The sequence below is a fragment of the Sceloporus undulatus genome, chromosome 3 (genome assembly GCF_019175285.1).
Source record: "Sceloporus undulatus isolate JIND9_A2432 ecotype Alabama chromosome 3, SceUnd_v1.1, whole genome shotgun sequence".
Lineage (NCBI taxonomy): Eukaryota > Metazoa > Chordata > Lepidosauria > Squamata > Phrynosomatidae > Sceloporus > Sceloporus undulatus.
This window is the reverse complement of record NC_056524.1, coordinates 51,097,834-51,169,922: the sequence shown is the minus strand read 5'-3', so window position 1 is coordinate 51,169,922 and position 72,089 is coordinate 51,097,834. Positions and strand designations below refer to the sequence as shown.

The window sequence follows — 72,089 nt, the reverse complement described above, 5'->3', positions numbered from 1 at the left end:
TGTTTCTGGTCTTAGTTCAGATGGTAGGACAGGCTATCTGCAGACTAGCACCTCCCCCTTTGGCCATGCCATCACTGACAGATTTTCAAAGTCAAGGAAATTTAATGTCCATTTGCAATTCAAAGATATCACACTGGCTTCATTACAAAAGCTATTCATTCTCTCATCCTTTTTATAACTCTACTGTGTATTGCCTCCAGTGTCCTTTTATTTCTTCTTGTTCCTGTATTATGTTCTTTTTTTTCTCCATAGAGCATCCCTGGTTTGAACTTGACTTTAATTTCTTGGATTTTTTTTATAGTGGTCTCTCGTTCTTCCCTTTTTATTGTTGTTTTCTATTTCTCTGTATTGGTCATTGTGGCATTTCTCCTTAACCCTACATGTCAGACATTGCACAGTTGTGTCCACACTTCTGGTTTTGTTCCTATCTCCCTTTGCTTTTACTGTTCTTCTTTCTTTTAACACATGAAGTGTTTCAACTGTTATCCATTGTTTCTTATCTTTTTTTTGCCCATTGTTAGTGTTTTCTTACATTCGTCTTTAATTATGTCTTTGACTTCTGTTATACTCAGTAGTTCAAATCTGTTTCTTACCTTGTCATTGAATTCATCTGAAAATTTATTCAAGTCATGTTCAAATAGTGATAGTTAAAACAATGTTCTATGATTATTCCACAGGCACACTATGCAAGTAAATTTCAAAAGCAATATGTATTTTATTTTTTTAAAAAAAATCAATATGAAGAGGAAAAGATTTTATTTACTAACACTTGAATCATGATAATATGATTCACTGACTAGAAATCACAGAATCATAGATTTCTAGGGTTGGAAGAGACCCAAGGGCTGTCCAGTCCAACCACCTAATATGCAGGAATAACATGGACATGGACTCTGACTCAGAGACTGAAGTTGTGGACATTCTAGAACCTGCCGCAGAAATGGATCAGAGTGTCTGACAGAGAGTCCTGTTCATTCAGATAGAGAAACCATTAACCCCTACTCTATCTTCACTGAGCAGAGACAACAGAGAGGGTTTGAGGTCTCAGGTGATTTATAGGAAGCAACAATTAATTGAACAGCAGCTGGAGCTAGGCCTTCCAAAAGTCGTTGGAGATTATCTGACCTACCTTGCTCTCCATTGTGTTCCTGACCTCTGTGTTTGACCCGGACTGTTTTTATTGAATCTAGACACCACGTACCTGACCTAGATTGTGTTTATTGACTTGAGTTGGACATTGGTGAAATCTGTTTGGGACTTAAGGCTTCTATTTACTAAAGTAAAGTAAGTGCTACTGTAAACTACTCTGTGTCTGTGATTACTCAGTAGCCGCTAGCTATCAGCTGTGTAGAACTCAATCTTTGGCTGGTTTTCCAGATGGGAGATACACAATCAAAACCCTCATGATGGATGACCATTCAGTTTCTGTTTAAAAACCTCTAAGAAGGAAATTCCATTTCCTTTTTACTGCCCAAGTGTACTATCCTATCTTTCTCCTTTTTGAAATACATTTTGTTAGTTATGGCCCAGCTTTCTAAATTATTAAGATAATTTTGAATCCTGATCCCATCCTCTGGCATATTAGCAACACCTCCTAATAATAATAATAATAATAATAATAATAAAAATTTATTTGTATCCGCCCCTCTGAGAACATCCTAACATAGGCCGGTTACACACCGGCACTTTAGTGCGTGACGAGCATGCACTAGGGTTACAAAAGGGCGGTGCTTCCACATGCCCAACCAGTGCTGCTTGTCATGCACTAAATGGCGGCGGCCCTCCATACGGCCGCCGCCGTGAGGAATGAGGCCGCGCCGCCTCTAGATGGGGCGGCGTGGACGTGACTCCTCAATCCGCGCAGGGCGCCTAGGGGCCCTTTCGCGGAACAGGAAGGAGCCTTTCGAGCTCCTTCCTGGTCCCGAGCCCGCTTGCTTCGCTGGGTGAACCTTCAGACGGCTGCGCCCAGCGAAGCAAGGGAGAAAGGGCCAAGCGCCCCTTTCTCCCCCTCCCCTCGCCGCGGGGTGTCCTTGGGGCTGAAGCCCCAAGGACACCCTTTTCAGGCTGCGGGGAGCGGCATTTTGCTGCTTCCCCGCAGCCTGAAAAGCGGCGATCGGGGCTCAGCGGCTGCCGTCGGCAGCTCAGCCCGATCCGCGGGAAGGGCGGTGCACCCGCCTCAAAGAGGCGGTCTGTAAACCGACATGTATCATCTGCAAATTTGATAAGCCATACCCTCTATTCCATTTCCTTCTCATGATAAAGTGTTCATAGCTTGAGCCCAGGACAGAACCTGTGACAATTCAGCCAGTTTACAATACATCACGGTGCATTGTCTAGCCAACATTACTAGCTTTTTTGCCAAATATTGATTGATTATAAATTATGTCTTTCCAATAATAATAATAAAGGAATTATTATATTATGATTATTATTATTATTATTATTTATACCCCACTCTTCAGCCAAAAGGCTATCAGAGCGGCTTACAAATTGTTGATTAGACATTTCCCTACTCTCAGGCTTACAATCTAAAGAGACAAGACACAAAAGGAGAAGGGAATGGCAGTGGGGAAAGGGAAAAGTTCAACAGATCTTCTCTCCCTCTGATTTCTGGACCACGGCAGATGGACTGGAGGGAGGGCCCTTCCTCTTACTTTGATTAGGCCTGATGGAGCTGGCTTGCCTTAGGCCTGTTACAGACTGCCAAAATAAAGCTGCTTCAGGTCTCTTTGGAGGTATGCTGTTTAAATGATGCATGCATCCTAAGAATCTGGAAGCTGCACCAAAGCTGCACTCCAGTGCTTAGGAATGGAGTGTGGCTTTGGCGAGACCTCCGGATTCTTAGGACCCATGCATCATTTAAATAGCATACCTCCAAAGAGACCCGAAGCAGTTTTATTTTGGCAGTCTGTAACAGGCCTTTCTCTCCCTTTGGATGGTGGATAGAGGGAGAGCCTTCTTCTTTTTAGCCAAGGCTCGATGGAGCTGGTTTGCCAGTCTCTCCCTCTGGATGGTGGATGGAGGGAGGGCCTTCTTTTTAGGCAAGGCTCGATGGAGCTGGTTTGCCAGTCTCTCCCTCTGGATGGTGGATGGAGGGAGGGCCTTCATATGATAAATGTTTTGTGTAAATTCACAATTAGTTGTACATCATAGCAGGATGAGGAGGATTAACAATGGACAAGGCAATGACAACCCGTGATTCCCATGATTCAATATAGCATTCTCTTCTATTCATTATAGTTAATTTTTCTTCCAAGTTCATATTGCTGAAATGGTTTTTGAAAAGCTAAAACACTTTCTTTAGTATTTGAAAAATATCAACTTAAAATTAGTTTGCTTATCCACATTTCACACAGAGAGCTACAAAATGTTGACATTGGGATTTTGGGTTCATAAATCTTCAGTTTTATTCATTCTCAATAACAGCTAGTATCTCCAGAGTAGATATTTCATATACTTTTTGAAAAATGTGGCATGACAAATGCCAGCATGTTCTGAGACCCCAAGTTTCCCTTTTGTCATTTTATATTCTCCTTAGTGTAGAAATGATAGGGTTTAAGTTTTTAAAAAATAGAGCCTTAAATATTCTCTGCCATTGAGCTCCAAGCACTCATAAAACTTTCAGTACCTAATTAGACAAGTGGCATTATGTGACTTATCTAGGGTTCCCTGGCCCCTAGAGCTCATGGGATAAGTCACTCAGCTTTCCTAATACTCCCCACATTAATCCACTGTCACCACTACTAATTTGCTGATAGCAGTAGGGCTCACCTCTTTATATATCTGGAAGTGTTTAAAGCCACATATAGGGTAACAGATATATCAATTTTTTAAAAAGTTTGTGTGTGTGTGTGTGTGTGTGTGTGGACTATAATGTACAGAGCTAGGAGTAATCAGCTAAATGGTAAAAAATAATAGATCTAATGCCACAATCTAACATCTGTATCTTCTAAGCAACTCTATCAGCTCCCACTTCCAAGGAAACATTTTGTGCCAGCCTGTGGGCGGAGTCAGGGTGCAGTGGCCACATGCTGGATGCCCTAACTCCACCCCTAAAGTGCCATTTTGGCACACGCCGGTCTACATGGCATGCACCATCATGGTGCAACTCTCGTGCTGCATCTACACAATCCAGCACTGAAGGAGCACCATAAAGCCACAATGACATGGCTATGGTGCCCCTTGGAGACTTCAAAAAGGAGCTACTTTTTGTGGCTCCTGTTTGCGCTCTCCAGAGGCCAGATCAGGAGCACCGCCCCTCACGCGTATTCCTGGCGCAACGACGGCGCCGCTTAGGCCCGTCTGTAAGGCGCCAAAGTTGGGCTACCATTCCTGTAAAACACCAAAATCAAGATCCAGCCCATGCAAATGAAAACCATCCAGGGACAGTGGGTTTCCCAGCAGAAAATGGATCACTAATTAAATAGCCACCCCAAGGCCTTGACATTCAACAACAAACCAACACAGATATCAAAGAAGGGTCACAGCCACAGATTCTGGTGAAACATCAGGAATAAACTCTTCCAGAACATGGCCACATAGCCTGAAAACCCCACAAAAAATATGGACTCTGGCCATGCAAGCCTTTGACTTCACATGTGACCAATTCTCTTTATTTATTCTTAAATGTGTGCATAATAAGACACAATGAAATAAAATAAAATAAGTAAAGATTATTATAACAATTACATTATACATGAACTCCTTCCTCATTCACAGCTCCCTATATCTCTTCCAATATTAAACCATTCTTGTTCTCCAAATCAACCTTCTAAAAAGGTGGCATAGAAATAAATAAATAAATAAATAAAACAATTTGACCACCCTGACAGCCCTAATTCTCTTTTTCATCCTGCCCCTATCTGATTCATTAACAGACCAGCCCCAAGTTTATATTGTTTTCACAATTTCCCCTTGAGATATGTTTGAGTACTCTAACCAGGCTTACCTAGCTTCTCACTTCACAGAGGAGTTCTCATGGATTACCATAAGTTAATATAGTGTACATTAATCATTACACCATTTAGAAGAAATCTCATATAGTATTTTTTTAATGTTTTGTGGTCCTTGGTTTCATTTTGAGCCAAATATAATATACATACATTTTTCATGATTGTTAGATTTCTATATAACTAGAGGTTGTCCCCCCAGTAATGGTTGCTTATAGTCTAGTACCTTGTGGCAAAACAAAATAAACTCTAACAACACATTTGAATAAACTGTTGTTGCCTTTTCCCAAGAAAGAACATGTTCTTGGAAACTGATCTACAGTTTTCTGTCTGGAAAACCTACTGAATCCATTTCAATAATGTTGATTCAGAAATTGTAGTGATTGAAAGCTAATGTAAATTATAGGTCTAGTGTATATAGCCTGCTATAATTACAGCAGTTTTGCCAAAAGTGGACTCAGTTCCAGCAAGCTGGCTTGAATAAGGAGGAGAGAAAAGAACCAACTATTTGTAGTATGTTCCCTGTCAGTCTCACAGTCTAATGTGCAGCTTGCCACACAGAGAGCAGGAAGTATTTATCCTGTCTAAGGAGTTATACATCTTTTCTCCACAGTAATTACAAATGTCTTCAAAACAGGAGAGCAAGACCAGGGCCAAGAGATAGCAGAGTTAGCAGAGTCTGATAGACTTCATACAGCACAATGATCTTGCTGTGCTGATGTGGTTCTCTTTCAAAGCAGCTCACAAGGTATAGCTGAATAAATACATTATCACTGGGAGTGCTGCAGTAGAATCATTTGAATGCACATCAAGAATAGACTGCTAGGAGACAGCCCATTTGTCTAGCTACTCTTTGAGGTAGCTAATAGTTTCTTGTCCTCTAGTTTTCAGTCTTAACTAGTTTTCAATCAGATGTTTTAATTTACATCATTTTTATGTGTCTGCTTTAAACATCCATCATCCACCCACCCACTCAACAATATGGGGAGAGGGTCAGGGTAGACTGACAATATTTTAGGCCCTGGAATTAATGGTCTTATGCAGTGTGTATTTGTTATCTCAGCTGTGCAAAATTCAACTATATGTTTCCTCTACCACCACCCTGTGCCATTCCTTTACTGACAATTATTTGTGCTTTTCTAGTGTGCACAAGCAAAAATAAACTAATGCAAAAGATATACTGAGTATGTAAAATTTTATAAGCCCTGCTGTTGTAATGAGTACAAGTAATAAAACTGAGTTTGTGAATTGTCTTAATGCTAAACGAGGATTGGGAATTGTGAGGAATTCCCTATGTTGTTGAACTGCAACTCCCAGTGTTTTTCACCATTGGCTGTGCTGGTTAGTGCTGCTGGGGTATAATGCTCAACAATAAGAGGAAGGTTGTGCCATTCCCACCCTATGCTAAACACATTTACTTGAGAATGAGCTCCATTTTGTTACAGAAAAAACCGATATGTTGTAAACTTTAAAAACAATAGTAACACTTAAGAGAACTAGCCATTTTCTGATTATAAAAAAATTAACAAAATAAGAGAAACGCTGCAGAGGTGCAGTATGAGCCATGTAGGTTTTCAACACATCAGTGCACAAGCAAGTATCAATACCAGGATATTTTGATCTGTGGCTTTCTGAGTAGTCATTTGTCCCACCCTGGACTGTAGGGTCCTGGACTGAGGTCCAGTGCTGACACAACTCTAGCCTCATTACAGAACAAGAAATTTTGGGCAAAAACAGGCTGTGGCATTTGCTTGAGTCCCATGAAAATGCTGAAAAGATGGTGGGAGTACAGTGAGGCTCAGTGGGAGGAGAAAGAAGAGGCCCCAACATTTCAAATTTCCAAAAATTAATTTTAATTAAAATAAGAAAAAAATTGTGTGTTTTAAAGAAATTATTTAAAAACATCACATTTTTACTAAATTTTCGTGTTAAGCAAATGTCAGTATGTAGATATAAATACATTTGGGCTGTGTGTACGGTATTGTAATTTAAAAGTATAATTTTCAGTGTGCTAGTTTTTTATGTCACAACTATTACCATGGCATTCATTGATCAATGTGAATTATGAATCATGAGTAACATTAGTACTAAAAAACATGACTATGGATTCTGTATGGTGTAGTACGGGGGGCTGGGGGGAGTGACTTCATGAGTCATCTCACTGGGTGACACTAACCCTAGTGACACCACTGGGGACTGATGTCTTCTAGGTTTTAAAACTTGCATTTATCACTTTAGAAACTTCATCTACAACATTATGGTCCTCAGCTGGATGGAGTATCCTTTCATTGTTGATCTTCAACTATCAGACACCCCAGCTAGTGTGCCTAATGATGGAGAATTCTTGGAGATAAAATTCCAACAACATTTGAACCCTTCCTGGTTAAGAGCCTATCTAAAAACCAGAAACTGACTGTGTGTAAAACTTTGCATACATACACACTGACCTTTCCTCTTCTGTAATCAGATACCTCTGAGCCCTGAGCACCACTTTGCCCTGATCCTAGAGATAGTTCCAATAAAACCAATTAAAGTTTTAATGTTTACTTAAGTTTTAATGTTTGTTGTTGTTGTAGAACTTCAAGTCATTTCTGACTTATGGTGACCCTAAAGCAAACCTATTACAGGGCTTTCTCAGGCTTAGAGTGTGTGATTTACTCAAGGTCAGCCAGTGGGTTTCCACAGCTGAGCAGTGGGGATTCAAACCCTGGATTTGAGTCATAGTCCAAGGCTCAACCCCACTCACAATTGATTCAATTGGCCTCCTTTAATTGGGACTACAAATAGAATTCAAGCTTAAGTACCCAAGAAACCCTGATGATCCACCACAGATCAATGAATGATATATAACCCTAAGAGCCAAAAAAAGAAACCCAAATAGAGACAGCTGACCTCTGACCACTAATACTTGTAAGAAACAATAGGAAGTTGTCATCATTATCATTTCCTATTTTTGATCCGCCATAAAACTGCAGTCTCTATACTCACACTAGTCAGATGTTTCACTAGACGGGACAAATGACTGACCCAGCATAGCAATCCGTTTAAATTTATTTACAGTACAGAAATCTGTTGCTAAGAGACACCATTAATAAATTGTCAGGAACAGTTTGGACTGCCCCTGCACAGAGGATAATAATCCCTTTACAGATTTCTACCCCCTAACTTCCAGTGATACCTAGTTATCAATGTTCCCTCCTGGTGCAGATCTTTCTGTCTCTCTCTCTCATTCAAAGCAAAGCATCTTTTTGCAATGGCTTTCCCTGTCATCTACAAAAGGAGCACTCATTCCCTTCAAGTTGAAAATTATTCCCCATCTCCATCATTTAAAATGCTAAGACTAGAACAGTGAGGTGTGAGTATAGAGTCTCTTTCTCCACACATGCAAGAACTATACACACAAACCACTCTCACAACATACAAGAAATATATCCCTGCCCCCAAATCTAATTTCCTCTAACCTGGAATTTCTCCCTGGGAAATGCTATCATTTTATTTAGACAGATATGATTTACTGACAGCATGTCTGCAAGAAAGTAAAAAGCTGAGAACAAATATTTTGAGACTAGAATGCTCACAGAAATGGCAATGAAATATAGTTTCCAATGTCAGCGTAACACAGTGATGGCATACCAGAAACTGAATGAGATCAAAGGGGCATTAGTATGAACAAAGATATGAGGTGCTCAGGCCATGTCTTCACAAGATTTCTGTTAAAGGCCAGATATGCATATTTAACCTGTGGAATCTGTATCACACAGTGATGCTCCACATGGAACAATTTACCTGTATTAATCCAAAACAGCAAAGAGTCTTGTGGGTCCTTAAAGACTAACCCATTTATTATGTTATAAACATAGGTGGACTATAGTTAGATTTGTTTTTTATTTACTTTTGTTTCTTTTTTCTCTAGGGGGTAGCAAGGAATATGTCCAATTTTAGACCCAATCAGAGCCTGATATTTCTGCTGAGACACATTTGTGCTAAACTAGAACTATGATTCACCCATAAAAACCCTTGAAAAAGTTACTTTTGGGCTACAGATTCTAGAACTATGAGGCATTATAGCAGTGGTCATTCCTGCTGGGGAATTCTGGGAGCTATTATCCAAAAAGTTACTTTTGCAGACTCTGTATTCATTTAACTATTTACATAAAACTATGTATATCTTTTGCTATAAGGACTGCACTACCTATATTGATCTTACAGTTCTCCTAGTATCCTGAACAGGTACTAAGAAGTAAGGTGTGACATGTGGTTTGTCAGAACTGGAGATATTACAAGAAAAAAACCCTTCAAAATACTCACCCTCTGTGAACTGTAACTATCAGAGGGCCAAGAAACCTATGGACAACTGAACTACATTTTAATTATGATTAAGACTATGTAGGTTTGTTTTTTAGAGCATGGTGGTTAAGAACCTGGCAAAAACTGGTGAGAATTAAATGTATGTGGCTTTTTTCCTCTAATAATAATAATAATAATAATAGATTTATTTATATTTCCTGCCCTCCCTACAGATACCCTATGTATATGCACTGTGTTATTCTAAACTGGTGATGCAGAACTCAGTATCTGCATATGCTCCACCCCAAGTGTTGCTGTTTACACCCAGAAGCATGCTAGATATTCACATGTTGACTGCAAGGGTCTGAACTGTCATAACTCACTCCCTAGAGTCCGAAGAATCATACACAGGGGAATCATTGCCAGGAGCTTCAAGGTTCAGATAATGGTATCTCCTCCTAATTCTAGAAACTGGAGATTAAACATTTGAAGGCCCCACTCCTCACAAGAACCTGGCAGACATCAAGGACACAACACTTACTTTGAAGATCTCAGAAGAGATAAGAGGTTTCATACTGCTCAGTGTTTGTTAAATAGGAAACAAAGGGGGGAGTGTGTGTGTCTCTGCCGCCCCTTTCCGCACTGGATTGGGGCCAGGGCAGCCTCACTGGCAGCTCCTGTGGCCCCAATCCGGAGCTTTTACAGGCCAGGGAGAAGCAGCAAAATGCCACTTCCCCATGTCCCGGAAAAGGGGTACAGGCCAGGGAGAAGCGGCATCTGTATCAGGCCAATGACTCATTAAGCACCTATAAATTTCCCAATAGCCTGCTTGCAACCATTATGTCATGGAGACTGGAGTTTGTATGCTCTTGGCCTTTGAACTAGCTATGATTGATGACAGTGTCTTACTTCTCATTGGCTCCATTTATCTGGAGTACAGACTTGGTGTAACAACTCCTGGACTTGCTGGGTTACCTGTGACTGATTTGAACTGCATTGATTACTTTAGACCTCTGTGCCTTACAACCACTTGGCTCACAGGTCATTTGCTGACTGCTGCACATTGGGTTTAATGGAGTTATAACGTTCATATAATCAGGAATGCAGGTTTAGTGGGTACCCAGTGATGGGAGCTCAGTAACTATGTTCAGTCAAATGAAGGTCTTTGATAGACTGCCCCAAAGGGGCGGCGGGATGCCTCCCCTTTTCTAGCTGGATCGAGGCTGCAGTTAACCTCATACCGCAACCCCAATCCAGCCTTTAAAGGGCACAAAAAGGAGCTGCAAAAAGCTCTATAGCCATGGCAGCATGGCTATATGGCACTCCTTCAGCGCTGCATCATATGAACACAATTCCAGAGGAGCATCATGATGCTGTGCACAATTTGGAATGGCACACAGCATCCTGGCACTCTGGGGCAGGAAAGGTGGAGGGAAATAGAAGGACAGGAAGGCCGCATGCTAGAAGGATGGACGGACTCTATTAAAGAGGCCATGGATATGAATTTACAGGAACTAAGCAGAGCAGTGGAGGACAGGGAATCTTGGACTTGCTCCACCCACAGGGTTGCCATGGGTTGGGATTGACTTCAGGGAGGTTAATAACAACAACAAAGCTAGTAATGTCATGGTATCAAAATAGAAGGATAGAAGGCTACATATGTTGAAATTTCTCTTCTGTATTGCTATCAAATGTACTGAAGCCCTTTCCTCTGCTGTGTCTGGTCACTTTAAAATAAACACTGGTGGGTACATTCTTCCCCCAGGGAGCACTTTTTCATCTTAAAAGCAGTGTTTTTTGAGGTAGTAGGTCGGAATATGAATTAGCTAGCACCACTCTTAACTCATTTGGTGCTTACTGTTTTCAGAAAGTTTGATCAGCTTTGAAAGAGGCTCCCCAATGCTCCAGGCCATGTTATTTACTGAGGAGCCTTATTTAATTTGGTATGAAGCTTTTAACACCAGTTTTTTCTTATAAATCTATCACAAAGCTGAAAGCAAATTAGCCGGGGCTCACGTAAATCCTGAGTAGCACCATATGAATGCCATGAAACTCACTTAATTCACTTAGGATAGACTCAGAGCATAGGAAAAGCAGAGCTGAGGAAAATGGGAATAGGGCATCACCCCTCTCCAAACTTTTAATGAAATAAAAAGTGCTTCCACAATAGATCTTTGCCTTTATCTGGTCTTCGCAAGATATTCTCTGTCTGAATGGCTGCACAAGCAGGATCACTGTGTGTATCTATCATCTATACTCTACTGTATGTACAGCGCTGTGTAAATTTACAGCGCTTTATAAATAAAGGTTAATAATAATAATAATAATAATAATAATAATAATAATAATATCTCTATCTGCCTGTCTGTCATCTCATTATGATGGTTGTGGTTTGCATGTGAGATTTGTCCTGCTACTGTCACAAATAGTGTTCTATGACAGTCAGAAGTAGATGAAAGAAATACATAGTACTAACTGGACGAGTGTGCTCCATGCATCTGGTAAAACATTTGGGCCAAAACACCAAAGGTAATGTGTTTTTTAATCTGTCACTGTAATCATTATCATTATCACCATCCTTCTCCCCCCCCCCCCAAAAAAAAAACTGGGACTCAAGAGTGGCTTACAAGTGAAAAAAATAGTACAGTTAAAAGCATAGTACAATTACTCCTATTACATATTATCACAGATGGTTTAGTTTTTGTTTGTTTTTTGTAGGTAGGGGAGACTTGATGCTTTATATACACATACCTTTAGGCAAAACAGATGACCAAATGGGGTGGCTTGGAGCTGCCCCTTTTAGGCTGGATTGGGGCCATAGCAAACAGATGTGTGGCCCCAGTCCAGCCAGCTTCCACTCCAAATAGGAGCAGAAAAAAAATCTGTTCCTATTTGGGGTGGGGAAAAAACACCCCTTTGCCTCTAGAGCCAGTTTTTCACCAGCTTTGGGGCGAGTGGCATTTGAACATCATGCCCTCAAGCTGGATAGAACCAGGCTGGCATGTAATCGCTGGTGCGGCTTCTGTCCAGCTTGGGGGCATGGTGTGTCTAAACACCACAGCCCCAAGCTGGTGTAGAGCTGGACTTTTCAGGCCATCTTTTTTGACCCTTAGTTATCTTTACTAAGATCTAATTTCTAGCCAATATTTTTAAAGCATTTTTTTCCTTTTTTCCTTTTTTTGTGTGTGAAAGAAGTGTTTTCCAGTATATGCTTTCTATACTTTCTCCAGCTTTTCTCTGAACATGCTTTTGCATAATTAATATAAAACTGAATATGCATGTATGGCTACAGCTACACATACATTTTTTTTACTAGCAAGTCTGCATTAGCATGCCTTAGAAGTAAATATTCATGTATATCACAGTAGTGTAGATACATCTGTAGATGAGAAAGATGCTGTTTCAAAGAGTTCATAATAGTATTGTCCACCATAAAAGAAAAAAGATAATAGAGGTAACAGCTGAAATAATTTCTTACCTGAGGCAAGGTACAACTTAGATTAAAATACATAAAGATCATTTAAATACATTAAGTTAAGCACACAAACACAGGTCAAGTTAAAACCGTCCAACATAAAATTTAAAATATACTAATTTAAAATAAGTTGCTTAAAATGAACTGGGTAAGCCTACCAAAAGGGATAGGTCTTTAAATTATTTTAAATTCAGAAAGCATGCTTAGTCATTGAATCTCACCCAGCAGGCCATTCCATTGTCTAGGGATGGCCAATGAAGATGTGCTCTGGGTGACAGTTTCCAGGCTATTTCTGGTTGGTTGGAGTAAATGTCCCTGGATGTCATGGGTATATGGCAGATTATATGGAAGGAGGTTATTTTGTAAATAAGCTAACCTGAACCTAAAAATACTGACCAACACTTGGATACTACTTTAAAAAACACTAACCAACAGTCGGATACTAACTGGCAGTGGACTGGTTTTAATATTGGTATAATATGCTCATTCATAGATATACCAGCAATCACTCTGGGTGCCATGAATTGAACTAACTGAAGTTTCCAATCTTGGTACAAAGGTGGCCCAATGTTGAGCATATTGCCAAATTTCAGCCTTGAAGTTACAAGCCCATACATTACCATCTTTAGATCTTCCTATTATAGGATGGGGTGCAACTCACCTATCAGTCAAATTAATAATCCCACCCAATGCATATAACATAAAGCTATAATCATTTGTTAAACATAATTAAAATGGAAACTGCCATGGGCTCATACAACTGTAGAGTTGAAAGATACCTCAAGAATCATGTCCTTCAACCTCCTTCCAGTGAAGAAATCATATGTGACAGATGACCATCCAAATGTTCTAAAAATCACCAAATATGCAGAGTCTCCCATCTTCCAAAGCAATCCTTTCCATGGTTAAACAGCAGAAGATAATGAGTGTGAAGTGTGAAGATATACCATTGAATACTAAATTTAGGGTTATCTGTGCCACTGTATTTCCGATTTGTATGAATTGTACTGATCTGAAATGTAAGAAATACATTTGGGTGTAGCCATGTTGTCCATGTAGCAAAATACAACAAAATCTAAAATCCACAAAAGAATGACACCTTTATTAGCCAACCAAAATGCAGAAAATATATTATACAGGCTTTGGAACTTCACTGGCTTCTTGATCAGGCAAAGATGTTAAAAAATCATAGAGAAGGAAAGCGACAATGTTAGAGCCACAAATCTATATTTTGTGTCAGATGTTACCTCCATTGTTGGTTAAGATGGTCTGGTGGGATCTCAGTGAAGGCAGAGGCCACTCTCCTTCTTGTCCATGTGAGGACTAGGGGCAAAGGACAATACAAGACTGTAATAAGTGTCAGAGTATGCAGGATGGCATTACACTGTTGTGACTGAATAATGATGTGATAAATGACAGGTGAACCTGTGTTTGTGAGCCTGCATGGTAATTGGCCAATTAGGCCAGGTGGCTGCAATGTAGTCAATCAGCAGATTTGTTATGTTATTTTTGCTTCTGTTAAGTAAAGCTATTTTTGTTACTAAAGCTCCATGACTCAGCTACAATCCATTTTTTTCCATCCCTAACAATAAGCTTTCAACTCTATTAGCAATTTTACTTTTATTTTTCTAATGGAGTTGAAACTGAACTAATTTCCTACTCCTTCCCCTTCATTTACTTATGCCCCTTGCAGTCATCTTCATTGGTAAGATGTCTCACACCATTTCCATTTAATTTAATTGGCTGAGTCCAGAAAGGTATAGACTCCATTTTTGTCTGTTACAGTTGCCCTTCTGCCCTATGTGGTACAGGTTCTCTGAAGTCAGAGCCCATTCCCCAAGCTTTCAAACATGTGACCAACTTTCCAAAGGGAGAACACTTTCTAGACATTTTATGCCTATAGTTGCCAGATCTTGATTCTGCTGTTGGTTGAAAGAAGCCACTGCCACTGTCACCAGATAAATGGATGAATATGGAAACAGGGAATTTGAAAGCACAACAGATGTCAGTGCAGCTGGGTCCTGCTGAAATGGGTGGTACTGGCAAGTTCTTATTTAGCCTAATTCCTGTTGAGAAGATACTTATACATCTTTGTATGTAATAATAAAACTAATTCAAAACACTGGAAGAAAAGAATAACAACATATAAGTAGAATATTGGAAAGTTATAAAAATCCTATCACTTGTCTCATTTAGGATAAAGTTGAGAAATTCATTCCAAGATGAGATCAACTCAAAAGCTATTTTGCTTTAAACTATACATCTGTGATAAATTATTCATAAAAATATGTGAAGAATTGCTGTGTGTTTTGAAACTTAGGAACACTGTATTATGAAGAAAATTAACACAATAAACACATACCCATTTTATCTATTTTTCATGTTAAATGCAAAATAGATATTTCATTACACCAATATCTTGGCTCAGAAGCAGTCATGTTCTCAAAGAACAAAGCAGTTCTGTATAATCATTACATTGCAACAGAAACTCCAGTTTGGAGAGTGTGCGTAGATTGTTGCTAGCACATTCAAAACACAGAAATGAAGTGTTGAACCGGTTGTATATGATAAAATGATGAAATAGGACATAAAGATATGGAAATCTGAAACCCATTACTTTAATTTAGTTTGCAGGTTCCATGGACACTATACACTTTTTACATGTATATATTCATTGCAAAATGGAATTACATATATCACTTTCTCAGTGTGAATCTATATTTATCTTCTTCCTTAATTTCAAATTGTTGCAGAAGGTTGCCTATAACTTTTGTTTGCTTTCCACTTCCACTCATAGTAAATTGGAAGTGATTGTAATAGACAACAAAGAAAGAGATGCAATTAGAAAGGAAGTTCTATTCCATTTTAACTGAGCACCTGTTAAGACCCTTTCCAATGTTTCTTATGGGTCAATCACTATCCATCATCCACCGGAGACAGAATTTTAAGAGGATAAACAACTGAAAGTAAATTTTGTGTGGCTGCTTGTTGAAGGTAACCAGAGATTATAGCATCCATCAAATAGCTCCTACATCAGTAGAGAATGGTGTTATCTTAAACTAGTGAAACCCGTAATAGCTCTGTTGATATTAGTATTCTTGGCAGCTTCATGGTCCAAGGCCAACAGCAGGTGATCACTTAAGCATCCATCACACATAGTGATTCTTATAGTATATAATCCCCACCTCACTGCACCACAAAGAAGAATCTTTCATTTGATGCTGCAGAAACTGGTAAATTTAACACAATGTCTGTTATTGACACTGCAGATGATAAACTTCTAATGTTTTCTTTGGATCCTGCCTTAAAGGACAATGATGTAAAATAGAAATTACTTGCCTTTTCTCTCTCCAAATTTCTATGAACATACTTGGGTGTAACCCAACTGAACTCAACAGGACTGACTACTGTGTGAACATAGAGAGGGTTGTACTACATTGTGGCAGGGGTTGTTAGTTACAAAATGTGTAAAATTAAATGTTTTAGGATCAACACAACCTAATATACTAGGAGAATTAGAAGAACCATCAGTTGCAAAGAAATGGTGCTATAAATTGAGGAAACTGGTATTTTAGATGGGTATAAAACTATGTAATTTATAAAGCATGGTTACAGCCTCCCAAATCAATTTTTCCACTGGGATTTTATTCAGGTAAGCACTAACTTTGCTATTCAATCATGTCAGCATATACATTTAGACAGCACATTTATGCAAGGAGCTAAATAACTAATAGCTGATCCACATCCTGCTTAAATCAAAGTACTTGGCATTTAGCCGATCCATGTGCTGTGAGTGACTTCAATGGAACTGAATCAGCTTAAATGTGAATACTTACCTGGACTGGATGGATCTGGCTGAAGATAGGTAGGAAAAGATTGCTCACAAGCATACAGACTCTTAATGTTTCACATAGCTGTTTATCACTGTCATATCTCAGTGGCTCCTGTATCTAACTGATTAGACATAGCAAATTATACCAGTGACCCTTGTTGAGATTCTTGCTATATTAAAATCCTCAGACTGCTTTACATGAAACTTATATATGCCTTTCTGATAGCAATATTTTTCTTCATTGATGTAAGACCTTTCAGAGCCTAATGTACTGAGCACAAAGGTATAGATATGGTTCTGTAATTATGGTCCTGGACAGACCAGCCTGAAAGGTCCATCTGGGGGCAGAGTCAGGCGTTGCATCCAGATGATGCATACCCTGACACTAGCATTATTGTTTTTTCCAATGAGTTATGCCTTCTCATTATGTGGCCAAAGTATGAGAGCTTAAGTTTAATCATCTTGGCTTCTAGAGAGATTACTGGCTTTACCTAACAAAATACTCCCTTATAGTGTATTGTCTCTCTCTGGCTTTGCTTCGCGAATGAAGATTCAGGAAGGACTCATCCCGTGCTTTGTACAAGCGCGTTGGAGACTAAAAAGGCCAATTCGGGATAAACAGGTCCGGTTGCAGAAAGCACAGCAGAAAGTCTCCTTGGGTGATGTTTCCAGGTTGCGGTTCTTTCTGCGTTGTCGTTTCTCTTCGAGGCTCGTTCGGCTTGAGCTTTCGAAGATGGCTGCAGCGTCATGGATAGTGCGTCTCCATGCCTCCCGATGCGAGGCCAGGGAGGACCATTGTTGGTGATCTATCTGGCCAAGCCTGAGATGTTGATTCAGGGAGTCCTTGTATCTCTTCTTTGGGGCGCCCCTCTTACACTGACCCGTGGCGAGTTCATCGTAGAGTGAATAGTGTATTGTACTGTAATGTTAAATGTACCACTTCCCTGTACTTTATTGAAGCATAGTCCATTTCTCCATTATGTATTAAGCTCCAGCTAGCTAACTCTACCATTGTTGTTGCTGTTTTCTATGTTCCTCACTAGTACTACTTTTTAAATGAATTCTCCAGCAGCAAAACTGTATCAAAATGTCCCATTTGATATGTATAAATAAACACCCACAGACAAAAAATTGCACATTTTGTCACTGGAGGATTCCTAATATAAACGTACCACCTCTTGTCCACATGTACCTTCCTGCTGTGGAAGATTTTAACAAGAAATTCTTGTTCCTATTTTAGTCTGTTATTTTCAGGAAAGATGGTTTAAAGAGCCATCTGATCATTTAATTCTCTTCAGAGAAATCCTGATCGCCAAAAGAGTACTTCAGTTTAAAGAGTGTATGTTTGTTTAGTTATCAACTTTGTACTAGAAGTGGGACAAACATTATGATGCTTCATTGATGACCAACCATGAAATAACAAGACCAGATACAATTAAATGGGTCAAATAAGGGCCATTATGTTGACCTAAATCTTATTTAATTAAATTTGGATGTGGAGATAAGCAAAGCAGGGCAGAACAATCTGATTCAGGTCCTGCTGAGTCCCAGTCATCAATCTTTGACCAGCTTTCCATTGGGCAAAACACCAGACCCCACGGAAAATTCAAAAATCATCCTTAGCTCCTGTCACTTGCCTGTCATTTACTGGAAAGCAAACCCAGGGGGTTCCCTCCCCATGTCACAAGACTATAAAACAGAGTAAACTGTCAAGTCAGTCCCAAGGGCAGACTCCTTCTCCATCCTCCCATGTCCCGTGACACATAGAGGTAGTTCCAGAGTTGACAATTCATCAAAAGGGGTGCCAAGGTGTACACTGATCTAATACATTCTACCCCCATAACCTGCCAAGGGAAAACCTATTTTAGGCATGACCCACAGCCAGTTCTCCAAGTCCCCATTAAATACAGTGTAGGGTAGGCAAAGAAGAAAAGCAGGCAGGCAGGCAGGCCTGCTAGCCAGATGAGACAAGAAAAGTCTTGCCCAGCCCCAAAGAAACCAGTTTATCTCACACTGCATTGAGGTCGGGTGGGTGGGTGCAAGAGAGCAAAGAGGACACACAAATGGTGAAGGGTATCAAATAGCCTCTGCTCCCATTCCTTTCATGTGACCAGTGCTTGGCACCAAAGGCCAAGTGCAAGGGATTCTGGGCTCTATTCATGGAGACCATGAAATGCCCACGCTCCCCACAGTGTTCTCGCTGCACAGTCAGGGAAGTGCATTCTGCAGAGTGGCAGACAGAAGCAAATTGCCTTATATGCTGTCCAGCCTGCCTTAAGAATCAGTCACCCGATTGTTTGAATGAGAGCCATTCATCTCCCAGTCAGGGAACAAGGAAGATGACATTTCCACCATCTCCCTCCAGCATGTGAGGCAAGGACTTTTAAGGTAGCTCCAAAACCCTAAACACAAACACCTAAAAGAATTGCAAATGATACCTTCCTAAGTATCATTTGCACTTCTTTTGGGTGTTTGTGTTTAGGGTTTTGTAGAGCTACCTCTTACTTTTACTTATTCAGCACTAATCTCACTTTTGGATAAATTCAGGTTGTCTACCCTAGATTACAACAATACTATTTATAAACTCTTTCATTTAATAACCTAAAATCCTTAGCTCCAGTCACCTGATGACTTTTCATTTAATAACCTAAAATCCTTAGCTCCTGTCACCTAAATATTCTCTCCTTATTTTCATTCAGCCAGACTTTTAAATAACTGACATATAATCTGGGCCACTTTCATAACCTAGAGTTAAGGATCCATAACTGATCTGTTTTCAGTAGCTGGATCGGGGCCATGGCAACCGCATGCCATGGCCCCAACCTGGCCTTTCCAGGGTGCAAAAAAGAACCACAAATAGCAGCTCCTTTTTGTGCCCTGGAAAGGGCAGCATAGCTGTGGTGCCGCAGCTATATTGCACTCCTTCAGCACTGCGTCATATGGACGTATCCACTGCAGAGTGTGGCATCGGGCACCCCAGGGACAGAGTCAGGGCATGCATCATGTGGATGCAATGCCCTGACTCCGTCCCCAGGTTGGCCTTTCAGGCTGGTCTGTACAGGGCCAAAGTCTTACCATTAATCTAATCTCTTGTCTCACTCACTGGTGGGAAGTGGTGGAAATGTCATCTTCCTTGGTCCCTGACTGTAAGCCGAATAGGTGACTGATTCTTAAGGTGGACTGGTTTGGGACAGGAAAAGTTACTTCATTAAGCAGATGTAACTAAGTAGTCAATCTAGAATCCCAGCATGTGTTTTTAATGTTGCAGTTAGTATAAGTTTGATTTCTTGTATTTTATATAAGTTCTTGATTTTGTGTTTATGGTCTAAATTAGGTTGGTGTGATTCTTTGTGGAAAGAGGCCAAGAGAACTTTATATTATGGGGCAGCATGCAAATGTTGTATATGAATATGTAAATAACTCTTCAGTGAACATATTCTTCAAGATGATTTCTATATGATGATTACAATAAAATCAGGTGGTGAGAATAGCGGGTCTCTATTGACAACACTGCTAGATAGCACATAAAATCAACTTTGTAGCTGGAACTGTAAGACAGTATGGAAAAGAATAATAAATGTGTAGGTACAGATGTGCAGATGTTTCCTCAGCTTCTTGCCTTTCACAGTCACTGTACAGTTTCTTTTCACTGGGTTTGAAATTAGTATTGACTATTACCATTCCTGGTGTTTGTGGTCACTAACTGTGTCTCATGACAGTATTGCATGCTGGCTGACTATGACTGAATTACTGCCATAAGAAAACTGTGCCTTTCATAAAACAGGGGCATCAGAAGATGCTTTAAACCACAAGTGAAGAATAACACACAAAGCAATCTATTTTCCTGCTCTCCCTACTTCTTAGCATTCTCACGCAAATTCTAGGCCAAGAGTGGCTTAGTCATGGCAAATGAAAAGGCTGTCATTTAATGGTAGGTGGAAAGCCTACAAGCATAATCCTAACTCCTTGATCCATTGGTTGGAGGGGGTTGGGTGTGGATGCACCCATCTTCCAAAGAAAAGAACAAAGTTGAAAGCATAGCATATTTGTTCTAAAACTGCCTAGCCAATTCCTCAGAAACATCCACAGAGAAATACTGGTGATGATGTTTCAATTGACAGTAGAAATGAAAGCTTGTAAGGAAGGAATTGGTGGTTGTAATCTAGGGTCAACTGAGCCTAAAACCAGATGAACTGGCTCAAAAGTCTGTACACTCCTCATCAGGCCCTACATATTCAAGCAACCATCACACTGAAAACATTGGGAAGTGGGATTGTAAGAGAAATGTGGCTGTCTTCATTTACCCTGTCCAGCATAATCTGGAAGGTTTTTGAAAATGGTGGCAGATCTACCAGTTCCCACCCAGGACTGATCTGCCTGTGAATCACATACTGTAGTCTTACACTGCCTACTCCGTATTACATCCCAACTACTATTGATTCTTTTTTTAACTGTGATACTTCATTAAGCTTTCATCTAGTAGTTCTTTGCAGTGGTGCTTGTTTTACTCCACTCAGAACATTTTTACTACATTTTTTCTTCATTTAATTTGTACCTAGTGAAAAGACAGAAAAAGAATGATTCATTAAAAATGAACAACTAGGAGTGAAATGTTTCCATCTACAATTAGGTGTGAAGGCACATCTGTCATTACATATATTTCATTGTACTGTTGAATGGAGTGTCTGTATGATCTATGCAACAAGACCAGGGGGAAAAAAGAGGGCAGGCAACTCAGTACATGGCTAAAAAACAACTTACATTTTAATTTATCTTGCTTCTTCATCATGTTCTAGTAAAGGAATTATTTACATAATGCAGCTTATTGAAGCAAAGAAGCCCATCTCACACTTAACCATGTGAAAAGGAACTAATATGCTCTACAATTTGGGGTTGAAAGTTTAAAAGAAACAAGTGAAACAACATCTGTTTAATCCTTGTTTGTGTCTTATAATGTGCTGTGACCTTAAGTTCCACAGCAATTTTGCCATCCTGGCAATAAACCTCAAAGGTTTCTTTGAGTAAATACATAGCCATAGTGTTCTGATGGAGCCACATGAAAGAGTGACAGATGTTTCTGACTTTTTCCCCACACATGAAAATAATGTTCTCCTGCCTTATAAAATATTCTCCTCACTGACCTTATGGTGATACTAACAGAAAATAATGCTAATAATAATGCTAATAATAATAATTGTAGTAGTAGTAGTAAATGTCAAGTATTTGTTGCATAAAAAATGTCTGATATATTGTTTCATTCACAGATATCCATCTGTTGCTGTTTATGTACTAAATCATTTATTGGTTTGTGGACTATGAGATTCATGAAATGGAATGAATCTCCTGTATACAACATGGACAGAGAAAGAAAGTCCAATGGCAAATATGTGAAGAAAATAAGCATTACAAAAACAGATCTTTTATAAAGTATCACATCTAACTATAATGCTACTTCATCTTATTAATATTATCAGTAATGCCAAACAATTCTAGAATGACTTAGGAGTTGTAGCCTTCAATATTTTGCTTTAAAAATTTCTTGAGCGAGAGAGATCTTGAAGTTTCAGAAAACATGATAGCCATAGGAATGGGGAAATCTCTATGTTTTATTAAACTCATGTGTGTTGTTTGATTGTACATAATTTATGCTATGCTACTGTACCACTCACTGGGTTCTATGGGACTAACTATAATTGAATACTGCAAACACAATCAAAATTTCAGTACACACACACACACACTATAGCAAATTATATAATAAATATGACACATGTGCACCTTTCCAAGCATCCAGTGAAGTGCCCATGCAGGACCTGATTACAGGACTCTTATGCCTAATTGTATTGCAAATTGTATTTGCATGTGAATCTTCAAGTCCTAAGAAATATATAACAGGTGCAAATGCAGTATAGAAATTATGACACAAATATTTTACCTCTTTGCCCCCCCCCCCCCCCGGTACACAACTGAAACTTCCACTATATTTTTCAAAATTAAAAGTACCTACTCCTTAACCCTACCAACTTCTGTTCTTTCCATCTCCAGCTCTTCTTCTGAACTAAATCAACCAGTATGGCCTCCTCCTTATGGTCTCCCCACCCACTGGGTCAAACCAATACTAATAGGGCTTGCAATACTATTAAAGGCAATGCAGTGGCTCAAGTGGTTAAGACACTGACTGTTAATTGAAGATCGGCCTGTTGGCAGTTCGAGGCCCAGGTGCCACGTGGTGGGGCGGGATTCCAGTACAATCCCAGCTTCTGCCAACATAGCAGTTCAAAAGCATGCAAATGCAAGTAGATAAATAGGTACCACTTCAGTGGGAAAGTACACAGCACTCTATGCAATCATGCTGGCCACATGATCACTGAATAGTCTCTGACAGTGCTGGCTCTTCAGCTTAGTAATGGAACATGACTTGACAACCTTGTCAACGGGGAATGCCTTTACCTTTAGCTACTAGTATTAAGCATGATTTATATGAAAAGAAAGATATGTCAGAGTGTTATAAGTGAAGTAAGAAGAAATTAAGTGGGATAAATGCATATCAAATGAAAAGGGCATATGTGATTTGTGATTTGCTAAAATATTCCTACTACAGGTTGAGTATCCTTTATGTGGAATTCCAAAATCCGAAATATTCCAAAATGCAAAAGTGTCTGCATGGATGCATGAGAATGTGACACTGTTGTTAGGCATTTTCTTTCTTTTTCTTTTTTTAATTTCACCTTTCTCCCAGAAAGTGGCCCAAGGCAACTCACAAATAAAATCATTTTTTTAAAAAAATGATAAAATTTTTAAAGCAATTAAAATTTAACTAAAAATCATATTAAATGGCATGAAACAAATAAATGTTTACAAACCATAACTAAAGCACACACCCATATAAAAATGTCCTTGAATCAATTATATATTAAAAACCTACTTAAATAAAAATGTCTTTGCCTGTCGGCAAAAGGAAAACACAGAGAGGGGCAGCCTGGCCTCCGGTTGAAGGGAGCAGTTTGACACACCACCCCGAAGGGGTAGCAGGATGCCACCCATTGTCATGGCACCCTGGGGGCAGAGTCAGGGCAGCCTTTCAGGCCAGTCTATGCAGGGCTGGAGTTCCAGAGAAGGGGGGGGAGCAGCCACTGACAAAGCTCTTTCTTGCGTCCTCACCCAATGAAGCTGTGATAGTGGTAGGACTGGAAAAAAACCTTCCCCTATAGATCTCACAACCCTTGCAGGACTGTATGTGGAGATGACGGTCTTTCAGATAATATAAGTGGATAAACTAGACAAATTATTCATAATGGGTCAGGCTGAAATGTTTTCATGCCTAACGTAAATTCTATTTATTTCAATGAGCCTACACTAAGAATAATAGTTGAATCATACATTCCAAATTTAAGTCAGTCAGTTTCAGCCTTGTATCCATAAGTGAGATTATGTACATGTGAGGAATGTATTCCTCTGATTGATTGATTGATTGATTGATTGATTTTTTGCAATATTATGTGTATATAGTTGCTCCTCCTAACTCGCTGATCTGGGATCTGCACCCTTGAATATCTACAGAGGGGTGACCTCTGCTATTTTCAATGGCGTGCGCACCTAAGAGGCTTGAATATGCGTGAGCCTCCATTTTCGTAGGGAAGGGGTTTGGAACGGATCCCCCATGAAAATAGAGGACCAACTGTATATCATTACCATTCCAAACTACTTTTTCTTTAAGTAGAGATCAAACAATCTGAATTTTGTTCATCGTCATCATGATCATCATCATCCAGAAGCCCTGGTGGTGCAGTGGTTTAATGCCAGTACTGCATCCACAACGTTGTGAGTTTGAACCTGTAGGGCCAAGGTTGACTCAGACTTCCATCTTTTCATAGGTTGGTAAAATGAGTACCCAGTTTATTGGGGGCAATTAGCTAACACATTTTAAACTGCTTAGAGAGTGTTTAGTTCACTATGAAGTACAGTGGTACCCCGGGATACGAAATCACCGCCTTACGAAATTTCTGGGTTACGAAAAAAATCCATTAGAAAAAACTATTTCGGGTTACTTTTTTTTTCGGGTTACGAAAAAATTTTTTGGTGCTTTTCGGCGCTTTTTCACACGGAATCGCGGCTTCCAGCGCTAGCGCCTATGGCAATTTCGGCTTGCGAAAGATTTCGGGTTACGAAGGGCTCCGCGGAACGGATTACTTTCGTAACCCGGGGTACCACTGTAGTATAGAAATCTAAAGTGCTATTGCTATTGCAATAGGTATCATCCTCATTAAAGGTCCAAATCCTGTCCTAGTGTGGGCGGGGCTCCTATGCCCGTTGACGTCACCCCTGGGGCTGGCTCCATCCTACTCTGGAGTATTGACACAAAACACTCCGCAAAGCCCAAATGATGCTTACAACAGTAACACAACTTTATTAACTCTTCAACTTTCCACCAACAGGAACCCAAAAGACTTGCCGACCCAGTTTCTTCACTGAAGCCGGTTCTCTGCCTCTCTTTCTCAAACACCCACGCGAGCGTTCACAGGGTATGAGACCGGGCTGGGCTGTAGTCCCACGCCGACGTCTCTCTCTCAGCTCTGGCCTCGGGACTAGGGCTAGCGTTGGGAATTTGTCGCCTTTCCCGCAGTGACCACCACGACTCCTCCCCTTCTCTAGCACCTTCTCTTCCCTGGCCTATTTCCGGGTTCCACGGCTGGGCTCTGGTCACTTCTCCTCTCCGCGGACAGGCTGGGTGGGTTGTGAGGACTGGGCCCACCCGCACTCGGCCCCCTGGAGTAACGTCTTCCCGGTTTCTTCCCTCAGCCCCGCTGAAGCCGTGTTCCTTTCCTTTCCCTCCTCCGTACCTCTCTCTGCGCCCAAGTCTTCTGCCAACTCTCCTCCCCCCGAGCGCCTCTCCCCTCCTCCTGATTAAGCCCCCTGCAGTTTCCCCCCGCCCCCAAGGTGGAGTCTCTAATTTCTCACCCGGTCCCAGCTAGGCTTCCCCCTCCCATCTCCTTGCCCCCCTTTCTCCTGGGTCCTCAAGCTCCTCTCTCGCCCGCTCAATCTGACCTTCTTCCCTCTTCTCTCTAAACCTATCTAATAACAATTAGAATTCCATCCAAAGTTGTACTCTTTTTGCTCAATGATTAAAATCATCCCAGATGGTCAAAATCATGGATTAACCAGCTAGCTCATTTCCTAATATTGTAAGTTAGAACCATTGCTCTCAAACTGACATTTTCTTATCAGCTAGAAGTTGAACATTACCTGTGACATCATCTTCTGTTCTGTATGTGAGCCATTATACTTTTCTTTTTCTTTTAGGTATTTTGCATATTGAGAAAGAATAACATACTGTATGATATGGTAATTCTTTCGTAATGTGGACCATGGAAAAATGCCAGTTGTCATAGCTTATAATGTTCATAGGAAACCATAACTTCTTGAAGATACCTGAGAGAAGTTGTAAAGCAGTCTAAAAGATTTTATTAGCTGCATATTATATATCTTGAGAGGAAACCATAAACTGTACAATCAGAGCTACTTTAGCTTACATAAAGGAATGAAGAAGATTCATTATCTTCTTGTTTTCCTTTGCAAATGCATTTGAGGTTGACCAAGCATGTTAAATAATTTGTTTTCCCCCTCTTCACTAATATATTTGTCTTCTTTCTTCTTAAATGAAATGAATGTTCAATAATATGTACTCTGGAAATACTGACATATATATATATATATATATATATATATATTGATGGGTGGGGAGAGAATTTCACATATACAGACATAGACAGACTGACACACCAGCATATATTTGGTTAAGATTGATAGTTTTCTATCACAGCACTCTAAATGTGATGATGTTAATAACTGATTTGTAAATAAAGGCTATTATACCCTTTAGGCATACAGAGAAGAAAAACTTTGTAAAGACACAGTGCAGTGGGCTCTTGGTATCCACTAGAGTTTGGTTCCAGGAACCCCCGTGGATACCAAAATCCATGGATATTCAAGTCCCATTATATGAAATCATGTAGTAAAATAATGTCCCTTAATTTTTTTAAAAGGCAAAAATCAAGGTTTGACTTTTGGATTTTTTTGGGGGGGAGGATATTTTCAAGCTGTGAATGGTGGAATCTGTGAGTGCAGAATCTGTGGATACAGAGGGCTGACTGTGATTCCACTTAAAAGTGGAAAGCAAAAGATGATTCTTTATAGAGAAGTAAAAATGAATTTATTGAATATAAAAAACAAGGTTCTCATAATAAGTAGACCCTTTTAAAAATATCACAGGCTATGCACCTTTTTCAGTTATCACCTTCTTTAGAGATCAGAAGTGCTGTGAGGATGATAATAATTCTAATAACTAAAATCATAACAATGTTAATATTCCTCATTTCCTCTAGAATATTCAAGGTTATTACACATATAGTATTTTAATGACCTTTACAAAAGTTTTGAAATTAGGGAAGTATTATTTTACTGTTGCACCTCCTGGTGATGGATTCTAGGAGCTGTCATGCCAAAGTGTGTGTTTTTGCAAGTTCTGAATTGTATCTGGGAGCCTATCATCTGTAAGCACGGATAAAGCTCAGAGCTTCCACCTCTTTGTAGAACCATCATTTGAATTGTAGAGCTTCAGGCTTCCTAAAGCCATGTGAGATGCTTTGGTTAAAAACCAAAATACACTATCCAGATGTTCTGTCTTTCCTCCTTTGTAGATTCTCTTTACTAAGGGGGGGGGAGATGGAAGGTGGGAAAACACAGAAGGTTTACACATAGAACAGAACTAGACCCATATAAAAGTTTGTCAATGAAAAAAAAATCTTGTTCAGAAGCAACCTTGGTGACTTGGCAGAGTTAGGGTTAAACTAGAAATTCACATTCTTTGCTGGTCGGACATTAGCACAATGCACTTTCCTTAGAGAGCTTTGGGCCTCAGTAAACAGACTTGTAAATTAATCTTGTATTTACATTTCATACCTACTTGCTTATAGATAGGAGAGAGCACAAATCCACCAAATTATCTGAATCACTTCTAGTTGATTCATATTGATATTTTCTGCACTATACCACCATGAACAACCAACCTTCATCTGATTTTGGAACCTAAGCAGTTTCACACCAGGGTCCCATTCAAACTACAGAATTATAGCACAGCTAGCAAAGAATCTTGCTTGAAAGCCTGGAGATCTACTGCCAGTCAGAATTGACAGTGGGATAGATGTAGCAATGGTCTGGCCCAGTACAAAGCAGTTTCTTATGTTTCCATGTAATTTTATTTAAGAAAGCTGAAATTCTTTAAGGCATAGGCTGCATTCACACTGCATAAATAATCCAGTTTGACACCACTTTAACTGCCATGGCTCAAAGCTATGGAATTCTGGGAAATGTAATTTGTTGTACCACCAAAGTTCTCTGACAGAGAAGAGTAAATGTCTCACAAAACTACAATTTCCATAATGCCATAGCATTAAAGTGGCATCAGACTGGATTATTTCTGCAGTGAGGATGCAGTCATAGAGGTTCACTATGGAAACAAAAATTACAAAAATAAAACCAGGAGAAGCAATTACTTTAGTGTAAAAAAGTGAACAGCAGAGGGCCAGCTTGGAGTAGTGGTTTGATCATTGGACTAGGATGCTGGGAGGCCAGGGTTCAATTTCAAGCTCAGCCATGAAACTTACTGGGTGACTTTGGGCATATCACAGCCTCTCAACTTCAAAGGAAGACAAGGGCAACCCCATCCTTGAAGAAATTTGCCAAGAAAATTCCATGATAAGTTCATTTTAGGGTTTCTATAATTCAGAAACAACTTGAAGGTACACAACAGCAGGAACAAACAACAACAACAATAACAATGGCCCAAAACAGATGGGACAGAAAGAGAGGCATGTAGCTGCACCAGCACCAATCGTGCCAGGGCTGCAGCAATGGCACATACCCAGCCCTGATCCAGGTTGCTTCCACACTTCTAAACAAGGATGCTGGAAGGAGCAGATCCTATCCACTCCCTCTTGGCCCTGTTCTTCCTGGATGGCATATCATCAGCATGGCTTCTGGCCACATTCGGAGCGTACATCATCTGAACGCTATGCCCTGAATGTGGCAAGAATCTGCATCATTTGGCCCATGCGTTTCAGGACTACATGAGGCATGTAAATAGTAAAGCAAGTGAACAGGGCCATAGACTGACAGTAAAAGGAGGGATGAGAAAAAATAGAAACATTTGTAATTTCCTTCTAGTTCTGAAAGCTTGCTGAAATCCTTCCCTTGAATGTAACAGACAACTAAAGATGTTTGCTTGGCAAGTGCCTTTCTACAGTGCACTGGTACTTTGTTATGTATTATGATCTAGGCTGGTTGGTCAGTCTTGTGGGGTTGAGGATGAAATAAATGGTTTTGTCTTTGGTAGGAGTTTGATTTTTGATTAGTTCTATCAGTGGCCCAATTTCTACATTACTGGCAGAAATAAGGGGATGATAACACGCTGATTGCTTTCTGAAAATCTGATATATGCCCATGTATTGAAGGGTTGACTATAACTACTCTGAATTTCAGCACTGTACAGTTCTGGGACTGGTGAAGCTCATATGGCTGTTTCCTTCAGAAATTACAGGAGGGGGGGGAACCATTCACCCTTAAGCTGCAGGATACTGCAGCAAAAATAAAACAATCAAGTTTATAATTCCATGACTCTGAGAACTGGTGAATGGCCAAAAGCTAAACTTCAGTTTAAAGTCTTTACTAAGACATGAAGAACAGCTGTTTGGAGCATGACGCCTCAGCATGAATTACCAAGAAAGGCATGCAGTATCTGCAGAGGTCATGCTGGGACAAAGGCCTCCCTTGACACTAAGCACTTAGGCCCACATATATATTTTCACCATCTGTCTCTGCCCACCAACAATAAATTCACTAGTTTATATTATGTATTGTTTATGTATGCCTAGTTCTTCTTAGTGGTCATATCACTAATGCCAGCTTCCCCAATGACATCAATACAATGTTCTGGGCCACCTGTCTATGTCTAGAAATCAATGTTTCTTTATGTAGCAGATACTACCACTCCATTTTGCAGTATATACCTATATTCTAGAAAATATGTGCCTTTGGAAGGCACATATTTATTTTCATGATAGGAGTTATTAGCTGAACATGAAAATATAGCCCAAACTCACATTCATATTAGGAAAGTTGCACTTTTTTTCTTAGTGCAAAAGGCACACTATTTTACAAGCTGTTACATATCTATGCATACAAAGATATACACAATAGATATTGGTTAATCACGTTCAGTTTTCATTAAGGTTCTCAATTTTCATCTGGTAAGTTCTGTCTGACTGAGTTCTGCATAAATTTTTAATTTTATTACTCTAGTTGCAAAAGTATATCAATTTTATTCATATTTTCAGTTATTTGTCATTTCTAGACAATGTTTTTCAATGTAGGTATTTTTAGTGTACTTTTAGAAAACTATGCAAAAAGTACAATTTGTGGAAATATAAATTTTTTCTACACACACACACTTTTCATCCATTGTTATTCAAATATATGCAAGAATTGATGCTTTTATTATTTTATTTTATTTAGGCTACATTTCAGTTTCAGAAAAGTATATCCAATGGTTCCAGTTTGTGTTCATGTTCAGAAGGTGCACCCACTGAGATGCAAACTGAATGAATTTTCACCCACATGTAAGGTGGAAGGTATCTCTGGAAGAAACAGTATGGTGTTATTAGCATCTACCAGAACCTACTTACATATAGCCTTGAAACTCAGCAGGAAGAAACATGGAGAGATTATTTATACCATATTGGTATTAAATCTCTGCATTCTTTACAACATATTTGTAATAGAAGTATCTAGAAAAAAAATTGATGTTCACTCCCTGAAGTAATATCTACAGCAAAGTACTGATGTTGTATTTACCAATATTAAAAATTGAGGCTCAGATTTTGTATATCTTAATGAACCAGCAGATATGCAAAAAAAAATTTCAATGAACAAACAACAATGAATTTATTTCTTCTCTAATACATTATTTCTTCTCTAATACATCGTAAATATAAGGAAGTCGAACTTCAAAAGACTGCTATTAAATCCACAATTAAATAAGTTTCATGAATTCCATATGCTCTATTTTTACCAAAGATATGAGATCTTTATGTTGTATTTAAACTTTCAGATTGTATCCACTTTAGGCATGTACAGCGCACCCATGCCAACTGAGGGCTTGCCCTCTCTAGTTTGAGCTTCTTCAGAGGGCAAGCCCTTGCTTTTTCAATGGGTGCATGTGTACATGGTGGTGCAAGGGGGAGAAAGAAAGGGACTTATGGTCCCACATTGGAAAGAAAGGGACTTATGGTCCCACATTATCTGCTATCCACAGGGGGACTGGAGTTTTATAATTGTATATAAAATTCTTTAATGTTTAATGTTTTTTCTAGTTATGTAGTAAAAATAATCGATGTCATGTTGAGTAATACATTTTTATTTTAAAAGGTAATAATATAATATAATGTTTTGCTGTTTATTACCACCTTGAGTCTCTGTATTGGGAAAAATCCAGGATACAAGTAATAATAATAATAATAGTAATAATAATAATAATGTAATTAATTACTATTGTAGTTCCAATACCCCTAATGTAGTTACCACTCTGTTTATATAATTTTTAAAAAGTACGTGTTTGTTTTCCTGTTTCTTAGAAGTGAAAAAAAAATAGAAAAGAAGGATATATTTGAGCAGTTCAAGCCGCTGGCTATAGTATTCCTCATGCCCACATAATCACCTCAGGAGATGTCCCAGAAAACTGGAGGAGAGCAAATGTTTTCCTCATCTTCAAAAAAAGGGGGAAAAAAGAGGATCCTAACAATTACCACCCAGTTATCTTGACATCAATAGCAGGAAAGATTATAGAGATCATTGAACAGAGCATCTGTGAACATTTGGAAGGGAATGCCATAATCACAAAAAGGCAACACGGGTTTCTGAGAAACAAGTGATGCCAGACTACCTTGATCTCTCTCTCTCTCTCTCTCTCTCTCTCACACACACACACACACACACACACACACACACACACACAACTACCAGCTTTGTAGATGAAAGGAATGCCGTGAATGTAGCATATCTTGATTTCAGTAAGGCCTTTGACAAGGTCCCCCATGAGATTTTTGCAATCAAGCTAGTGAAATGTGGTCTAGACATAGCAACTGTTAGGTGGATTTGTAATTGTTTGACTGGCTGAACTCAAAGGGTGCTCAACAATGGCTCCTTTTCATCCTGGACAGAAGTGACCAGTGGGGTGCCACAGGGTTCTGTCCTGGGCCCAGTGCTATTTAACATTGTCATCAATGAAATAATAAAGGGCATGTTTATCAAATTTGCAGATGACACCAAATTAGGAGGAGGAGCTAATACCTCAGAGGAGATGATCAAAATTCAATTAATAGATTTCTATAAATAACTATTAATAGATTGGAAAGCTGAGCTAATTCTAACAAAATGAACTTCACCAGAGAGAAATTTAAGGTACTGCACTTTGGCAGAAAAAAAAATGAAATGAATAGTTATGGATGGGGGACATGTGGCTTAAAAAGACTACATGTGAAAGTGATCTAGGAGTTCTAGTATACCACAAATTGAACATGAGTCAACAATGTGATGTGGCAGCTAAAAAGGCCAATGAAATTCTAGACTGCATCAACAGAAGTATAGTATCTCGAATGAAGGAAGTAATAATACTACTCTATTCTGCTTTGGGCAAGCTTCACCTGGAATACTGTGCCTAGTTCTAGGCAGCACAATTCAAAAGAGATGTTGACAAGCTGGAGTATGTCCAGAGAAGGGCAGCCAAAATGGTGAAGGGTCTGGAAACCATGGCCTATGAGAAGAGACTTAGGGAGCTGGGTATTTTAGCCTGGAGAAGAGAAGGTTAAGAGGTGATATGATAGCTCTGTTTAAATATTTGAATGAGTGTCATATTGAGGATGGAGCAAGCTTGTTTTTCATTGTTCTGGAGAATAGGACCAGGAGCAATGGATTCAAATTACAGGAAAAGACATTCTACCTCAACATTAGGAAGAACAACCTGACAGTAAGAGCTGCTTGAGAGTGAAACACAAGCCCTCAGCATGTGGTGGTGTCTCCTTCTTTAAAAGGTTTTTAACAAAGGCTGGGTGGCCATCTATTGAGAGTTCTTTAATCATGTTTTTCTGCATGGCAGGGGGTTTCCTTCTTTGGAGGATTTTAAAGAGAGGCTGGCTGGCCATCTGTTGGCAGTGCTTTGATTCTGTGTTCTTACATGGCAGAGGATTGGACTAGATGGCCCTTTTGGTCTCTTTCAACTCTATGTAGTTTATCACAGCGGGGACTATTGGAAGTATAAATGGTGATTAACCCGTGATAATCCTGCAATTGCGCTAATGGTTTTCACACTTCATGTTCAAAGTGATATTATCTCAGGAATAACCCATTATTATCATGTAATTGCACTAATAGTTTTCTCACAATGTCCAGGTGAAATGTGATTAAAGTGTCATTAACCCATGAATAACCAGGCAAGACACAGCAGCAAATCATTCACAGGATTTTCCTGTGAATGACTTTTTGCTGTTTATTGCTTTGTTATTCCCTGGTTATTCACAGGATAATGGCTCTTGTGTTAATCTCATTTTAATCATGTTTTAATGTCAATTGCACAATTTTCTCAGGTTGATCACTGTTTAAAGTCCCAGTTTCCCCCCATGTGAAGATTGCTAATATTCTATGAGTCTATAAATCTACTGCAGAGCATTGATCCTTTAATGATATAATCATGTAACCTTAAAAGTAACTGAAAGCAACAGAAGAGACATGAAGTTATTCCTTAAATTCTTAAATTATAATCTTAATATAACATAGCACTTACGATATTAGGGAAAGAAACTAATTGCACATAATAGCGATTTACACCCAGTTACGTTCAAATGCTGGATTCTATTTAGCCTTTCTGTGTTATGAACTAAATGCTACTTATGGCTGGCATATTGTTAGTGACATCACAGACACAAGTCAACCCTTATGCCCATACTTGTATCTTTTTGATCAATGTAGAGCTTGGTATTCCCTTCCTGCTCCATATTGACCAAAGCCCCCACCCCAACCTTCTGTGGAATCACTGTAATTCTCTCCATGGTCATCCCATTCCAGGTGGTGGAGCAGTTAGCCATTCACCAACCCTTGTACCAACCATACAGTCACTTTCACACACAGGATTCCCCACAGGAAGAGAGGCATCCAGGACCTGTGCTGCCTGAAAGACGCTCCCTGTTGGTCCCAGGATTTTCCACAGGAAGAGAGGCATCTAAGACCTGTGCTGCCTGAAAGACCCTCCCTGTTGGTCCCAGGATTCTCCACAGGAAGAGAGGCATCTAAGACCTGTGCTGCCTGAAAGACCCTCCCTATTGGTCCCAGGATTCTCCACAGGAAGAGAGGCATCTAAGACCTGTGATGCCTTGAAAGACCTTCCTGCTTGCATTGGACTTTTCCGCAGGAAGCCAGAGCAAGTAAGACTCTCTGGCTCGCTCAGGCCCACCTCCTGCTTGCATTGGACTCTTTCTCAGAAGGCCTGAGCTGGCAATAGACTCTAACTGCTTTAACACCTCAGAAAGAAAGCCAGCTATACCTCTTTCTTTTTTCTTTCCTGTCTCTACCATTGTCTCACCTTCTTCTGTTCTTCACTGGGCAGTGAATCCTATCCCTCCCATGGCTCCACACATTTCTCCGAACCTGATTCCCATTCAGCCTCTCCCTGTCTCCCTGCTTCCCTTCCTCTGTTCCCTCTGGAAATGTCGCTCTGCTGCCCCTAAAGCAGCAGCAATCCATGACCTTTTTCTCTCCAAATCCTTTAATCTCCTTGCTCTCACAGAAACCTGGCTCCCAGCCCATGATACTGCTACCTCCACTGCCCTTTCTTTTGGCGGTCTCTCCTTCATGCACACAAGTCGCCCTGAGGGTCGAGGAGGAGGGGTTGGTATCTTGCTGTCTAACTCCTGCCAGTTTCAAGTTCTATCATTTCCCCCCAGCTATCATTTCTCTTCCTTTGAGTTTCATCCTATCAGACTCTTTTCTCCCTTACAGTTCCGGGTTGCAGTTATCTATCGCCCTCCTGGTTCTGCCACCCAGTTCCTCTCAGACTTTGAATCATGGCTGACATTCTTTCTTTCAGATTCAGTCCCCACTTTGATCCTAGGTGACTTTAACATTCACATTGATGATTCCAATAACCCGACAACATCTCGCTTCAACTCTCTTCTAGCTTCTTTTGGCCTCCAACCACACTCCAAATCTCCAATTCATTCTCTTGGTCACTGTCTTGACCTGGTACATGCTACAAACTGTGCCATTTCTAACTACCTGGCACTTGACTTTTCACTATCTGACCATCATTTAATCTCTTTTGCTCTCACTTATACTCCACCCCATCATCACACTGTTCAATGCTATTTTCGTGATCTTCAATCAGTTGACTCTAAACATCTTGGTCAGACCCTGGATTCATCTCTCTCTTCCCTAAATCTTGGGGATTCTGCTGACTCAGCAATGTCTTTATTTAACTCCACTCTTTCTTCGACTCTTGATCGCTTTGCCCCTGTCTCTGTACACACTTCTTCCTCTAAGACTAGGCCTCAGCCCTGGCTTACCCCCATCATTAAGTTTCTCCGGTCCTGCCAAACGTCTTTGGAGAAAGTCCAAACAGTGGGCTGATTTTATCCACTTCAAATTTGTCCTTTCGCCCTTCTCACACGCCCTCTCTATGGCAAAACAAAATTATTACAAATCATTGATCTCCGCCAATGAGAGGCGCCTACAGCGTTTGTTCTCCACCTTCAACACTTTGCTTAAACCTCCCTCTCCTGCTGTCTCTTCATCATTCTCTCCTAATGACTTTGCTAACTATTTCATCTCTAAGATTACACTATTCGCTCTGAGATAGTCCCTCCTGATTCTTCTTCTGCTCACAAATTTCTATCGCCCTCTCTTAAAAAAATTTCTGTGTTTCTTCCTGCTTCTTTGGATGAACTCTCTACACTTCTGAACTCTTGAAAACCTGCAACCTGTTCCCTTGATCTAATTCCTACCCATCTTATAATTTCTATAGCTCCCTCTTTTCTGCCCTCGCTTCTCCATATCTTCAATCTCTCTCTCTCTACAGGCTCCTTCCCGTCAGACTTCAAACATGCTCTCATTTCCCCAATTCTGAAAAAACCTTCTCTTGACCCCTCCTCTTTGTCTAGCTATCGTCCGATTTCTCTTCTTCCCTTTCTTTCTAAAGTTTTGGAATGGGTTATTTATTCTCGCTGTCTTGAGTTTCTTGAAGCCAACTCCATCCTCGATCCCTTTCAGTCTGGTTTCTGCCCAAGGCATTCTACAGAAACAGCTCTCACTAAGATCTCCAATGACCTTTTACGGGCCAAGGCTAATGGCCTTTACTCTATTCTCATCCTTCTTGATTTGTCTGCAGCCTTTGACACCGTTGATCACTCTCTTCTAGTTGATATACTTTCTGACCTTGGGTTCTCAGACCCCGTTCTCGACTGGTTTAGATCTTATTTGTCAGACAGATCTTTTGCAGTGGTTGCAGGTGGTCAGACTTCATCTCCTGTTCCCTTATGTGTTGGAGTTCCCCAGGGCTCTGTTCTGGGTCCCCTTCTGTTTTCTCTCTACACACTGTCCTTAGGTAAAGTCATTAGCTCTTTTGGTTTTTCCTACCATCTGTATGCCGATGACACCCAGTTGAATCTTTCCACCCCTGACCTTTCTCTAAGGCTTGAACAGCAAGTTTCGTCTTGTCTCGCAGTGGATGCGCCATCTGCGTTTGAAGCCCAACATGTCCAAGATGAAGCTTCTTGTCTTTCCTCCTAAGCCCACCTTTCAACACTCCTTTTCTGTCTCTGTGGACAACATTTCTATTCAACCAGTCCAGCAAGCCCGCAGTCTTGGTTTTATCTTTGATTCTTCTCTGTCATGTATCCCTCAGATCCAGACCACAGCCAAGGCTTGTATTTCTTTTTGTACAATATTGCCAAAATCCAACCATATCTCTCCGCCTCTACTGCCAAGATCCTGGTCCATGCCCTAGTGGTCTCATGACTTGATTACTATAACGTCCTCCTGGCTGGGCTTCCTCTTTCTCACCTCCATCCTTTAATTTCTGTCCAGCATTCAGCTGCACGAATTATCACATCCGCCCACCACTCTGACCACATCTCTCCTGTGGTGGCATCCCTTCACTGGCTCCCTCTCCCTTTCCGTATTCAGTATAAGCTCCTGCTGTCCACATTTAAAGCCCTCCATGGGCTGGCCCCTCCTTACTTATCAGACCTTCTTTCTCCTCACCTTCCCACTCGGGCCCTCCGTTCTGGTAGTCAAAGTCGGCTGTTCCAGCCCAGGATTTCCTCTACCCCATCTCGGATTCGCCCCATTTCACTCGCTGCCCCTCACGCCTGGAACCTTCTTCCCCCGCGAGCAAGAGCCATCACTTCTTTAACCAGCTTCAAAATGGAGTTGAAGACCATCCTGTTCAGGGAAGCGTTCCCAGGCAGTGCATAACTGTCACTTGCTATTTGATGTTCTTTTGTTGCCTGTTTTATTGAATCATTTCCTGTATTGCCATGTACTTTATATGTATTATGCTACTAGAGAGGTCCCTTCCCCACCACCACTCCCTTCTCCTTTTGTGTCGTGTCTTGTTAGATTGTAAGCCTGAGGGCAGGGAACCGTCCAATTAAAAATATTGTATGTACAGTGCTGTGTAAATTTACAGCGCTTTATAAATAAAGGTTAATAATAATAATAATAATAATAATAATAACAACAACAACAACAACAACAACACCACACACACACACACAGCCCACAGACACACCTTCTGTGCCTAGTGAGAGCAATAGTGAAATGAGAAATCAATGCTTTGGAGGTAAGGGGGAAAAAACACACAAATCTAAGGGAGGAAAGACTTTCATCAAAAATTCTTAATGGGGACTGGTGTGTGTTTATCTTAAAGTATGAAGTACCTTATAGTTTTTGCTCATCCTCTTCCTCTTTTTAACTATTTTTGAAGTCCTCCAGTTTGCATGGGACTATTTGAAAGTTTTAAAAAGCAAAAGAACAGCATGTGGCTCCTTCATCTATTTAAGTTAAAATTGAGCCTTCCCCTCCATAGCTCACTAAGAAATTTCAGGGAATTTGTCCACTTCCGTGTAAAAGAGGCAGGAAAACTGATACTCTTTTTCCTTCCTCCACTTCCCCTATTTTTGGGTGGCCTGGAAGGGAGAATTCTATATAAGTAGGAAGTGGAGATCTTCACAAGCTTCTGAAATTTAAAGTGAAGTCACAGGTAGAACAAATGCATCACTGGATAGCTATAACGTGGATATTTTTAACTAAAAAAAAAACGAAAGGAAAAATTGAAGGAAAGAATCTTTTAAAGCATCCTTAAGGCTCAGGAGAAACCTAAGAGAGCTGCCTTTACTGTATATATAGAGGAAGATGTCACACAGTTCAACTATTCACGTTTCCCCAATAAAAGGCTAGAAATGAGAAGAGAACAGAGTTTGGATTTCTAATCTGTAATCAGCCCTCTACATCTGCAGCTTTGCTTTTTGTGGATTTGATTATTCATGAATTCAGTTAATATATTCTCTCTAGGAATCTCTTGGTTCTCCAGCATAACCCTATATGCCAGTGGTTCCCGCCCTTATGGTCTCCATTTATTTTTGATTTTACATTCCAGAACCCCTAGCCAATTTGGCCAACAGTCAGGCATTATGGAAGCTGAAGTTCAAACCACACAGAAGTCCAAATGTTGGGAACCACTGCTATATGCAATGTACACCAGAGGTCATGCTGAAGGACCCAGAAATTCCTAGAGAGAAAACTTCTCTAGACATTGGAAAGTTCTTCAGCAAAATTCTGTAGTCAACTTTCAGTGCATTTTGACCATATTGTTGAGCTGGAGAACCTAGAGATTCCTAGAAAAGTGTTTTGTCAGGTTAAAAAAAGTGTGTTTTTATTTGTGTTTTTCCCACTTTCACTGGGGTCCTATGTCCCTAACCCTAGCAAATGTGGAGGGCCCATTGTATACCTCTTCATCAAGGGTTCTTAAGACATAGACAGATAAGCTTATTGCACAGTACTTGGAGGAATGGAAATGGAACAGAATGGAATGGAACGGGGGAAACATGTGTTACTGCATGGGAGAATGCCGCTGATGCTGCAGGGAGTCCCCAAGCTGTTCCCCAGCCATTCCCAATAGCCAATTTTGAAGGACCATTTTGAATCATTCTTCAAAATTGGCTGCCATGGAATGGCTGGGGAATGGCTTGAGAACTACCTGTGGCATTGGTGGTGTTCTCCCATGCAGTTTTCTCCCTGTTCCATTTCGGTTCCTCCAAGTGCCATGTGATAAGCTTAAGACACACACACACAATGTATCTCATTTTCATCCACTCCCATTTTTAGTCTGAACTTTAAAAGCTATATCCAAGAAGCTACTTTTTGGATAGGCCTCAGTAGCTTCAATAGCTGTGGAGCTATGGATAGCTATGACAATTGATTTCTGCATCACGTCTTCTAAGACAGGGGCCACACCACCTTGAGCCCCTACATTGTGAAAAAGGTGGGCTATAAGAAAATAAAATAATAATAATATTTTTTTAAAATAGGAGATAAAGAAAACACTACTTCTGCTTCATATACAGATGGAAAGCGGCAGCATTTTCCACTTCATGCCACTTCCATGTCAATGGGCCAGTGAATCCAGTCCAGTAGTCCAATTTTGAACCTGTTATCTAAGAGACTACTTTAACTGCCCTGACTCCGTGCTAAGAAATCCTGGAAATTATAGTTTATTGTGGTGCCAGATTCGGAGGTAAATGTCTCACAAAACTACAGTTACCAGAATTCCTAGCATTAAGCCATGGCAGTTAAGGCGGTCTCAGACTGGATGATTTCTGCAGTGTGTTTTGGACCTAAAATCCTAAATCCCTTTGCAGGTTAAGGTTGAAACACCTTAAATAGTACCTTTATGGTTTGCAATAAAACCAAAAGCTCATGATAATTTGTCACAACTGCACACAAATAAAAGGGCTCTTCTCCTTTGTTTTTGAGCAAAAAACCTCTCAGAGTCACAGCCTTTTACAAGCACAGAATATTTCTCTTGACAGAACAGACCAAGGGGTACCTGTGCCCTCAGGCTTCAGACCATGCCAAGTGTCCCAGATTCAACAATCTGACTCACTATTTCAAGATAAGCATGAATATGTACATTTTTAAAAGAGCTAATTTTATGCACATTTGCAAATTAAAATGAATTCCTCAGCCTCAGTTTTACAGCTGCTTGGATCTCAGCCTATCCAAGGCCACTTCACCTTTGTTGGCAGCCTCCAAGCCAGTGTCTCAGGTGAACACTGGGCCAGACAACACTTTTAATTAAACATGTATACTGCCATGGATAAAATATATTGCTTCAGTAATCCCATTAAATTCAAGCCTAGATTATGTATTTTATTTTATTATCAATAGCAAGACAACACTGCATGTGACAGATGCAAACAGTGACACAATGTTTTTCCCCTTTTTGTGATTATTCAGTTTGCTGGTCCTTTCCTCTCTGTGTGTGGGCTTGTTTTCTCTATTCCTGGTCCAGAAATAGTTTTAATTTTTATACATTTTAGACATGCTGCAGTGTCTAAAAACCAGGATATTCTGACACAAATTGGTCTAAATCCTACTGTTAGTATGTGGATCCACTGAATCAGTGGGATTCACCTGTGTGTGGATCATTCCATTATTGATGCAATGTGTCTATTTTATATGGGACTAACTAACAGGATTATTCAAAGATATAGCTGTATTAGTCTGTAGAGTCAATACATAGAGAGATCTTGTAGCACCTTTCAGACTAACTGAAAGAAAGAAATTGGCAGCATGAGTTTTCAGAGACTTCAGTTGACTTCCTCAGATGCATTATGGTTAGAGGATTATTGTCTGACTCCTTCAAAATTCACACACACACACACACACTCCAGATAAAAGGGGGACTACAGTATCCAGCCCTACCAGCTGTATATACAGTATTGAAATAGTGTTGGCTGTAAGACTTTTGAAACAATAGGAAACAAAGGAGGGCATTATTTGTTTGTCTTAAATAATTATTTAGAAAGAGGGATTCCAATACATGTAGCTTCTCATGAACAGATGAAGAAAGCCAAGCCTATAGTCAAGAAGTTTCCATTTCTAAACTTAATAATTCCTTATTTTGATGGAAAATTTAGATGGGTAATTGTCTCCCTCAGTATGCTGGTTGTACTCATAGGCTGAATACTTATCACGTGGTCCTGAAAGTCCCTCCAAGTAGAAATGTTATGGACAGATGGTACTTTCAGTCATAATGAGATACACATCTCTTTTTGATTGCCTCTCAGTGCAATCTTAAGCATATCTCACTTAATTTAGTTTGGCTCAGTTCCAGCCAAGTATAGGACTACACTCATATTCAGTCAAATTCCCGATAGTCATGCATAGCACAGTTGAGTTCATTTGCATGACGTACCTTGTGATATTCTTTGAAGGAGGAGTGAAGATAGAAGGAAGCAACATTAACAACCTAAGCTATGTGGACGGCACCATAATATTAGCACAAGATATTCAAGAATTGGAACAGTTAATAGGATGAAAGTGCAAGGTCAGGTCTGACGCTGAATATAAAGAAAACAGAAATAATGACCACAGAAGAAATACAAAAATTCAATCTTGACAATGAGGCAATTGAAATAGTTAAAGCATTCCCATATCTAGGATCAAACATTGACCAGAATGGAGACTGCAGTCAAGAAATAAGAAAAAGACTAGGAATGGGAAAGGCAACTATGAAAGAACTGGAAAAGATACTGAAAGACATACAACTGAGCATTAAAGTCAGAATTGTTCAGGCCATTGTACAGTGTACCCGCATCATACACGGGCATCTTTTACATGACTTCAAGCTTATGCTGGAAGCCTTGCACCATTCAATGAATGGTGTGCAAGCCCGTGGCACTTATGCCACCATGCTGCCACATGCATGTGCCCCATTATCCTCAATGAGATTCGAGCATAGGTGGAACTTGCCTTACGTGGCGGGGTCCAGAACAGATCCCCACATAAGGCAAGGGACCACTGCATTCCCAGTTACCATGTACGGATGTGAGAGCTGGACAGTGAAGGAAGCACACTGAAAGAAATTTAACTCATTTGAAATGTGATGCTGGTGAAGAGTACCTAGGATACTGTGGACAGCCAAGAAAACAAACAAATGGGTTCTTGAACAGATCAGACCAGGGCTCTCACTGGAAGCTAAGAAGATAAAGCTGAGACTATTGTACTTTGGCCACATAATGAGAAGGTGTGGATCACTAGAAAAAGCAATAATGCTAGAAAAGTTATAGGGTAGAAGAAAGAGAGGAAGACCACAAACCAGATGTATAGACTCAATCAGGGGGGTTATGGGCAGGGGCTTGCAGGATCTGGGCAAGGCAATGGAAGATAGGGTTTCTTGGAGCTGTCTTGTCCACAGGGTCACCATGAGTTGGAACCAACTCGAGGGTAGCTAACAACAACAACAACTGATGTAGAATACCATCATTTTTGTCTAAAGTATGAGATTACTACTTGGATTTGGAATTGATCGCCAGAGAGAACAGACACATTTCTTGGAGTGAAGGAGCTCTGGTGGCACAGTGGTTAAATAGCTGTACTGCAGCCACTCACTCACAAACCACAAGGTTGTGAGTTCAATACCAGTTGGGGCTCCAGGTCACCTCAATCTGGCATCCTTCCGTAGGTCACTAAAATGAGTACCCAGATTGTTGGGGGCAATTAGCTTAAACTTTGTAAACTGCTTAGTACATCGGTAAGTGGTACAGAAATGTACTTGCTATTACTGTTGTTATTTTTTCAATACTATACTCTGAAATACAAATCATATCACTCCTACCTGGATTTTCTATTTTCATTCCTTTTTTAAAAAAATCTCCAGGATAAATGATAAATAGATAAAACAACTCCTCATGCAGGGCTCTTTAAATGTTATCTTTCATCTCCCCCTGCAAACAAAAAAGTTAGAACATTTACTATTTTGAACCTATTCCTGCTGGCCTTTTGAACAAGTAATGAATCAAGGTAATAATGAGCTCTTTTAAAACACAAACACAGAGACTGCATCTGGAAAAATGAGCCCAATGCACACTTGATGCAAGGTGGGGAATCTCCATGTAAGTCTACAAACTGTCCCATCTTATCATAAAACATCAGAAAAAACTAATGAAATCATATCTCCCACAGCTGTAACTAGAGAATAAAAGTTAGAGAGAAGAAAATAATTAGGAAAATTGAAACTTGAAGCAACATTTACTAGTCAGAAACCTACATCACAGAGCAAAAATTAAAAAGCTTATAAAATGCTTTCTGGTGTCATATCATCAAACAGAGCATTCAGAAAAAGCTGAAGTCACAAAAATAGCAGAGCTCTGGGCATACCAGTATATATTCAGAGTTACTAGTCAATACATAAACAATATTCCTGTAAATCTTAAACTAGGTATAAAATAACACTGCTGCTGGGAAATTGCACTTCGAGAATTCAGGGTGAAGAAATCATAGATGAAAAGATGTTCTTGGATAATAGCAATGATAGCACCATTGATCCTAATACTGAAGCAGAAACCTGCAGGCAGAACTTACAGAAAAGAATTTCCTGACCTAGTAACAAACTACTATGCATGTTCCTGACATCACATCATAGTCAATCCACTCGTGCCTAGCATAAGCAATTGCCATTTCTTAACAAATACTTGCTAAAATGAAAACAGATGCAGTTCATGCCATCAAACATTAAATGTGTTATTGTGGAAAACAACAGGACTATATTGGGATTTCTCAGATGTATAGTTTCAGACAGGTGTCTGGAAAAAATTAGAGAAATTCTCAGTAGATGTTTCTGGGAGCAGGTAACAACTGGACACTTAATGTGATAATAATGAAAGGAAGTCTCTTTTCACCTAAATGGTTGTTAGAGTTGTTAAATGTTATCAGGATTATATGACCAGAACAAATAATGTTTATTAGATGGACAGTACAGTCCAAAATGTTTTTACACAGACATACATCCCACTGGGATCGATGGGACCAACTCCCAGGTAAGTAAATATAGGATTGCAGGCTTGCAGCCTGAACCTTAGTACACTAAACTCAAGTTTGGCACACAAATCAATAGTATGTCTACCTTTCTAGTCTTCAAAGATGATTTACGAATAGATCAAAACTAGCAGAAATATAATGGAGTCTTAATACAAATTTCCTCTGTCTAGATTACTTTAAATGGGTCTATTACTATATTGTTGTTGTTTTCTAAAGTGTCTCCTTGATGGGAGTCTAGTACATGATAAAAGAGTGCTGATGTTTCCTAAAGATTTTGGACGGTTTTTCTCCTGATGTCATAGTAGGTAACTTTCAGAAGGCGAGTCTTCTCAAAGCTAGAAGGAAATGATTCCTCATTTTCCCCTGCCCCAGTCTGAAGGAGAGAAAAAAGGAGCTGAACACACTTGGAGTTAGTTTATGTGGTGAGGAGCTTTGTGGTGGCTTCAGCAAATCATCCTTAGCAATCTGACATACTATCAGAAGATCTGCTAAAACCTGGAGATAAACAGTTGGGTAAGGAGGTCTGTCTGTCTGTCTGTCTGTCAATAAAGATTTTCACATGAGGCTGTTAGTGTTCTTAAATTGTTGCTGAAACATTACTGTGTCCAGTGTGTGAGTGTAACTGTTTTGAAATCATTTTGTAATCATTTATTGCTGAATTCTGATATATCAACGTTTTAAGAACACTAACAGCCTCATGTGAAAATCTTCAATGTTTCCATTATAGAATCATAGAATCATATTTTTTGTGGGTTTTTCGAGCTATGTAGCCATGTTCTAGAAGAGTTTCTTCTTGACATTTCGCCATAGAATCATAGAATCGTAGAGTTGGAAGAGACCACAAAGGACATCCAGTCCAACCCCTGCCATGCAGGAACTCTCAATCAATCCCATCAATCAAAGCATCCCCAACAGATGATCATCCAGCCTCTGCTTAAAGACCTCCAAAGAAGGAGAACCACCACACTCCGAGGGAGTGTGTTCTATTGTCGAACAACCCTGTCAAGAGAGTCCTCCTAATGTTGAAGTGGAATCTCTTTTCCTGGCACTTGCATCCATTGTTCCGGATCCTATTCACTGGAGCAGCAGAAAACAAGCTTGTTCCCTCCTCAACATGACATCCCTTCAAATATTTAAACAGGGCTATCATATCACCTCCTAACCTTCTCTTCTCCGGGCTAAACATCCACAGCTCCCTGAGTTTTTCCTCATAGGACATGGTTTCCAGACCTTTCACCATTTTAGTTGTCCTCCTTTGGACACGCTCCAGTTTCTAAATGTCCTTTTTTGAATTGTGGTGCCCAGAAGTGGACCTGACCAAAGCAGAATACAATGGCATTCTTACTTCTCTTGATCTAGACACTATACTTTTATTGATGTAGCCTAAAATTGCATTGGCCTTTTTAGCTGCCGCATCGCACTGTTGACTCATGTTCAACTTGTGCTCTACTTGGACTCCTAGATCCCTTTCACACGTAGTCTCGTTCAGCCAGGTGTTGCCCATCCTATATCTGTGCATTTCATTTTTTTCTGTGCTAAGTGCAGTATCTTACATTTCTCTGTCTTGAATTTCATTTTGTTAGCTTTGGCCCAGCTTTCTAATCTATTCATGTCATTTTGAATTTTGATCCTGTCCTCTGGAGTATTAGCTATTCCTCCTAATTTGGTGTCATCTGCAAATGTGATAAGTATGCCCCCAATTCTGTCATCCAGGTCATTGATAAAGATGTTGAATAGCACTGGGCCCAGGACAGAGCCCTCTGGGACCCCACTGGTCACTTCTCTCCAGGATGAAAAGGAGCCATTGTTGAGCACCTTTTGGGTTCAGCTGGTCAACCAGTTACAAATCCATGTAACAGTTACCTTGTCTAGCCCACATTTTACAAGCTTGTTTGCAAGAATGTCATGAGAAACTTTGTCAAAGGCCTTGCTGAAATCAAGATATACTGTATCCACAGCATTCCCTTCATCTACCAAGCTGGTAATTTTATAAAAGAAAGAGATAAGATTTGTCTGGCATGACTTGTTTCTCTGAAACACATGTTGACTCTTATGGCATTGCTTTCTAAATGTTCACAGACTCTCTGCTTAATGATCTGCTGTAGAATCTTTCCTGATATTGATGTCAGACTAACTGGATGATAATTGTTGGGATCCTCTTTTTTTTCCCTTTTTGAAGATGGGTACAGTGTTTGCCCTCCTCCAGTCTGCTGTGATTTCTCCGGTTCTCCAGAAGTTCTCAAAGACTACTGCCAATTGCTCTGATATTACTTTTGCCAGTTCTTTTAATACTCTTGGATGTAGTTCCTGGAGACTTATATTCATTTAGATTAACAAGGTATTGCTGTACTATCCCTTTGGTTATTCTGTGCTGAAATTCCTCTATTCTGTCCTCTGCTCCATTATCCTCAGGTTGAGGACACTTTTCCTTTTGTGAGAACACAGAGGCAAAGAAGGTGTTGAGTAATTCTGCCTTTTCTCCGTCTTCTGCTAGCATTTTGCCATCTTTTCCACGCAGTGGCCCTACCATTTCCTTTTTCTTCCTTTTGCTGCGGATATATCCAAAAAAGTCCTTTTTCTTGTTCTTAACCTCTCTAGCAAGCCTGAGTTCATTCTGTGCTTTAGCTTTTCTGACTTTACCCCTACATAGGCTAGTTATTTGTTTGAATTCATTCCTCTTTGGTGATTTCCCCATTTTTCCATTCCTTGTACATGTTCCATTTCAAACTTAGCTCAGTTGAAAGTTCCTTAGTCATCCATCCTGGTTTCTTGAGACACCTCCCATTTTTTTTCTCACTGTAACTGTTTTGAAATTGTGCCTTCAGTCTCTCCCTTTTGAGAAACTCCCATCCATCCCAAACTCCCTTATCTTTTAGTATTTCTGACCACAGGATCACCCTCAATACTTCTCTGAGTTTGCTGAAATCCGCTCTCCTAAAGTCTAGAATGCATGTTTGACTATGCCTGGCTTTTCCTTTCCACCACAACAAACTCCAGGAGAACATGATCACTTCCACCTAATGATCCCACCACTTGCACCCCATTAACCAAGTCATCTTTGTTGGTTAGGATCAGATCTAAAATAGCTGATCCCCTTGTTGCCTCTTCCAGCTTTTGGACAATGAAATTGTCTTCCAGGCAAGTGAGGAATTTGCTAGACCTTGAGGATTTGGCTGAGGTTGACTTCTAATGGATGTCAGGATAGTTGAAGTCACCCATCACTACTACATCTCTCCTTTCTGAGTGTATGGCCATCTGTTCTAGAAAGGCCTCATCAAATTCCTCCATCTGACTGGGGGGTCTGTAGTAGACTCCCACCATAACATCCTTGTTGTTTCCCTCACCTTTAATTTTTATCTAGATGCTCTCCACCTGGCTGCCAGTATTGATGACCTGGATCTCTTCGCTGGTGTAAATATCTCTGACATATAGTGCTATTCCTCCTCCTTTCCTGTTTGGTCCATTTCTGTTTAAAAGGTTATACATTCCAGTTGAGACTCATCCCATCAGGTTTCAATGATGCCTATTATATCATATGTGCTTTGTTGTACTAGGAGTTTGAGTTCATCTTGCTTATTTCCCATGCTCTGTGCATTAATGTAGAAACATCGCAGACCATGGGTCCTCTTTACTTGCTGCCTGTGCAAGTTTGTTTGCCTCCCACTGTTGGGTCCTTGCACTATTTGTCTTGTTACCTTTATGTCAGTTTGACTATTTTCTCCTACCCTTTTGCCTTCCTTAATATTGTCTCCCTCCCCCACGGAACTCAGTTTAAAGCCCTCCTTATCAAATTCTTAAGACAACTGGCAAAAACATTTCTTCCAACTGGCGTGAGATGCAACCCATCCATTGCCAGAAGCCCCCCTCATGGAACTTCAGCCCATGATCAAAGAATCCAAATTGTTCTCAGCAGCACCATCTGAGGAGTCAGTTGTTTACATCTGCTATTTTCCTCTCCTTTTGTGGACTATGCCCTTCAGCTGGAAGAAGAGATGAGATAATAACTTGTGCATCCGTTTCTTTCAGCTTCCTACCAAGAGCCTCATAATCCCGTCTGATGTTCTGAAGGCTGTGTCTTACAACATCATTGGTTCCCACATGGACCAAAATGGTTTTGGTCAGTAGGATTGACCAGTCTTGTGAGCCTCTCTGTCACATCATGGATCTTTGCCCCGGGGACACAACAGACCTCTCGAGATATCTTGTCAGGCCTACAAATCACTGCTTCTGTACCCCTCAGGAAGGAGTCCTCCACTACGACCACATGCCTGCTCCAAGGCTTAGCAGAAACTGTTCCCTCTGGTGGGACTCTCAGGCTCCACTGCTCTGTCCCTGAAGTCTGTCCATGCTGCTCTTCCTCATCCTCCTTGATAAGGGATAGAGCAGTGATGGTGAGCCTATGGCATGCGTGCCAGAGGTGGCACTCAGAGCCCTCTCTGTGGCCACACACGCTGTCGCCCTAGCACAGAGTTTGCCAGAGTTTCTTACTAGAAAGCCAGAGGGATGTGGCACTTTGCAATAAATGAGTGGGGTCTGGGTTGCAGTTTGGGCACTCAGTCTGTAAAAGGTTCACCATCACTGGGATAGAGCTTCAAATTGATTCTCTGGCTGCAATTTCCCAGAACAACCCCTTGTTATCCTAGTTCTCTGTGTGACATTCTTCCATCTATCTGCTTCCTGTGTATGTGACCTCCTCCACCCCAGCAACTTCCTCTATGTGGTCCCCATCCAAGACCGTGCATTCCATTCTGTCCAGGAAAACTTCTTGCTCCCTAATATGCTGAAATGTAGCTATTCTGGACTCCAGCTGCTGGACTTTCTCCTCCAAGAGTGCTACCAACTTGCACTGGATGCATGTGAAGTTCTCTACATCTGTAGGCAAGAAGGCGAACATCCCACAAGTGTTGGAGGTGACTGCAGCAGTTCTGTCAGTGTTCCTACTGAGAAGTCTTTAGTAATTACTGAAACAGGACTATGGGCTTCCTCCTCAAAAAATCCTCCGGTAAACACAAACGTTAAGGCCCCTAATGACCTGGCCTTTTCACCAATCTCTGGCAGTGAGTTCAATCAACTCAGCCTCTGCTGTAGTTCTCCTTAGATGAAAAATGGTGCGTGGCTCTGGGAGGAATTATATAGAGCTGGTCTGCTAGCTCTGCCCCCTAGTGACTCACAGATGTAACTCACAGAAGCTCCACTCCCTCAGCAACAAGCATACTCTCCTAATGGTTTAAAAAAACCAAACACTCACCACTCAAAATGGCCACTAAGCTACTTCTCTCCTTCTCCTCTCTGTGGCAGGAACTGCTCTGTACAAACCAAAGCCTACAGATTTCTCTAATCTGAAAGGAACTAGTTTGTGTGGACTCAGGAAGATACCACTGCTCAGGAAAGTGATTGTGTTTCCTGCTTTTTAAGTTACACTTATACTACTCAACAAACCAGAGGTAAGCCATCTGGGAAAGAAAGTTGACAGAACAGGGAGGACACTGCAATAATTGGGAGCAGTAACAGTTTGTTTGGAATAGGAGAGCTCTTATTATGCTGGATATTATGCATAATAGTGCTACTCAAGAATATGCAAAGAGACAGAGGAAATAAGGGAAAGCCAGACTTTCAGAGCTGCTCAATCCAGGATGAGGAATATTGGAGCCCTGGTGGCGCAGTGGTTAAATGCCTGTACTGCAGCCATTCACTCAAAACCACAAGGTTGCGAGTTCAAGACCAGCAAAAGGGCCCAAGCTCGACTCAGGCTTGCATCCTTCCGAGGTCGCTAAAATGAGTACCCAGACCCTTGGGGGCAAATTAGCTTACTTGCTAATTAGCTTTCTTGCTGTTCACCGCTATGATCTTTGGAATAGCGGTATATAAATAAAACAAATTATTATTATTATTATTGGGTTTGTGAAGTCAAAGGGTTTCCTGGCTGGCATCCATAGTTTTCTGTGGATTTTTCGGGCTACTTGGCAATGTTCTAGAAGAGTTTATTCCTGACGTTTCTCCAGCATCTGTGGCTGGCATCTTATTGTAAAATAAGCAATTCAAATTCTTTATGTTTAGAACAATATAACACCCAGCTAGGTTGGCATGCATATGTCTAATATGATGGGCACAAATGGGACAAAGTCTTTAATGAACATCTATTGGGGAAAACTTTAATTAATAACTGGCTAACTGTGAAAAAAATGTTTTACATTGGACTTCCACTTTGGGTTTCCCCACAAGAAGTTTTTTAGGCCAATGGGAAAAAAGATCAGAAATGGATAATGTATAGAGACATATTGATTCATGATAATGAAGGAAATGTTATATTAAGATTAAAGGAACAAATTATAACTAAAATAAATAAACCATATGAATTGGTTGAATTACATTCACCTTAAAGAAAGAATTACAAAGGATAACAGTTTGTTTGGTTTTGAGAAAGAAGATAACAAATTAAACATTATATTAATGAAAGAAGATGAAAAAAAGATATTAAGTAAAATATGTAACATCTTACTGAAAAGATCCCTAGAAGAAGTGGAAATTAAAGATTCTATGATGGGCACAAGAGTTGGGATACAATTTAGACTTGGAAAAAGCTAGATTAAAAACAAAACAAAAAATACTGTAGCACAAACAATAAAAGAAAATTATTTTAAAGTTGTAAATAGATTGTATCAAACACCATGCTCACTAGAAAAAAAATATAAATTAAAGGATAACTGGTGCTGGAGATGCCAAAAAGAAATAGGTACATATTTGCATATGTGGTGGCAATGCACACATATAAAGTCTTTTTGGGTAAACATTCATTTGGAAATAAAATTAATATTAAAAATTGATTTTGAGTTTGGACCAGAAATTAAACATGACCTCATTACTAGACCCAGTGGAAGAAAGGAAATACTGGAAAATATTATTATACTTAATATCAGCTGCCAGAAGGATAATAGCAAAGAACTGGAAATTACCTATAACCCCACAAATAGAGACATGGCAAAACAAAATAGGGGAATTGAAAGATCTAGATAGATTAACAGCATTAATAAATATGGTTAAATGGGAAAAGGATTGGGAAGCTGTAAGACTTTACTTAACGGCTGCTCAGTAAGGGGAGGTACAAGAAACAAAACCTTTTTATTCATACCTAGAGATAGGGGAATAAGATTTTGTATTAAAAGATAAAATTATACAATTTCTTGTGGAAAGTTATCAGATATAAGCCTGATATATAACAGATTTATAGCTTGTTGATATATGTTTTTATCTATCTTGTTGTAAAAATGCAAGCTTTGTAAAAAAAAAAAAAAAGATATATTACCACAATAAAAAAAATGTTTTAAAAAAAACAACAGAAAACTATGAATATTGGGTTCTTTCTATGTGGTTGACTCATGCCAGCAGGCTTCAGGCTGCAATATTTTCCTCGTAAACAAAGTAGACCTTTGAAACCCAGACAAAGAAAAATTGTAAGAGAGGGAGACTCTCCAATACCATATAACTCCTGCTCTGAAAGTGCCCACAGCTTTAACTGAAGTCTGTGCACATCTAGGTACTCTCTGAAAGACCCAGAGTAAGCTAAGAAATGGTCCCATGTACTTCACATCCTGGAACTGGAGTCAAACATCCAAGAATTTACAGCTCCTAGTGATGGTGACATTTTTGAGTCCAAGGAGCTGGGAGCCACGGCAGTTCAGGGGCAGGCTACTCCCCAGCAGGAGGTGGCAGATGCTGGGGACATGCTGCTATACTTTGAAGACTGTCAAAGAGATAAGGAGAGCCTATGTCAATCCCAGCAGCTGTTTAATAGGAGAAGCTGACTGATTGGACATGTGGTGTCTTGAGACAGCTACCTAAACTCTTTCAGCAGATCCCTGACATCTTCGCTACTTGTGACCATTCTATCCTGGTGACTGACAGTACACTTCAGTGTTACTGTTTTCTTGACATTAGAGTGGCTATGACTGATAGAATCATAGAATCATAGACTCGTAGAGTTGGAAGAGACAGCAAGGGCCATCCAGTCCAACCCCCCTGCCATGCAGGAAATCCAAATCAAAGCATCCCCAACAGATGGCCATCCAGGCTCTGTTTGAAGATCTCTAAGGAAAGAGACTCCACTACACTCCGAGGAAGTTTGTTCCACTGTTGAACAGCCCTTACTGTCAGGAAGTTCCTCCTAATGTTGAGGTGGAATCTCTTTTCCTGGAGCTTGCATCCACTGCTCCGGGTCCTAGTCTCTGGAGCAGCAGAAAACAAGCTTGCTCCCTCCTCAATATGACATCCCTTCAAATATTTAAACAGGGCTATCATATCACCTCTTAACCTTCTCTTCTCCAGGCTAAACATCCCCAGCTCCCTAAGTCATTCCTCATAGGGCATGGTTTCCAGAGCTTTCACCGTTTTAGTTGCCCTCCTTTGGACACGCTCCAGTTTCTCAATGTCCTTTTTGAATTGTGGTGCCCAGAACTGGACACAATATTCCAGGTGGGGCCTGACCAGAGCAGAATATAGTGGCACTATTACTTCCCTTGATCTAGACACTATATTTCTAGTGATGCAGCCTAAAATCACATTGGCCTTGTTAGCTGATGACCTTTTCTTTTACTTCTTGCTGGCTTCATTTACCTGGATTACCTACTTGCTGTTACATGCTGGATGGGCAGATGACCATACTCCTATTTCTGTCTTCATCTTGGTGGATAACCTGTGATGGACCTGAATTGGATTAATTACCCAACAGCTCTTGCACTCCATCCACCTGATAAAATCAGGTTTCAGCTTCTCATGATTAAATAAAACTATTGGCAGGTGTTTGTTTGTTTGTTTATATTTACTTACTTACTTATTTACTGCATTTCTCCCAGTACTGGGATCTATGGTCATTCACAAACATGATTAGAAAAATGTACAGCTAAAACAGATTGGCTGGGATCTTGTTGGTGCCATGTACATATGTAAGGCCCCCTATACATGCAGTTGTACTTTTTTGGCAACTGTATAATGGATTTATTCAGTTCATGGTTGCATAAGCTGAGTGCTACATGTGTAATCATTTCAGATGTTCCTAAATCTCTCTCTCTCTCTCTCTCTCTCTCTCTTTTTTTTTGTCCTAACTAGGCTAAATATTTTGAATCAGTTGGATTTTATTATGTTTTGATTCATTTAATGGGACAATATGGTTAACTGACAGGATTATGTAATTGTGAGTGGTGCATAACTATTCTTCAGTTCTGTCAATGTACTGTTTATTCACTGGGATTCCAGAAGCAGCAACTGTGCATTCCCTATTTCATATTAGTACAATAAGTAGGCACACTGTCAAATACAGATGCAATGGGACAATTACATAGTGTCAGTAGTCAGCATATGTGGTATAGTACAACCATTATGTAATTGTCCCATTGCATCTGGAAGGGAAAGAATATTGATAAGAACCAATATAGAATCAAGACAAACAGGGAACTGATTTTTGAAAGTTCTTGTGAAATAATAGAAAACTCAGAATGAGTCTGACCAAAAGCAGGCTAACATATATCCAAAGGTGTATGGTGAGGCAATAAAGGTGACAAAAAACCTTTCTGGCTAACACTATTGCTTCTGCACAGAACTGTTCAGTAGAAATGTTTTGAGTGGCCAGGGATTTGTTACAATCAAGTCCAGAAGAGAATGTAAGCACCCAACAGCTTGTTCTGAAGAATTTGTCCACTATTTTGCAGATAAAATCACTTGGATTCACTCTGACTTACGAGCTTATCATACGTGCATTTAACCTGACCACCTTAACAGGATGCGAGCGGGAAATACAGCATGTAATTTGCTGTTGATTCTGCCAGCTGAGTGCAGCTTGGCTGTAGCTCAGCTCCCAAACATGATTTGGAGGCCACTTTTCAAAGCTAGGAGCTTTCCAAGTTGGAAAAGCGGCCGCTGAAGCATATCTGGGAACCCGGATGCAACTGGGCTGCACTTTGCTGGTGGAATCAACAGTGAATTACATGCAATAATTCCTGCCTGCATCCCGCGTCCAGGCTACATCCCATTAGGGTGCAGTCAGATTAAATGTGCATGCAATAAGCTCCTTAGATGCCAGCATTGATACAGTTCCAGTCGATGTAACCTTGCCTCTACTTGTCCACTGTTAATGGATACTCTTCAGTCTATACAGTCTGATGATGTGGACAAGATCCTTGGAGAGATGAGAGACACCACATTTTTACTAGATGTATGCCTTTTGTGACTAATTAAACAGGCCAGAGGAGAGATTGTTGAGTGGATAAGGGAAGTAATTAATGCCTCTTTACAAGAAGTCTGGGTCTCAACATGCCTAAAGAAAGCAGTGGTAAGTTATAATAATGAAATTAGTTAAATGTTGTTTTCAAATTATATTTAAGCAACCCTATATTAAAAACAACATAGGGATGTGCGTTCAGGAGTATAAGACTTCAATTTAAAAACCCTTTCCTAACAGCAGCATCAACTAAATGAAAAAGCAAGATTCCACATTGTGGACTGTTTGGGAAGTGAAGATCCTTTCCCTTTTTTCTTCTAGTAAAAATTGTTCTCATCTCACCACTACTCTGGGATTTGTTGTTGTTGTTTTCTGCCTTCAAATCATTACTAGTTTCTGATGACCCTATTCTGCAGTTTTCTTGGGCTGAGAGAGTGAGACTTGCTCAAGGTCACCTATGGGGTTTTCATGAGGAAAAGAAATCCAAATATACATAATGGGATATTATCACATTTTAAAGGATCATTCTTACAATGGTATTTGTGGCTTTATAGCAGTCTGTTGTGTGGCTGCTTTCTTGTCAAAGCAAGTAACCATCTTTTATAGAAGTTAAAATACTTCTATACTTTTATGGAATTAAAAATATAATTCAAGAAGCAATGGGGAGGAGTCTGTTGTGCTATTGTCATATTTATTTTTCCTGAACATTAAAACCTTCTTCTATCCTCAATACCATTATGTTACCTTATTTGCTGCTTTATGTTTCTCTGCTGAATCATATTTTCCTCTTTTCAAATACTCTTTGTAGAAAATAAAAATTGTATTCACAGAAATACATTGTAAAGAAATAGTCGTTTCAGCTAAAATGACTAGTATTTTCTAGGTGTGTATAGTGGGAGGAGGGAATCATGATGTAAACTAGCTAAGATAAGTGGCAACTTAATTTTGGGTTAGTTGAGAGAAATTCAGAAGGGTACATTTCCTGGCAATATTGAAAAACAGAAGCACTTAATTAGCTACAGTTCCAGTCCATGTTACAACAGTAAAAGGAACTGTCTCAGCTTTAAAAGTAACTACATATTACCTTTTAGTTACATTTTTAAAAACATCTACTGTAAATGCTACAAGCTACTAACCTGTGATATAAACAACCTAATCCTCCTGCCCTCACTAACACCTTAACGTCCATGCGCTCTACATGGGGCAACCCTTGTACCAAACTCGGAAGCTACAACTGGTACAGAATATGGCTGCTAGACTGGTCACTGGATGCTCCAGGGCCAGTCATATAACACCTCTGTTGGAAGACCTCCATTGGCTGCCCATTCGCTACTGAGCGCAATACAAGATGTTGGTTATTACCTATAAAGCCCTAAATGGCTTGGGCCCAGGGTACTTGGAGGATCACCTCTCCCCGTATAATCCGCCCCGCACTCTCAGGTCGGGCGGGAAACATCTTCTGTCTATTCCGAGTGCACATTATAGTGCAACACAGAGGGCATTTTCTACCTCAGCCCCTAGACCATGGAATACCCTGCCTGTCGAGCTCTGCACCGTCACCTCCCTTGAGGGATTTAAGAGGATGCTAAAAACTTTCCTCTTCCGCCAAGCTTTCCTCCAATGAGCTTGAGTTGTATTATTCTGTTGTTCTATTGATTTGGTATTTTGCGGGAATTGATGTTTTATATGGTCTTAGATGTTGATATTGATGTTTTTATCGTTATTCTTCTTGTTTTAATGTTGTTTTTAACTGTACACCACTATGATCTTGTATAAGGAATAGCGGTATATAAGAATAAACTATTATTATTATTATTATTATTATCGTCATCATCATCATCATCATCATCAATACAATACAAGGTACAGCATGAACCAGTGTTTGATCCATATGATGTTTCTCCATGATACAATAAAAGCACACCAGTACAACTTGATAATAAAGATAGAGGTTTTGGGTTTTATCTCTGTGGGAACTCCCATATCACCTGGAACACCTTCTTCCTTTATTTGTGTGCAGAAAACTCAGGTTGCAATTGCTCATGGATATTCCAAGTGGAAACATTCTAGACATAGTCAAACAAACATTGTTTGTTTGTTTGTTTGTTTGTTTTAAAACTACAAGGAGGGAGCAGAATACATTTTTTTCCAGGAGAAGTCAATGTCCTGTGAGGACTGAACCCTTTCCTGCCTCATCTACATCAGTTTTTCTCTTCCCAGATCAATTATTGCCCTGCACAAGAGTATACTAGTTGTCATTTTAAAAATGCAGGAGAATATATTGATACTGGAATAATTTACATTTTGAAAAAGATTTACACACACACTATCTATAATAATAATAATAACAACAACAACAACAACAACACAATACCACCACCCATATTTCAAACCAAGAGGTAGACTGGTGCTTCTGACAGGAATAGGAAAAAAAATGCCTGCTGGACCTTCCTGAGATACCTATTACAGGGTCAGAGAGGTCTGGCTAGAGTTGATAAAAAGGACATACATTCAGTGATTCAGATATTAAAACCTGGCCTGACTCTCAAGGCCTAGTCATTTCCCCCTGTTCTTCAGGAGAAAATCTCAGTGCTGCTTTGAAATATTTTTAACTGCATGCAGCTGGCTCCTGTTGAGTAAGTGTTATAGACTATTTTCTTCCTGCATATTTCTTCTGCTGCCCTCATCCAATCTCAAACTTGTGCAACTACAGATTGAACGAGAACTCAGCAGAGGTTGCTGCTTTGGGAATTAGTAATATTGCACTACAGGATCCCTGCTTTGTGGCTTTTCCTATCTTGCCATTAACCTTCCTAGCTCTGACCCCCACCTTCCTCACATTCTAAGTGGTTAAAGCCACAATCCAGTCTCCTTTCTTGGTCTGAGGTGCATGTGGGTTCTATCACTGTTAGCAGAATGCTTAGTGCAAGCATTTTGTTTCCACAGTTCTCCTGATTCATTGACTGATATAAACATTTCTATCCCACCCTATATCATGAGACTAGCATACAATCAAATCAGTTTAAGACAATTTGGGGGCAAGAATAAAAAATAAATAATTTAAGTACTCTGCAAGCATATTAATTTAATCATTTAGGGCAAATTAAAACTGCTTTAATACACTTGTAGAGATTTGTACAAAATTGTTAGACCCCAAACTTTGCTATCTGTACAATTTTGGTTTCACATTTTCAGTTCTATGTGTATATGTGGTTCTTGTTGTGTCTCTATGGTGGTGAGGAATTGTATTTTATAAACCTTTTCAAGACTAGTGTGACTTCCGTTGGGTCTTGGGGGTGTAAAATGGACTTCTGGCTCTCCAGAGCTTATCTAACACTGATGTATATGATGTTCAAAAGTTGTATCGAAGATTAAAACAGACCCTGAGGCTTAAATTATATTCTGGCAAAAATAATGACTGGTCTCCTTTCTTGTTCACGTAAAGGTGTAACCGCCAGTTTCAAATGACTACTGAGAGTTTGCCAAACTGAAACAAACTCTGTAGAAAAGAAGCCTGATTGCTGCTGTTCTATTTATATTTGCCTTAACCATTGTCTAAAGATGCTAGAGCATATGCTTAACATCTTTCAGTTGGCAAATACATATAATAGCCAGGCAGCACAGGGGTGATTATTGCCTGACAAGTTGAAAATGCCAAAAGCTGCTTTCCACTAGAATAGTAAACTGAAGAGCATCCCAAGACTCACATCAACAAATAAGCAGCAGGAGCTATGGATAAAATGAATCCTGCTTCCATAAAAATGGTAAAAGCAAAGATGAGGAAGCAATTAAGGCAGACTGTTTTTCCAACATGGTGCAAGGCAGCATGCATGGATAATAGTCTTAAAAAGGAGAAAAATCAGATAATTGGGAAAGCTGCTAATATTATTCTATATAGTAGCAATAATGAATGCATAGGAAAAGAAGTAGTGTGAGGAAAAGTATACTAGTATAAACAATGTTGATCCAAACATTATATGAATAGAAAAATGTGAAATGTCATAGAAGAAATAAACTAGAATTTTAAAGTAATCCTAGGTCATATTTGGAAAATCTGTCCATCTCTCTGCCTGAATCTGCCTGAAATGAGGCATCAAGCAAAGGTGTTAAGAACTATACAGGAGAAGAAAAATGGAAATATTAGTCATAGACCTGTATTTTGTCAAGATGTTATTGTTGTTCTCAGTATAGATATTCTGGATGGGTATTCATGAAGGCAGGCCCCTCTTCCTCTGGCCGTATGTGTATTAGGAAATTCTTCAAGTCCAGGAAATAAAGTTTAAATTTTAAATAAAATTTAAATTCCATTAGCAGTGTAAAAAAAAAAACTTCCTTCGAAAAATTCAGTGTTCTCTGCCTAATAAATTCAGCTTTCTCTGCCTTTGTAGCCTCACAAAGGATGAAGATAAACTGGATCTCATAAGTGGAGCTTCAAAAGCTTGCAACATGTATGTTGTGCATTTTATTTGTTCCAATAAAGGTATCACTGTTTTGTGGATTTTGGATGTTACTGTACCTTGCTATATGGTCAACACGGCTATGCCTGAATATATTTTCTAAAGAAGAGTCAGTTAAAGAAGAAGTGTTAGGTGGTCAAAGTTCTGGAGATGGAAACACTGAAAAACTGCATGGTGCTGGCAGTGGAAGGCACTCTGATTAAGAGACGAAGCAGAGCAGAGAACCATACAGCTAAGTCTAACCAAGGCACCTTTCTGTAGACAGTCACAGCCTGCTTTTGCTTTCAAGGAACCATAATAGATCCCCTAATGGCATCCCCAAGGTTCAGAGTTAAAGTGATGTGCTGAAATGTCTTCCAATGTCATCACCCCACCAAAATATTTAGTGATCTAGGCTGGCACAGGAAATATACATTTTGTGGTCATACATTCCTCCACTTCATCTCATCCACAGTTGCCCACATAAGTTTCTTATGGATGTGGGGGACTGAGAATTTCTGCTAGGTAATTCAGTGCCCTCTCCATGAACAAACTCCACTTACCTTCTACCCCCTTTACCTCACATCTTGGTGCTTTCCTCCTCTAGTTGTGTTGGATATATAATCAGGATTTTCCTTGTTTGCTCCTGCATTCAACTTTCTTAATCAGCCCAAATCACTTTGCACGGTGCTGTTTCAGTAGAGAACAAAATTAGAGAATATGGAGGCAGGGAAGATTATTTGTTTGAAATATAAGCCTCCAGCTTTACCCAAACATTATGTTTTTCAACAGAGCTCAGAAATATGAGTTAAATGAACATATTTTGTATATCATTTTTTCTGTTTATGTATATCTTCCTTCACTCTTCCTTTAATTATTTTATGCCCATTTATAATGGGAATAACAAGGTCTATATGAGGTTCTTCCTAGATAGCACAAGGAAGCAGAAGCAATCTTCCTGACTATGAATTGCATCTAAGATCCTAGATCATCCTGATCATCATCATTAGTTCTCCTAGTTGATTTTTTTTTTTTAAAGAAAACACCTTTTACAGAAATCCATGTCCAGGCTGACCTATGGGCTACTGTGTTCTTTGTTCTCAGATTATGAATTTTTGCTGTTTTCAATTTATGCCTGTCATAACTTTGTTGGTGAGCCTGATCCATTTTTAGGGGAAATGGATACCCCTTCCCCAGATGTGGGCATCCCATGAAGTGATCTTAGAGGTGAAGACTTTCAGAAATATGTCCCGCTCAGGCACCGTTGAACTTCCTTTACTCCCAAATGGCAAGCTACCACATAGTGGTTTGCACTCACATGAATCCCATAGCCTGCCACGCCTGCCTTCCATTCCCTTTGCAACACGAGGACTTTGTTGCTGTAACCAAATAAATAAATAAATAAATATTCTGATACCCTCCCCCCCTCCAGCCATGTCTTTGTGATGTACTGCATGCTATCAGTCCATACCTCTTCACCACTAGGGAGCATCAAATGTATTGTACTGTATTGGGTTTTAATGTAAAACATTTCATGCCCTGATCCCTTCTAGAGTGTGAGCATAGTGTTTGCTAGAAGTCAGCCAGTGACTCATGTCTAGTCCAGAGTACACACTACATTCAAAGGAAGTTTGAAAAAGCATGTTGTGTTTTCAAGTTAGAACAATAGTGGCATACTCACAGTGGCAAACTTAAATATTCAAATTCATCAGTGTTCCTAAGCAGCCTGTTGCAAAGAAATCATGTAATGAGCTTTTAAAATCCCAGGTTGTTCAGTACTTCCGAATGGACTGGAACTGTGAAAGACGACAAACAAATGAAAAGGCATCCATGGGTGGTTGATTTCTTGCTGAGCCAGGTGCTTGGGTGGTGAGCCACTTAGCATAGCTTCCGCATTCTGAAGCTCTAACATATTTATTCTTAAAGAGATTCATTAAACATTTAGCAACAAGAAGAGAGAATATCATGAGTATCATAACAATATTAAAGATTATAAGAATGGAAGGATCAAACTAGAACTGAAGGACAGAGAAAGTAAAAGGACAAAAGACACTCAGCATCAGTCAATTTAATGTCTATAACAGACATTACTTAGCTTTAATGTTTTATTTATAGCAAAGGTTAGAACACTCTATAATAATATAAATGCCATCATCACTACAGGGCTTCAGTTTTCTTTAGTTTTGCCTCTTCCTGGTCAGTTACACTCTCATCTGTTTGTGCCTCCCAGACAGCATTGCTGAACTCCACCTCAGTCTTTTTAACCTATTGTTTTGAGTTATTTTATTTCATTTATATCCTGCCTTTCTACCAGAATAGGCCCAAGGTGGCTCACACCGCTGCTTAAAATGAAATGCAGCCTAAATACAAGGATTATATTTAAAAGGATTTTTAATTAAATAAACAAAACCATTAAAACTCACACTAAATACAAATAGTTGTAAACCTATGAGAATAATTTAAATAGTTTTAACACCATCAGAATAAAGCGCAGCATGCAGACTCCATTAAAAGACCTTTTGGCAACAAGCAATTGATTGCCAAAAGCCAGCCTAAATGAAAAGGTCTTTGCCTACTGGCAAAAGGTAAGTAGAGCAAGCCAAGCCTCCTCTGCCAGATTTCCACAGATTTCTCAGAGCAGATGCTAAGGAACCCCTTTCATGTCTCCTCACCAGCCATGATTATGACAGTGGTAGACTGAAGAGGAAGTCTTCTCCCCAGGATCTTAAAACTCAGGCAGGCACGTTCATATACTGAAATACAATCTGTGAGATAGGAACTTACAGGTCATAAGACCATCACTTTGAATTGTGTCCAATACAAAGTAGTAGCCAATAAAACTGTTGCAACTATGTTTCTTATAACCAACCGCAGTCCTCACTGTGGAGAATGTAGTAGGAGATGGAGATAAGTAGAGATATAGATGTCCTTTTCTCATCTTGACTCCAAGATTTTCTCAACAATTCTAGTTCTTCTGCACCTTCTTGAGCAACCATAAATTCTCATTCACTAGACATTTATGTCCATTGTTACTAAAGCAAATGGATTGTCTCATAGAATAAGGGTAAGAGTTTGGTGACAACATGTTATGAATGGTAGCCAGTGTGGTATTGTGGTCTGAGCACTGGAATAGGACTTTGGAGAACAGGGTTCAAATCCCTGCTCAGCCATGGAAATCCATTGGGTGATCTTGGACAAGTCAAATTCTCAACCTTAGAGGAAGGCAAAGACAATCCACCCTGAACAAATATTGCCAAGAAAACCTTATGATATGGGTTCACCATAAATCAGAAATGACTTCAAGACATACAACAACAACATTAAAATAGAAATATTGTCTAATCTAACTGAATATTAGTGAATGTGTTCTGGCCTTCCTGTCCTGGAACATCCTAATGGGTTTCCATTTGAGCATGTTCCTGAAAAACTTGTTAACTTGCCAAGCCAGCCATAACACACCAGCTATTGTGGCCTTCCAAGTACACTCGAGTCTCTCCTGTTTGTTGTTCCTGACTTGTCTGTTCCCAAGATGAAAGTTGAAAAGGGATGGAGCAGTCTGTGGTAGGACTTCAGTAAATAATCCCTGAAAATATTTAGGGCCTCTAGGGCAGTAATGGGTGTAATACTCCTTTGATCTCCAGACATAAAAACTGCACCTTATGGCTATATGCTCTTTAAGCAGAGACACATGGCATTCCTTTGTAGTTTCTTTGCCAAGCATTGTTTAATTATCAATATGAAAGCTGAGGGGTGAATTTTGTGTCCATAACAAAAATGTCTTCAAACACAGTGCTTGTCCTACTTCCTCCCCACCCTGGGAGTGAATGGCATCTGGGGACATGCATTAATTGGACTTTTAATTCTGGTGCTCCCAGATGAAGTTGGTTGTAGATTTTGTTTCCTTATTACTGGAAGGAGTCCCAGTGTTAAGAAAATTACAACTACTGTCCTGTTCACATTTATTTGGGATTAAGCTCCACTAAATATCATGGAGCTTACTTCTAAGTAAAGGATTGCATAGAATTTGACTGACTAATATTATCAGCACATTTTCAAATAAAGAAACACTATCTTAGTAAGCCTGAACGTGAAAAAAGTTTGCAGAGATATTACAGAATTACTGGTGAAATCTTTGGAGGTGGTGCAGGTTAATGAAGAAGATGAACGTCCCCATAAGTAATACAAATAAAGACATTTAAGGCCCTGAATATACAGTCAGCCCTGTGTATTCATATATATTTTTTATTCACTGATTCAACCATCCGTGGCTTGGAAATGCTCAAAAACAATACAAATTCCAAAAGCAAACCTTGATTTTGCCATTTTATATAAAGGACAAGGGACACCATTTCACTACGCCATTGTATTTAATTGGACTGGAGCATGCACAGATTTTGGTATCATTTGGTCAATGTCTAGTTTTATAAAATGACTGTTTCTCATTTATTGCTAATTAAATACACATTTCATGTTTTAATAAAAAATATGGTGGTAGCAATAGTAATGAAGGTAGTGGTTATGTCCAGAATCATAAAGTCAGCAGAGACAAAAAGGACTATTCAGTCCAACCCTCTGCCATGTGGGAAAACATAATCAAAGAACTCTCAACAGATGGCCATCCAACCTTTCTTTAAAACCTTTGAAAGAAAGAGACACACCACCACTCTCTGAGGGAGTGTGTTGTGCTGTTGAACAGGAAGTTCTTCCTAATGTTTAGGTGGGCTTCCTTTTCTCTTAGTTTGAATGCATTGCTCTATGTCATAGTCTCTGGAGCATCAGAAAACAAGTTTGCTCCTTCTTCAATATGACATACTTTCAAATGTTTAAAGAAAGCAATCATGTCACTTCTTAACCTTCTCTTTTCCAGGCTACACATGCCCAGCTCCCTAAGTCACTCTTCATAGGGCTTGGCTGTAGATGATTTACCATTTCGGTGTCCTTCCTCTGGATACATTCCAGCTTGTTAATATACTTCTTGAATTGTGGTGCCCAGAACTGGACACAGTATTCCAGGTGAGGCCTGACTAAAGCAGAATAGAATGGCAGTATTGCTTCCCTTGAGTTAGACACTATGTTCCTTTTCATGTAGACTAGAATCACACTGGTGATTATTGTTTCTTTTGTCTCCAGTGTCAGACAATAAACTTAGTCCTGAACAATTTTTATTTATTTATTTTATATATGTATGTATGTATGTATGTATGTATGTCAGCCTGGGAAAACATGAACAGGGCATGTTTTGACTGAACCCTGCACTTTTCTTTCCTCTATATATTTTAAACTGTGATTCTTCTGGTATAATTTTGGTCCAAATACTGGAACTTAAAATTATAAAGTAAGGATGATTTAATTTTTTTTTTAAAAAAATGCTAATTTATCTATTTGAACACTTGATACTTAGAAAACCTGGCAGGATTGGTCATGGAAGATAAAATGCTGATATTTCAAACACTCCTGCTTGCTTCTGCAAGCACTGAACTACTTTATAACATAGGCTGGGGGAAAACTTTACTGTGATGAGTTGAAACTAAAGCAGCAATTGCTGCTATGGGCATAAAATTGGATCAAGTACTTTCAAGGATAAACAATTTTTAAAAAGCAGTCTACTGCTATAGAGAAACATTTAACATGCTTGGGGAAAGACTTTCAATAGCACATAACAGCAAGTGTGACCATTGGTTCAGTTTCTCAAAAGCTTATTGAAAGTAAACAAGATTTTGTAGTATAAGGTGGAGACACTGCTGAACAGTTCCCAGGCATTTGAGAGGATAACAAAAAAAGAAACAATTTCGATCATGGACCACATTCTGCTCTATTTTGCATGAACCAATAATAATAATAATAATAATAAAATTTTTATTTATACCTCGCCCTTCCAACGATCAGGGCGGCTTACAGAACAGTTAAAAACACATACAATCCATATTATAATACAAAAAAATTAAAACCATACAAATACATCAATACATAAAAAAATAACAGGAAAAAAGCCCCATAGCCCAACCTCTTGGCCACGGAAGAGGAGGGAGGCCCACAGGATATTTAATCTGGGAATGCCTGTTGAAACAGGAAGGTTTTTAAGTCCTTCCTGAATTGGGCCAGGGTGGTAGATGAGCGGAGCTCAATGGGCAGCGTATTCCAAAGGGCTGGGGCAGCCGTGGAAAATGTCCTCCGCGTGGTGGAGGTAACCTAGCCCCAGGCACCTTCAGTAATTGCTGCCCAGATGTTCTGAGGGTGCAAGGCGGAATGTACGGGGAGAGGCGGTCCTTTAGGTATCCTGGGCCCAAGCCATTTAGGGCTTTATAGGTAATAACCAACACCTTATATTGAGCTCGGAAGCGAATGGGCAGCCAATTGAGATCTTTTAAAACCGGTGTTATATGGCTGGTCCTGGGAGCGCCAGTGACCAGCCGGGCTGCCATATTCTGCACCATTTGTAGCTTCCGAGTTTGGTATAAGGGTTGCCCCATGTAGAGTACATTGCAGAAATCCAGTCTCGAAGTTACCAGAGCATGTACAACCGTACAAATCTCCCATCCATGCAATCAACGACTTCTCCAGTGAATGGCTTTCCTAAGATAAATTTAAATTTATATAAATTTGCATAGGTTATAAGTTCACATAACCATTTTTCATATGGGCTGGGTGATTACAGGAGTCGTAGTCTAAAAAATAACTTTCTCTAACTCTTGCTTTTAATGTTGAAGCTGCATATTTGCAAAATAGGAAAGGAAAGGTATTGGTGCGGGGGTGTGTGTGCTACTTTAATGCAATGATTACGGTTTATAAGGAAGCTTATAACTTGCCATGAGTGGCACAGCTGCCCTTACCATAGGACAAAGTGAGGTGGTCTTCTCAGTCAGTAGGTACTGGGAGTTGGCTAGAGGCTGTTGAAGGAGAGAAGTGCATGCCACACAGCCTGTTCTTTGTCTCACAAGCTTTCCATGACCTTCAGGTTCAGTGAAGGAGCCTGTTCCATACTCAGCACCAAAGAAGGTTTCAACTGCCTATTCAATCTGTTTTTGTATATGCAATGGAAAAAGACACCATCTTGTTATTCATGACAGACTATGAAATGTCTTGGACTAGTTCTGGTGATCATTAAAGTGTTCTTAATCCTTTTAAATATTAAGTTTTTATTGTTTTGAATGTTCCAGGACAATAAAGAAGGAGGAAAGGAAGGGCCAATCCATCACCTATCCTGTTGTCCCTGGTCCTTCCATTATCATTTGACAGGAAAAAAGAGGGAAAGGCCATGTGAGCCCAAGGCATTTGGCTACCTTGACCAAAGATTTCCCTGTATTCTGACCTTGACCAGAGCAAAAAGTGAACCTCACTTCCACACTGGTGAGATGACACCATTCTTCAATTTCCTGGAGAATCGTGTTAGTTTAGAAAGTGCACATCAGCTCCCCCAGCATCTCTGCCTGTTGGTACCACACCACTTCTCCCTCATTCCTGGTTTCTGCAGTGTTAGATGGATAACTCATTTTGCCTAACAGTTGGACTACCCCTAGCATAGGTGTGGCAGTGGTGGGAAGAACCTTTTCTCTAAGCCTGTGAAGAAGAAGAAGAAGAAGAAGAAGAAGAAGAAGAAGAAGAAGAGAAGAAGGAAAGAAGACGCCTCAGATTGTTCAATCAATAATCCAAGATTTTTTCATCTCAGGGTTGAAAACCATGAAGTATGTCTGAGTTAATTCAAAATAAATGTGATAAAGACTGAGGGAAGTTCTTACCTCTTATGTTCCTTGTAGGGATCCCTGAGTGAACACTGCCTCCTCTCCTGCAGAGAAACAAAAACAACCTCTAGTTTTTGCATGGAAGCTTGGAAATTAATTTAATTTGGGCTTGAACATACGAACAGCATAGTCCTATGAGAGTGTACTTACATGCTGTTTAGACTTCAAAGGGGCTTCCTGTCAAGCAGGATTGCATAGGTTTGCAACTGAAGAGCTTAGAATTTGCATCTTTCACATGCCAAGCAAAGTTCTACTTTTCTGATAATGTATTAACAGGAATATTTTCATGACCTCTCGTTCACAATGCTTTCCTTTTATATAGTCCAATTGCAATGCCATATAACTTGTTTTTAAACTATTAATCTGAAAATATTTCTTTAAAATGGCATGTGCAAATCTGAATAATTGTGCTAGTTACAAGGGAAAGACAGCTTTATACACATGATCTGGAGGCCAATTTCTTCCTTTAAAAATGTACATATGGAATGATTTCATATGCAAACACTAGATTTGTATGTACAGATACAAAGGTAAGTGTCTGTCTGCATTGTGTACAATCTCATCTTAGCCTTCTGTTTCTGAAAATGTGCCACTTCAAATACAGAGCCTCTCAGCTGTTCTGAGCAGTACCTTTTAACCCCAAACAAAATATTATGAAGCAAAAATATTGGAAGGTTTTGATTTATTTCTTTAATTCTTAAGGATAGCTGAATGATATACTTTGTAAACTTAATTGCTGTGTTTGTCACAATTTGGCTTCCCTTTCCTCTATTCTCTATTCATAACATGGAAGCAATTTCATTCAAGTTTAGAAAATATGGGATTATGGTCATGGTTCAGAAGAGCACTGTGAAGTTTGATTTATTGTCTTAGTCATAGTAGACCATGTTTAACACTGCTGCCTGCGACCGTTATGAACATTTGATTAGAGGTACTTGCAAAATAAGCACCCCTTTATAAAGATTGGCAGAAAGGATAAAAAGAAACATGTTTGTGACACTTGGATCCACCTTCACTGTAGAAATAATGCAGTCTGATTCCACTTTAAGTGTGAGTGAGTGAGAAGATTTAAAGGCTGCTGTAAATACTCAGCCCCTGTGCACCCCTATTTCAGGCCGAGGCTGGCGCAAAGAGTCTGTCTGTCCTGAGGGGCCTGGTTATAAATACGTTAATTGCTGGAGAGAGTGTGCTATAGCTTCATCCTATGGAATCTTGAGATTTGTAGTTTTTTCAGTGTGGTGTAGTGATTTGAACATTGGATTGTGTCTGTGGACACCAGGGTTTGAATCTCAGCTTGGCCATGGAAACTCACTGGGTGATCTTGGGCAAGTCACACACTCTCAGCCTCAGAGGATGGCAATGGCAAACCTCGCTCTGAACTAATCTTACCAAGAAAATCATGTGATAGGATCGCCTTAGGAGGCATCGTCACCATGTCAGAAACAACTTGAAGACACAACAACAACAAACAACAAGATCTTTAGCCTTCTCTGCCAGATTGTTGGTGCCCCACAAAACTACAAAGCCCAAGATTCTGTAGGATGGAGCCATGGCAAAATGGTGTCAAACTGCATTGTTTCTACAATAATGTAAGCCATTGTCACATTCAACTTTCCCTGCTCCAATGCCAAAAGGTAATGCTACATAGTGTAGGGGACTGAAGTATCATATATACCACAGGGCCTAGCAAAAGCCCTTTACCTACCAGAATCTGCAACTAGGCACTTTGGTCTTAGCACCAGTTCTGGAATTCACCCTCTGCTACTTTCTGTTCAGAGGAAATGTCCTCTCCTGGAACGATTCAGGGATGCTAGAAAGAGCCGACAATTCCCTGATGGTAAGGTCGCATGCCAGGCTTTCACACACACACGCTTCTTCAACATTTGAGAGATGATTTACCAGTGCTTTAGAGCAGGTATGAAAATTTTCAGAGTAAAGATGACACAAAAAGAGGTTGAACAACAATTGAGCTCAGAAGAGACATATGAATCACAGAATTATACTTTAAGCAAGTGTCTTGTAAAAATGGAAAAAGAATATCTAGATCATGTTGTCATGTATACAAAAGACCTGCTAACATCTCTAGACATAGCTTTCCAGCATACCTGTGATGACAGAAAGACAGAGAGGCAGTAGTTGGACAACAAAAGACATCAACCAACCAAGAAAAAAAATCCAGCAGAGAAAGAAAAACCAGAGATCATGATAACCTTTATGGAGAACTTGATGACATCTGTAAGAAATGTGTTGCAGTGTGAATGAGAAGATTTAAAGGTTGCTCAATGCAGTGTAAATGCTCAGCCCCCGTGCACCCCTAGTTTGGGCCAAGGCCAGCGCAAAGAGTCTGTCTGTCCTGAAGGGCCGGGTTATAAATATGTTAATTGCTGGAGAGAGTGTTTAAACCTTCTTGTAAATAAAGTTTCATTCCTTTTCAAATAGAGGCTTGTTTGACACTTGAGTAATTTACCACGCTACTGACATTTACAAATGGGGAAACAGTTTTACACCCATAAGTTGGTGTTCACAAATAATGTAAATTGACTGTCACAGATGGTGGTAGTGGTGGGATAGTAAACCTCATTGTGCTGTCACTTGAATAAAAGAGTGGGGTGAGTGGGACTCATCGTCTCACTCTCCTTACACCAGGAGGTAAAGAGCTGTTTGTTCAAACAGGCTTTTAATGAGTACTTGCAGAGAACCTTTTTATGGGGCATGTCTGTTACTTCAAATTTTTGACGGTTTCAATGTGATGTTTTAATTGTGTTTCCATTTGTATTGTCAGGTTGTTAGCTGATCTTGTTTTAGATTTCTGTCACACATTGGGAGAAAGTCAGCATAGAAACGGAATAAATAACAATAAATAAATACAACATTTTTTTAAAAGTTGTGAATTTTCATTTGTAAGGTTTGCCCATTCCTTGAGGCAGGCTCCACACCCACATGAGCAAGGCATTCATACCTATAAAATAATTTACAACAATATATAAACAGTATATTCATTTAAAATATATCTCACTCCACTTGGAATAAGCAAAGCATGAACAGAGGTAGAACTTTGCTGGATCATATCAAAGATATACTTAATCCAGCATTCTGCTTCCATGTTGACCAACCAGTTGCCTATAGGAAAGCAATAACAATGGATCTAAGTATTGTAACAATCTCCCACTGCTGTCCTTATCAATTGGTATTCAGAGACATAAGATGTTTACACTATGGAAGTTTGATATGGATTTTCCCAGCAGTGTCATGGAGTGTATAGTTTGGTGACAAAGGATTCTCTGTCAGAACTTTGAATACTTCACGAAACTAAAATCCCCAAGTTTATGTAGGATGGATCTATGACAGCTAAAGTGGTGACAGGCAACTCTAAGGAGCTAACGGTGTGATATGGTTAGTATTAGCAAACAATGACTAAAATATTACAAAGTACAAAGCCAGCTATTACTTCACTTGTGATTCTAAAAAAATTAAGATCACATCTAGGGAGTAAGCCAATTTAACACAGCAAAACATCCTTGCTAGTAAAATGCTTATGGCTGTGTTGTGGGAAAAGTGGTCACATTGTATATAACATAGCAGCAGCAATAGCAGCTTAATTTATATACTGCTTCATACTGAACTAAGCAGTCTCTAAGCAGTTTTCAATTGTAAGCTAATTGTCTCCAACAATTTGGGTACTCATTTTAGTGACCTCAGAAGGATGCAAGCCTGAGTTGAGCTTGAACCCTGGCTGGTATTGAACTTGCAACTTTATTATAGAATCATAGAGTTGGAAGAGACCACAAGGGCCATCCAGTCCAAACCCCTGCATCCCTGACAGATGGCCATCCAGCCTCTGCTTAAAGACCTCCAAGGAAGGAGACTCCACTACAGTCTGAGGGAGTGTGTTCTGGTTTGTGAGTGAGTGGCTGCAGTACAGGCATTTAACCACCAGGGCTCCTAAACAGCTCCAAAAATCCATTCAAATAGAAGATGTATCAGATATTAAATTGATAAGAATGGATTAAATCTTTTATTAGAGAATGTTCTGAAATACAGTTTAACTTAAAGCAATAAGTAATACATATCAAGTCCAAAGAATGCAATTGCAAATAAAAATATATCGTAACATAGTAATATATAAAGAAATTAAATACAAAGCAAATTTCATTCCTAGGATGTGTTAAATTATTAAAACATATTTTAAATAAAATAAAGCATACTAAGGAGACCAAAATATATATTCTTTACTTTTAAATCACCCATGGCAATCACTAATATATCCAAACAGTTGTAAACCATAAAAAGAAAGAAAAAGAGAAAACTATAAGAGAGGAAAATGAACGTGAAGAAGAGGAAGAAAAGGGGGAGAAGGAGGGGGAGAAAAAGAAGGAGGTGGGAGAAAAAAAATGAAACCTCACCGTTCCTTCTCTACCAAAACCGCAGCTAGTTCCTCATACCGATGATGGCCCGAGATATGCTCAATGTAAACATCACAGGAACATCTATGGTAACTGACACCATTAGCTTGCACATGAGTTTTGCATAGTGCTTTCCCACTCTGCAAACTCTCAACACAGGTTCATTTGCTGGATCCCACGCACCCAGGGCTCCAACAAGCAATATATGGACAAAGACCTCATACTCCTTTTGTCTCAGTACACCAGCCAGAGGGGTGTACTTTTGATTTTTACATTCTCTGACCTCCCTCATGGCTGACTTCCTGTTTTCAAAAGGGATGGTGACATTCACAACAGTAATCTTCTTGTGATCTTCATCTGTGATTACTATGTCAGGTCTCAGCTGACTATCTGTCCCAGGCACAGTTCGATTTAGAGAGATGGTGCCCATTGAAGCTGGGACAGCTTTAGCCAATCGATTCATCACAGCAACATGCTGATGTTTTCAGGCTGTTAAGTGTGGGGGACAGAGCACATGTGGAAGTGCCTCGTTTTGATGGCCACAACAATGGCAATGTTTATTGTGGTTGCCAGTTTTGCCAGCACCATTGAAAGACACAACAATTAGGCGGGCTCAGCGAACAAATCGCCAGTCAGAAAAATGGGTGAAATCTCCATGTGGTATAAAGTAATTGCTTGAAACCCATTGCGATGTCACTTCAAAGACCTTGCCCTGATCAGGCTTGCTCCAAAGCATGATGGTATATTTCTCCCTTAGAAGTTCTTTCAATGAACTTTCTAACTGATGACTTGTTTTATGGGAGAAACTTTGTACTTCTGGGGGGTTCCCTTTGGTGACAAGTGAGCTGAGGACCCTCTTCAGCAGCCCACGTCCATTGTCAGCCAATAAGTTTGTATAAGCAACAGGTTGTGTTCCAGATACGGGTGAAGAGGGATCTTAGCCAAAAGGCCAAGAAACGATTCTTTCCTATTACATCAGAGAAACAAAAGATAGCATATAAAGACACATGATGAACCAGGACTGAAATAGCACAGCTGAATGAGTAGGATAACTGATAATAAGCTTTAATGGCAGAAACAAACTTATACAACATGCCTCACTTAGAGGAACCACCACCCACCACGGAACACTATATGTCACCAATACACAAAGCCACAGAACAGATTATCCAGGAGTATAACAAAGATCAAATTAGCATTAGTATCTCTAGAGCTTACAAACAACATCATAAAGCCAGAGATGAGGTCTTTGGGGCTGCATATAAACAAGAAGACTTAAACCATCCCTTTCTTAATTTGAAAATAAAGATTTATTCATAAAAGATGTGTGGGTTAAACACACAAAAATCTATTTCCATGGAAGTACAAAATCTACAATGCATATTGTAGTGAATAGAACTGGTAAGCAGCTATATAGTAAGAACAGAAGTAACATTTGAGAAGGCAGAATCAATACCCTTTAACAAGAAAGATCTCCTTTGGCTTTATATTAACTCTCTGGTGAGACAGTCATAAACTTGTTAATGTGCTGTTTCTTCAGTTCTTTTTAGCCAGGAC

At 39.7% G+C, this 72,089-nt stretch overlaps 1 long non-coding RNA gene across 4 annotated transcripts; it reads right to left on the bottom strand.

The window, feature by feature from the left end:
- Positions 1-26,736: 26,736 nt before the first annotated feature.
- On the bottom strand, positions 26,737-66,175 carry LOC121924756. Of its 4 annotated transcripts, none has more exons than XR_006102713.1 (5): positions 66,127-66,175; positions 65,221-65,406; positions 60,072-60,186; positions 58,954-59,080; positions 29,414-30,234 (listed from the first exon to the last, which is right to left on the bottom strand). It is a non-coding gene; the product is annotated as an uncharacterized LOC121924756 (long non-coding RNA). The 4 variants fall into 4 exon arrangements; XR_006102712.1 differs by lacking the exon at positions 65,221-65,406 and adding an exon at positions 42,543-42,651; XR_006102714.1 differs by lacking the exons at positions 29,414-30,234; positions 65,221-65,406 and adding an exon at positions 26,737-27,250.
- Positions 66,176-72,089: the final 5,914 nt, after the last annotated feature.